Below are 70,341 nucleotides of genomic sequence, written 5' to 3'. Positions count from 1 at the left end.
TTTCATAACTTGTGCCATTATAACAAAGTTCAACAAAAATCTCGTTTCACATATTATGTCAATATTCATTTCCATCATAAACATAATTATAAATCATTTAGAATTCCTTATTTTCAATTTCAAAATTCACAAAGGCAATCCCTTTCTTAACTCTACATATTGGTGTTAGAATATTTTCAAATATTTATAGTGTTCTAATAGCTATAAATGAATGGTGTAATTAATTAAAAGATAAATCTTTTGGTTATTGGCAAAAATTCATATCATTTGATTCTTGAAATAGAATTATAACTATTCAAACAATATTATTTGAATAGTTATAATATTAAATGAATAATTATATGTTTTTTAAAGACATTATTATTCGAAAGACACCTATTGAAAGATGTCTCTATAAACAGAAATGAAAATTCCTATAAATAGGAATGATATTTCATTTGAAAATCACACCAATAAGTTCTAAAAGTTCTTTCTATCATTTCTCATTTTCTAATATTATTAGATTGTTCTATAAAGAGTTACTGCAGAAATTCTTTGTAGAAATTGAGTTTCTTGTTATTCATTGCTTAATGCTTAGTGGACTATTATCATCAGTGCAAAATGCAAACAGTCATTGGCTTCATTGTATCCTCGAGGTTAATTTGCTTGAAACTCTTTTGCACACTGAATATAGGTGGGGGAAAATATAACCTTAAAGATAGTAACTTAATACATGCCTTGGAGCCTTTTCCTATTTCTTCATTTTCCATTCGAGTTTTGTTCGTGTGTTCAAGATTTTCCTCACCGGAGATTTGTACTACAATTTTAAGGTTATATTTCATGATGACTACCACAACAAATGAAAGTGGAACACTAAGGGAGTTGGATTCCAACTTTGTCAAACTTGATTGGTTTGATGGTGGCAATTTCTGATGATGGTAGAAAAAGATGCACTTCTTATTATCAACTTTGAAAATTGCCTATGTTTTGGATATTCCAAGACCTGAAGAGAATGAAAATGAATCTGTTACTGCAACCTGAGAAAGGAAAAAATGGGACAATGCTAATTACATGTGCATGGACCACATATTGAATGGTTTATCTGATGGTTTGTTTGACACCTGTCAAAACGAGGTCACCGCTAAAGAATTATGGGACAAATTGGGACAAGATACATGATCGAAGATGCTACAAATAAGAAATTTCTTGTCAATCATTTTAATAATTATCAAAGGGTTGATGATCGTTCAATTATAGAAAAATTCCATGATATTGAAAAATGTTGAATCGATTTAAGCAATATGATATGAAAATAGATGAAATGACTGTTGTATCCTCTATAATAGACAAACTTTCTCCATCTTGGAAAGACTTTAAAAGAAGTCTAAAACATAAGAAAGATGAAATATCTCTTGAGGCTTTGGCAACTCATCTTCATATTAAATAAGAATATCGAAAGCAAGATCAGAACCTAAATTTTGAAAATGTCAAAGTGCATGTTACGGAGGAAGTACAGACTATTAAACCATTCAAGAGAAAGTTTAAACAGACTGATAGAGCGCCTAAGTTCAAAAAGAAACAAAAAGCGGCTCATGTTATCATTGTGGTAAGTTGAGAAATTTCAAGAATGAATGTCGATTTTTAAAGAAGAAATCATCTTCTAAGGCTGATAATAACAAAAAAGTTCATTGTAATGATATCTAATAATAAGAAATCATCTTCTAAGCTGAGACATTTCAAGAATGAATGTCGATTTAGGTCTTGGATCAGGCTTTTTGGGAGAAGTTGTTCTAACAACTTCTCATATATTAAATAGAGTTCCTAATGAGAAAGCTAAAATAACCCCCTATGAACAATGGAAAAAAAGGAAACCAAACCTTAATTATTTGAAAGTTTGGGGCTGTAGAGCTATTGTTAAAGTTCCAACACATAAACGTAAAAAGTTAAGTGAAAGATGAATTGAATGCATATTTATAGGATCTGCATATAATAGCAAGGCATATAGGTTCATGGTAATTGAACCAAATGATTCAATTTCAATTAATACTGTTATTGAATCAAGAGATGCTATTTTTGATGAAAATAGATTTAATTCTATTTCAAGACAATTACAGTTGCAACAATTAATTCATTCTTCAAATGAGAATGAGATTCCATTAGAACAAATTGATAATAACGATGAATCTTGTCAAGAATTAAAAAGAAGTAAGAGGATTAAAAAGTTCAAACATCTTGAACCAAATTTCATTATGTTTCTTGTAGAAGGAAAAGGTGAAAGTATATGCAATAAGATACCTTATTGTTATAATACGAAATCTTATCCTATTACATTTGAAGAGGCAATGAAATCTCAAGACTCTATTTTTTGGAGAGAAGCAATAAATGATTAGATGGATTTAATAATGGGAAATCAAACTTGGATCGTAGTTGATCTTCCATTGGGTTCCAAACCAATAGGTTGTAAATGGATCTTCAAAAGGAAAATAAAAGGTCGATGGAACCATTGCTAAATTTAAAGTAAGGTTGGTAGCCAAAGGTTTTACACAAAACGATGTATTGATTACTTTGATTCCTATGCTCCAGTAGCAAGAATTGCTACAATTAGACTCTTAATATCACTTACCTCAATATATAATTTGGTTGTTCACCAAATGGATGTTAAAATTGCATTTTTAAATGGTGAACTAGAAGAGGAAGTTTACATGGAACAACCGAAAGGATTTGTTGTTCCAGGACAGGAGCATAAAGTATGTAAGCTTGTTAAATCTCTATATGGACTTAAACAAGCACCAAAGCAGTGACACCAAAAGTTTGACAAGGTCGTTTTAGCTAATGGCGGTAAAATAAATGAATCCAATAAGTGCATATATAGCAAATTTGAAAATAGAAAACACAAAGATTTTCTATGAAGGATATGACAATGATTTGCTTATATGTAGATAACATACTCATTTTTGGCACGTATTTGGAACAAATAAAAAACACAGAGAAAATTTTATCAAAAAAATTTGTTATAAAGGATATGGGTGTAGTAAATGTTATTCTTGGGATTAAAATAACCCAAGAGGAAAGCACTATTGCTTTATCACAATCACATTACATTGAAAAGGTGCTTAAAAAGTTTGATCTTTTCAATTGTATACCAGCATCTACACCCATGGATCCTAAAATAAATTCAATATCTAATGCTGGTAGGAAATTTGATTAATTGAAATATACAAGTCTAATTGGTTGTCTTATATACATAATGACTTGTACAAGACCAGATATTGCATATGTTGTTGGAAAATTGGGTAGGTATAAAAGTAATCCAAGTAGTTTGCATTGGCAAGCTTTAAATAGAGTACTTTGGTACTTAAATAAAACTATTAACTATGGATTGTGTTATAATGGATATCCTCCAGTTTTGGAAGGGTATTTGGATGCTAGTTGGATTACAAGTTTGGAAGATCATGCATCTACTAGTGGATGGATCTTCATTCTTGGTGGAGAAGCCATTTATTGGGGTTCCAATAAACAAACATGTATTACTAATTCCACCATGGCAGCAGAATTTATTGCATTAGCCACTGCATCTAAAGAAGCAATTATTAAGAAATTTGTTTTATGATATACATTTATGGCCTAAGTCAATTTCACCTATTTCTATCTATTATGATAGTGAGGCTAATCTAGCAAAGACATATAGCCAAGTATATAATGGAAAGTCTAAACACATTGGATTAAGACATAACTATGTCTAAAAATTAATCTCTGATGGAATTATCACTATTAATTATGTGAGGTCAAGTGAAAATTTGGCAGATCCTTTGATAAAAAAATCTTGCTAGAAATGTATTAAAAAAGACCTCAAAAGGGATGGGACTCAAGCTTATTAATTAAAGTCACCCATGATGGAAACTCGACTCAATGCTTGGTATAACGTCAAGTCTTGAATTCAAAGAGACAAAGTACATCATTAGTATGTAACTATTAGCACTATAAATAAATCCATCTTCAGATTAAAGTGGTAGGTACCCGTAATGACAAGGGAAGGATGAGTAATGTACTCTTAATGGACTCATAACATAAACATGTTAGAGTGTTATAATTACGAGAACACTCTTGATGAGATCTACCTATGTGAGTGGAAGTGTAGCCACTTCTAGGAGCTCAAGGGCTTGGCTTTGACAACACTTATGAAAAGAGGATACAGACACATGACCATAATAATGTCCCTAGATACTATACATTGGCCGATGTTGAAATCATTGTGTGAGATGTATTTGGTTAATCAAATGGAATAGTTGGTTCAAAGCTTAGTCTACTATGCAATTTCGATTAACTTTAACATTTTTTCACTAAGTGAAGGTTCAACCGTAAGACACACCTTCATTTATGCAATTGATTTCCAAGAATATCAAAATCTAAAATATTTTGAAAATAGGGGGAGATTGTTGGAATATTTTCAAATATTTATAGTATTCCAATAACTATAAATGAATGGGTGTAATTAATCAAAAGATAAATCTTTTGGCCATTGGTTAAAAGTTATATCATTTGATTTTTGAAAAAGAATTATAACCATTCAAACAATATTATTTGAATCGTTATAATATTAAATGAATAATTATATGTTTTTAAATACATTATTATTCGAAAGACACATGTTGAAAGATGTCTTTATAAACAGATATGAAAATTCCTATAAATATGAATGAGATTTCATTTGGAAATCGCACCAACAAGTTCTAAAGGTTCTTTCTATCATTCTTCATTTTCTAATATTATTAGATTGTTCTATAGAGAGTTATTGCATAAATTCTTTGTAGAAATTGAGTTTCTTGTTATTCGTTGCTTAATGCTTAGTGGCCTATTCTCGTCAATGCAAAACGCAAATAGTCATTGGCTTCATTATATCCTCGAGGTTAATTTGTTTGGAACTCTTTTGCACACCGAATATAGGTGGGGGCGAATATAACCTTAAAGATAGTGACATAATACACGCCTTGGAGCCTTGTCCTATTTCTTCATTTTCTATCCGAGTTCCGTTCATGTGTTTGAGATTTTCCTCATCGGAGATTTGTACTACCAATTGGTACCAAAGTGCCATTCCATGTTCAGTCATTTCTCACATTCAATTTTGGCCTTAAAAATTCAAGTTCAACTCTTTCAAACTATGGTTTCCATACCACAAGTAACCAATTCATTTGTTCATTGATATTCCATAGTCATTTTCATATTTTTAGCTTGTTTCAACATTGCTGACATTATGCAAGCTGCTATCGAAGAAATTGACGAAGGAATTGAGCTTAGGAGATTTTTTCCATTGAGTCAAAATCTCCGGGTGGAAGTGAGACTTTTGAAAGAAAAAGAAGAAAAAGCAAGAAAACGAAAAAAGAAAGTGGAAGCTTCCATAGTTGCTGCTGTTGGCTGGTGAAGGGGCAAATGAATGCTGATGGGGTTCTTTTCCCTAAGAAAGAAATACCAGCAAATGGGCCAAATGCCCAAGCCCAACTATTCAAGTTTTTTTTTTTTTTTCAAATTGTGGCCTGATTCTTTAATTCAAAGTTCCATTAATCCAAAATAATTTTGAATATCAAATTTAAATATTATTTCCAGACTCGAGAATTGATCAAATTATCTTTTATGGAAAAATTATTATTTTATTCATTTTTACTCTTTTTCATGATTTATTCTCAAAATTTGAGACTTAGACCAATTCAAGTTCATAATTCACAATAAATATTTAATATAATTCCATGAGCGGAGAAAAGAGGAAAACTGTATTCCTACTCTTTTCTCCAAAAAATAAATAATTTATAATTTAATCATTATATCATTCTTTTTTTTTTTTCTGATTTAGTTCCAACTGTGATTGTTATCTTACCAATTCATGTTCTAATCTATTTAATGTCAAATAACCCATAATGGTTCATAGTTTCCATTTTTGGACAATTTTGCACACTACTAATGCTTTTCAAAATTTGTGTTTCGAGGCTTTTTATCATACTTTCACATTTACAGCTCTTTTCTCATATTTCCTTCTTTAATATCAATTTCCTTTCATAAATTTTCTTATCCAAGCCATTTCATAATTTTTTCTCATAATTTTCTCAATGTTCAAACCTGAAATTACACATGTCATATCAAAATTTTCAGGGTGCTACAACTTGGCTTCAATAAAAATTAAATATTTTGAATTTATATTTGATTTAGTTCTATACTAGCCTTAACACGAACTTTATTAAATTATTTTTATAAAAATAATCAATTACCATTATTCAAAATATTTTAGAAAATAAATTAATAAAAATATAAAATAAAAATTAAAGAAAATTTTAAAATGAATTATCTCAAACTTAATATATAATTAAATGTAAATTTAAATATTTAACATTTATTTGCATTAAAAATATTAAAATAAACAAAGAGAAAAAGAAAACCAAAATAAAATAAAATTATCATTAATAATAGCTTTATAAAAATAAATTACCTTAGCTTAATAACAAGGTTGAGGCCTTAGGAATTTAAGATCATAGGTGCAATACTCACTTTCTATAAACCATGTATGAGTTCTCAATCAATATTTATTTCAGTTTATATCCCACCAAATATAGCCATTGTATAAATTTATTTAATTCTATGTTTGGATATATTTTAGTTATAAGTTTGGTTAAGCTTTATAATATTTAATTCTATTTATAATATTCAAATGTATTCGATATAATTGCATTTGTGATTGTACTTATAACTTGAAAAAGGATACATTTATTAATTGAAAATACAATATGTTTAACATATAATTTGGAATATAATGCAGTTTACAATTTAATTTAATAATAATTAAAATATTTTTATATTACAAGACACTTACCCCTCAAGTTTTGAGTAAAATACACTTACACCTATAGTTTAAGAATACGGACCTACTCAAGGAAATGTCATTAACCCTCCGATATCTAATAATTATATATTTTGTTATTTATTTATGTATTTTATATTTATTTTATTCATTTTTATTCATTTTTATTTTAATTAAAATAATGAAAATTTAATTACACATGCAATTGATATGAAATTAAATATATTACACTTCTGTCATAAAATATTATATTATTTTCATGGAAATTTAATTAGTTATTATTATCTAGAAGGTTTAAATGAAATTAAATCAATTAAAAAGAAAAGAAAAAGAAAATAAGTTTATCTCAAATTGATATATATATATATATATATATATAATTAATTAAACTACAATTTAAATATCTAACATGTATTTGCATTGCAAAATATTAAAATTAAACAAAACAAATTACAATTATCATTTGTACTATATATATATATATATATATATATATATATATATATGTATACATAAACTTACAACCAATGATGTATTAGCTTAATGACAAGGTTAAGGCTCTAAGAACTTTAAGATCTTAGGTTCGATGTTCACTTTATGTAAATTATTGACACGTTTGAAGGCAAGGAAAAATTTTGTGGTTGTTTCTGTGACTAAAACAGTGGCCACAATTTAAAGCACTATTTTATTGTCATACTTGTCTATTTTCAAAGTTGGCAAATATTAGAACAAAAGTATTGGGTTATCTATTTTGAAGATATTTAGACGATTCAGAGCCCCAAACATGAAGATCAATTGAGTTAAAACTAAAGAGTTGAAAATTGGTTACTTGCAGATCAAGTTTGGTTATTTGCGGAAAAAGTAAAGTCACTTTTTAGGTTTGAAGGCATTGGATGACACTGAAACTCTTATGGAATTATTATCCCATGTTGATTTTTAGCTTTACTTTGTAGAAAAGTGATTAGACTATGACTCTTTTGTAAGCAAAACTTAAGTAGTATATAAACTTAAGTTTTATCTAGGTTAAAAATACCAAGAGATTGAGAAAGCACGAATTTGTTCAAGTTAGAAACGTTTTATGTGTGCATTGTTTCTGTAAGCAATCAAGAATCTCTTGCATTGCAAAACTAAACTTTCGAGGGGGAAGTTTTGTGGGAGAGTAATCTAGTCTTCGTACAATAGTGAAGTCGTTAAATTAGTGAGAGTTAGACTGATGTTAGGACTTAAATCATTAGTTGTACAGTGAGAATGAAAGTGGATAATTGCTTTGGGCAAGGTCTAGCAGATATAGACTGAGGTTGCACTGCATAAACAATATCAATGATCATCTTTACGTTTATGCACTTTTGATTTCATGGTTGAAATTGTGGTCATAGTTCCAAGCACTATTTTAGGCACAATTTCTGTTCGCAAAGCAAGTACCACATTGTTTCTACAATTGGTATCAAAGCCTTTAACTAAACATAAATAGCGATTATCTTGGTTGATATACTTGTTTGCAATAGAAAGATCTTCTCATGCCCTCTATGCTCGATGAAGTAAATTATGCATATTGAAAGTTATGATGAAAGCATTCATTAAGTCAACAGATGAACGAGTTTGGAGTGGTGTTTTAACTAAATTGACTCATCCCTTCATAGAAATTGAAGGAGTAAATGTTGGATCTGGTGCCCTAAGTGTAGTACTTTTATTTAAGTATACTTGTAATTTTTTTGAAAAAAATGGTTAATAAAATTATTTATGAATTACATTAATACTTTGTACATTGTCTAATGTTTAATTCTAAGCAGTATTACGTGGTCAGATCGTAATACGAAAAGACAACTTATCTTAGTAGATGAACCTAAACATGTCCTTAGTCTAATCGAAAACAAGAAAACCGATTGAAAGACTAATATGTCGTCTATCAAGTTTAACTAAGGAGATGCCTTATCTTGGGCATCACAGCGGATAACTACCAGAAGATAGAAGCATAGATGTGATTGACTGGATTGACAGTACATCGGATTAGACCCAAGAAAAATAGATCTTAAATCTGTTTATGGATTTATTCACTTATGACATTTAAAGTGTGACACACCTTAATCCTGAGTGGATGGTGAACTATGTAAGCATGACTCGTATACTTTGATGTAAGTAAAATCCTAAGTTCAAATAGATAATGAACCGAAAGTTGTTATCTTACGTATATGACTTCTACAGTATGTAGCGCCATTTACAACAGTGGAATTCATATTTTGAGACATGGGTAAATGATATCCCCTCGTTGGCGTTACATGGTTAATGAAAAGTAAACGTGACTAACAGGTCGTTCGTCTTTGTGATGAATGAATTGATTATTATTTGATAGTAATTTACTTTTCATTAAGGGATATGTAATGATTACCATGAGATAGAATAAGATCACATTAGGAGAACGTGTAATAGACCGGTTTAGACCCTAGTCGGAATAGTGGTTTCAAGACCAAAAATTTGAGTAAAAAAATATTTAAATATTATTTTCTATGTTTAAAATATGTAAATTGATTTAAAATATGTAAATTGACATGTGTGAAAGTTTCTTATGAAAATTCGATCAACTGTGTGCTTAATTTGATAAAATGACCTAATCACGTAAAATGCAAAAGTTGCCTGTTGTTTGTTAAAGTTCTTAATTGATTTGTCTTATTAAATGAGAGGTCATTATGATACAATTAGGCCATTGGAAGCATGAGCGGACAATTATGGCCTTAATATAATGGTTTATTAAATGGTTTAATAAAAGGGCAAAATTGGTATTTAGTATATTATGTTAATATTAATAAAACAAAACCAAGTGCTCATATTATTTCATTCATATTTCACCAAAAATAGAAAGAAAAGATAGGGTTTAAGTTTTTGAAGCTCGGCCATGGTCTAAGCTTGATACAAGGTTCGTTTTTGATCCGTTTTTGATAATATTTACGTTTTTGTAATCGTTGCACTATATTCTATCAAGCTCATGTCTCAATTTCTAATTTTTTTGATGATTTTGAGTTATGCCATTGATGAAATTATGAGTTTTATCAAGTTTAATGATAGTATGTGAAAGCTTGATGTTGGGTTAAAATGTTTTGTCTTTGAAATTTTGATGAATTTGAGTAATTTGGGCTAAATTATAAAAATGAGATTTTGAGGCTAAAATGTGAAATAGATGAAATAAGTGGACTTATATGAACACTATGAATATTCGGCTAAGCATGTGTTTAAAGAAATTTGGTGTATTTTGTGATTTTATGAATTAGGGACTAAATTATCAAAGTGTGAAAATGTGAGGGCTAATTTGTAAAATGCCATAAATGTGTGTTTGTGGATTGATTTGAATGATTTGGTGAATAAAATAATTAAATTTAAATTTATATAGATCAAGAATTAAAGAAAATGGAATTAGATCAGGGAAAGTTGAAAGTCGTTGAGTAGCTGATTTCGTCTATCCGAATCTGTACGAGGTAAGTCTATATACAAATAAATGTATTTGAGATGGTTTATTTATGCTTATATGCTATTGAACAATTATGAATGGCTATGTTAATTGATTATGAGATATCCGAGAAAGAATCGACAAGTCCCGACGTCTGAAAAGTCCCGTACGAACCTCAGGAATAGTTAGGATACATATGTCATGACAATGGATTTCCGATATGTGATATCGTGTAAGATCACGTCTGGGACGTTGGCATCAATTTAGTATTTACGTGTAAGACTACATCTGGGACGTTGGCATCGTATTTGATTTCGTGTAAGACTCTGTCTAAGACAGTGGCATCGATATTTGATTACATGTAAGACCACGTCTGGGACGTTGGCATTGTACGAGCTTTCCGAGCTATCTACGTATCCTTATGATTCTGAACTATTCAACGAGCATTTCGAGAAATGAATGAGTATATGAGATGTGTATCTGATTCAAGTACGTTTGAAATGTATACTATGTTTGAGAACAAAGGTAAGTATATGTACAAGTGATGATATGTGATATAAGTATGAGAAAGTAAGTTATTTGTGCAAATGAATTGAGTATATGGGAAGTGTACATGAATTATGTGGTTTGTGATAGTATTTGACTAAGGAGTATATGTATTTAGATGATGTTTATATGCTTCAATTGATAAGTTTATTTGTATATGACTTACTAAGCTTTTGAAAGTTTACTTTGTGTGTTTCTCAACTTTTTTATAGATATCGTAGCTATCGAGAGCTCGGGGATTGTCGAGGATCATCACCACACTATCAAACTCTATTTTGGTACATTTTGAAAGAGTAAATTTGGGAAGTATGGCATGTATAGGCTAGAAGTAGTTGAATATGTGTTGTGAAGTGTATATATCTAGCCATATGATTTGGCTTGGTTTTGGTTGTGTATATAAGGTATGAATTATGTGATGCAATATTATCTATGTGAAATGTTTTGGATGGCCAATAGAGTTGGTCAATTTGGTAAGGTTTTGGAACGTGCCTAGTATGGAATTTGGTAAGATTTTGGTATGAGATTTGATTGTATGATTAGAGATTATGAAACCATATGTTTTGGTATGATTTTGACTTATGGGATGACATGTTTTGATATGTGTTACAAGCATGAATTTGTTGTCAATAATTTGGCATGAATGATGTAAGTTTTGGTATTGAAATTGGCTGATATTATAGTGCAAATGTGTTTAGTTTGATGCTTGTAGGTTTGACCCAAATTAGATGGCAAATTGGCTTTTCAAATGGCCTATTTTTGTTCACACGAGCAGAAACACGGGCGTGTGTATCAACCGTGTGCGACACATGGTCATGTTGCACGGTCGTGTATCCCCTGGGGTACCTTACGATTTTAAGTCAATCTTGAACACGACAAAGGCACATGGGCGTATGGCTAGTCGTGTGACCCAAGTCAGTCTTGATCACGGCCAAGGCACATGGGCATGTCTTGTGGCCGTGTGATTAAGTCAGTATGTTACCCTGATTTGACACGGTCTAGACACACGGGCGTGTCTAATTACCGTGTGAGGCACACGGCCTGTTCACACGGGCGTGTGACCTCTGTAAATTTGAAAATTGTTTAAGTTTTCGAAAAATTTGGTATGAGCTCGGTTTAATCCCGACCCCTTTCAATGTATGTTAAATGTCTCAATGACCTATATAAGGGACATTATGATAATGTTTGACTATGATTGTGGATAATGTATATAAATTATTCGTAAAATGTTTTGATTCGCCCGGCAACACCTTTAACCCTAGTCCAACGATGGATATGGGTTAGGGGTGTTACAGAACGAATTTATCCCAAAGAGATTAAGTATATCCTATGAGGGTAATACACTTATGACAAGGTTATTAGATTAGCACTAATTGAGTTACTTTCATAATGGTATGTTGTTAGGGAGAGCTCATTCATGATAATATAGTAAAATAATTTCATGACTAAATGAGTTTATAATTAAAAACGAAAAGCTAAAACTTAATTATACATAATTTGAGCCCTAATCGCATATGTCCAATCGGTCCCTCCGCTAAGAAATGAATTGCATGTTGAATCAAATGAACAGAAATGAATAGAAATGGTAAAAATGGAGAAATAAGAAACATTTGGAAATGAATGTGGTTTTTTCCAAAATGAAATGAAATTGACCTGGAAATAAATTTGTGGTTTCAATTTAAATGAAGTTAGAAAATGGAAATAAATCATTTGGTCATAGTGATTCCGTTAAATATAAAAATATTAAATATATATTTTCTCATAGATTATTTTACAGTAAAGTAGTCATGATTTTAACGAAATTAGAATTGGGTTGAGAAAATTATTTAATAAGAAAATTAATGAGATGTTTATTTTGGGAAATAAAGAACAAATATCGGGTTGGATCAAATTATAAAGTATTGGTTAAAAGTTTAAGAAGTACCTGTAGTTGGATCCAATATGGGAGAGACCCAAAAGCCCCTCATGTTTAAGAGAGGGACAACAAACCCTAGTTTGTTTAACTAGGGTTGATGCCCCACATACTCCTAGTTAAACTAGAAGTACATTTTTCTATTGAAATAGACTTATACAATTCAACAAGGGTTTTACTTATTCTCCCTATAAATAGATGACACCGATGTGGCTAAATATACAACTTCAAGATATTGTTACTCTGCCCGAAAATAGTGAGAGTTTATTCTCTAAGTATTAAATCTATTTCCCAGAATAATAATTCTACTGGTTTCTATTGAGAAGAGATTTTGCTTTCACACTGAAAGTAAAATATATATATATATATATTTCTAGTTTTGTGTTTGATTCGAACCATTCGAGCTCACACTCGAAGTAGTTCGTGGTACGAGAAAAGTGGAAAAAGTCGTTCAGTTGAAAACCAAAAATGAGAAGGATCCATCTAGCCAAAAACGACAAGGATCTATCTAATCAAAAACACATGTGTAATTTTGATAAAGAGTTTATTGCTATAAATATAACAAATAGGCTCAATTTTCAAAATTTTTACTTTCCTTAGTGCAAGAAAACCGTTTTCGAACCAAAATTTTTTCAACAATAAAAACTCTCAAGGCTAAGGCAACTTGGACTACTAAAGAAGAAAATATTGCTAATTCCAACTCAAAAGCACTTTATGCTATTTTTTGAAGGGTAGATACACAAGAGTTCAGAAGGATTTCTAAGTGTACTGAAGCTAAGAAGGCTAAGAAAATTCTAAAGACAACTCATGAAGAAACCAATACAGTTAAACAATCCAAGCTTCAGATGCTGCCAACCAAATTTGTGACTTTGAGGATACAGGAATTAGAGACCATTGAAGAATTCTATTGTAACACCCCTCACCCGGTTCGATCTACTGACCTAAGCTATAAGATGTTTCAATAGTTAACGAAGCAAATTACATACAATTCCAGCTTTAAACATTCAATTAAACAATAAAAAATTATTCATAATCCATGTATAATTGACGACACTCGGTGTTCAAATGATGTTACAGGTGATTTTATGTTTTTGATGAATGTTAGAAAAGTTGTAGCATGTTCCGTAGGACTTCCTGGTGGCCAAACAGTGGTGGCTACCCAAGAAGGAATGGTTAAATTGACGGGAAAAAGTCACTTAAAGCATGTTCTTTATGTTCCTAAATCAATTTAATTTCAGTTTCATAGTTGAATGATGATATGAACTATTTTACCAAGTTTTCTACTAATATATGTACAATTCAGGACTTTCATTCGAGAGAGCTGATTGGAGTAGGTGAGAGACAAGATGGACTTTACTACTTCCAACAGGTATCGACGGTCAAAGCAATTTCGACTGAAGCTTAGAAGATTAGGTCACCCTTCTAAAAAAGTAGTGAAGTTACTTTCCTATGTTAGTAACTTTAGAGATCATTTGAATAAAGCATGCAAAATTTTTCATCATGCTAAGTAAACTAGAAATAGCTTTCCAATTAGTGAACATAAAGTCCCTCTTATTTTTGAGTTAGTTTATTGTGATTTATGGGTTTTTTATGTCACTTCTTCATCTTGTGGATCTTATTATTTTTTGACATTGGTTGATTATTTCTCTCGTGCTCTTTGGATATATCTATTGGTTAATGAGAAGGAGGTTTTCAAGATTTTCATGTCATTTATTACTATAATTGATTATGAATTTTCTCAACAGATAAAGTTTGTTAGAAGTGATAATAGGACGAACTATAATTTTCTCCAGGATTATTTTCTTACAAATGACATTAATTTTCAAAAATCTTGTGTTGGTACTCCTCAACAAAATGGGAGAGTTGAGATAAAACATCAACATATTTTAAATGTGGCTCGTGCTTTGCATTTCCAATGATATTTGCCATTTTTTGTGGAGTGTGTTTTGGTTAATAATCAACATTCTAAGGCTGATAAGTTTGCTAATCGAAGTCGAAAATGTGCTTTTTTTGGGTATATGTTTGGAAAACAAGGGTTGGTATTTATATGATATGGATTCTAAGAAGTTTTTTATGTCTCGTGATATGAAATTTTTTGAGGATATTTTTCTATATTTGGACGAGAATGTTGCAACTATTGAGCTCGACAATGTTGCTCTGCCATATGGGAGTGTAGACACAATTTTTGATACATAGTTTGGTGATTCAGAGGTGCCGCAGCCCGCAATAGTTCATTTGCTTGTCACTCCACAGCCTGTGAGTTCGCCACCTGTGGTATATTCTTCTTTCTACGACGACACCGTGGTACATGAGGCTTTGGGTAATGATGAGCCCAAATTGAGACGAGGGTAGAGGGAGAAGTTTCCCTCAGTGAAGCTTCGGGATTTTGTCACTCATACAGTCATAAAGAAAATTTCATCTCTCGCCTCACCTATTTTAGGGCCTTCCTTAGGTACTCCATTTCCTATGCATTATGTTGATTATGACAAATTTACTGTGAAACACTAAAATTTTCTTGTAACTATTACTGTAAGGATCGAGCCACTATCTTTTAAAGTGGCTGTGAAGGATGTAGGATGGCATAATGTTATGCAAAAGCAGATTTGTGCTTTGGAGGATAATGACACTTGGTCTATGGAGACACTTCCTTAGAAAAAGTAAACTTTGGGTAGTAAGTGGGTGTACAGGATTAAATTTAACTTTGATGGAAGTATTGAGAGACTTAAAGCTCGTCTTTTCGTTTTTTGGTAATCACCAAATAGACGGTATTGACTATAATGAAACTTTTGCTCCTGTGGCGAAAATGGTGGCTGTTCGTGCTTTCTTATCTATTGCAGCTTCAAAAAATTTGGAGTTACATCAAATAGATGTACATAATTATTTTATGCATGTGATCTTGATGAAAGCATTTTGATAAAGCTTCTTCTATGTAACGACCCAATAGTGGGGTGTTAGAAAACGTATTTTTGGGACTTTATTTTCGTAAACTGGACTCATAATTATTTAATTAAATATTTACGAAGTTAGCTAGGTAGCTAATTAATTTTTGGATTAGTGAATTATGTGAAATTAGGAGTTATTAAGGTACAATGACTAAATCACGTAAGGGTTAAAAGTTGACTTATAAATTGAAATAAACTAAAGGGGCTAAAGTAGCAATTGTGCCACTTAATTAATATGTGTGCATAGGTGGCCGGCCATGAGCTAAATAAAATGCATGTATGCATGTGTTTAAAATAAATATACAGATATGTTATATATGTATATTAACTTAACTTTAATGTGTATATATATAATAATAATTAAAATAAATGTATAATAAAAGAAAGAAAAAGAAATGAAAGTGGAGGTACGCAAATTAAACAAAAGAAAGAAAGAAAAATGAGAAGAGAACGTATGGCACTAGGGGTTTGGAAGTTCAAGCTTAAATTAGTTAGTGCAATTTAGTCCCTCCACTTGTAATTTTTATATTTTTAGAATCTCGGTACTTAGCGCTACCCGACCCTATGGTAATTTTTAGTATTGTTCAAGATTTTAGATGTTGACATTGTTGAATAGTTTAAGTATTAGGGATTAAATAGATAGATTTTTAAGTTAGAAATGGAAAAGGACTAAATTGTGGAATTAATTGTTGACTTTGAACAATAGGGACTAAATTGTAAAAAAATTTAAATTAATGGGTCAAATTAGAAAAGAGGAAGATAAATGTGGTCTAAAGTGAAATTAGTATAAAAATATGAAGTTAATTGTGAAGGTTAAAATTAGTCTCGTTTTAGGGACTAAATTGAAGATAAAAAAATATAGTGTGAAAATTGAAATTTAATGTGAAGTTGAAATATGTAATATTAATGTGATTTAATTGTTTTATTTCGTAGCTAACGTCATACCAAAATCCTCGAGTAAAAAGGGGAAGGATAAACTCGACGTCGAATAGCTCGAAATTCACTGTTTGTGTTTCTATAATCAGAATTAAATAGTAGATTATTGCATATATAATTGTTTGCATATAGTAAGCATTTGAGGTGAGTACTTTGGTACTTTGGGATTAAATTAAATTCATAATTGAAATGAAATGGATTGATTTTGTATATTATGAAATATATTGATTATGAATATATGTGTATTAAGAAAAATGTGATTATTATCAAATTGGATATATGCTTATATGTGATGATATACATTCATGAAATTGAGACATTGTTTGTATTGCAAAGTGAAATGAATCCTTATTAATTGTATCGGGTTGAGTCGGATATAGCTGGCATGCCATAGGATTAGAAGAGTTCAGAGATTACTTCGACCACAATTCGATGAGGCACTGGGTGCCAATTTGCTTCGGTTTAACTGATGAGATACTGAGAGTCAATTTATATAGCGTTAGGCACAGATATTACTTCAAATTTATCTGATGAGGCACTGGGTGCCAAACTGGTGTGTTGGTTGGATCCGTGTATCGGTTCGAGTCCGGGTTGTCTTAATAGGGGAAAGTAAAATAATAATTTATGTGATTGATATTGAAATGGAAAATATAAGAAATGAACATGAGATGAGAAAATATTGAGAGGGCAATTATGAATTGAGATGTAAAAGTTAAGTAAATTCAAGTATTAATCAAAGATATGAATCATGCCATCGCATGAGATGATGTATTCAAATGATAAATGAAATGTCATTGATATATACTTATATTTTTGAACATGTGAAATCTTAGTAGATGTGAATAGGGAATAAGTAAAAATTATATTATTGAATTGAAACACATGAACATAGCTTACTTGTTACATTTTGCATTTTAAATACTTATATTAAGTTTATGTTATTCGGATTATAGGAATACCACTAAGTTTTACTCAACGTGCAGTTTTATTTTTCGTGCACAGGCTAGGTACTATTCGAATTATTGTCGACTCAACATCAAATCACAAATCCTGAGCTCAATTGTGGTGATATTTCATTTTGTAATGACATGTACCTAGGGAGTCTTTTGTTGATATTGTTTATAAGATGTTGTTAACTTAGTTGCTAGTGAAATGATGGTTAAATGTGTGTACGGTTGTGGTTGAAGCTATGTTGGTATGTTAGCCTAGTTTATATTTTGGTATGGAATAACTTAAAGTTTGGTAGTTTAGCATAATGATTGGTATGCGCTTAGCTTCATATTTGGTAACTTTAGAAGTTGAAAGTTAGTTCAAATATAGTAAATGTGATATGAATAAAGGTCTTGAATGTTTGATATGTTGTCGATGTATTTGAACATATAAAATGTGGTACCAATGAAGGTACATTGGTTAGGCATATTAGGTGGCGAATTTGGTATTTTTTGGACATGTTTAATCGTGTTTTGAATAGGTTAAATGATTGATAATTGAGTTGCTTAGTGCCCAAGTAAATAGGAAATAGTAAACTTGAGTGTTAAGGTACTTTTGGGTGCACACGGACGTGTGTCACACATGGGCCTGTGACCTAAGTCAGATAGTTACACAGCTTGGCCACACGGGTGTGTGACCCATGGAATCAAACTTTTTGTAATTATTTCCTAAACTTCCAGAATTGTTTCAAATTAGTCATGCCTATTTTTAAACTATTTTTAAGGTCTCGTAGACTCGTAATAGGGGCTGTAAGAGTAACTTTTACTCTGAATTGGGGTAGATTAGCAAACCTAAATTAAGTGCATTCCACTAACATTATCGAAGATAAATTAAAAAGATAATCGTAGACAGTGGAAGACTAAGTTTAGCAATGTATAAATAGTGATAAGAGTGTAGACAGTGGAAGACCAAGTTTAGCATTGCATAGCATAAATCATTATTCGATTGTATAATATTCTATTATGATATGATTTGATTGTTTGTGACCTGACCCTGTATATTATATTGTTATTAGCTAGTATATATATGTGTGTAATTATGACTGATTAATTGTATGACGTGTTAGTAATGCCTGTGACCCTAATCTGACGATGAAGAGGGGTTAAGGGTGTTACACTCTAGGTTTTGCCTCTGATAAGCTTGGATTGGTTTGCCGTTAGCGCAAGTCTTTGTATGGGTTGAAACAGGCTCATCGATGTTGTTTTGCTAAGCTAGTTTCTGCACTGAAAGGGTATGAGTTTCTTTAATCATATTCTGATTATTCTCTCTTTACATGCACTAAGGGATCTGTACACATTAATTTACTTGTTTATGTTGATGATTTGATTATTTTTGGGAGTGATTCCGCTTCTTTGAAAACTTTTAAAGGGTATCTCAGTTCTTAATTCCATATGAAGGATCTTGGTGTTTTGAAATATTTTTTGGGGATAGAGGTAGCTCATAGTTCTTTAGGTATATTTATTTGTCAAAGGAAATACACACTTGATATTATTTTAGAGACAAGTTTTCTGCGAGCAAAGCCCATAGGATCCCCAATAGAGCAAAATCATAGATTGGCACATGCTACAAGGACGGTTTTGACTAAAGACTGTTAATGAGTCGTTTGATCTATTTGGCATTGACCAGACCTGATTTAGCATACTCGGTTTATTTTTTATCTCAATTTAAGCATGAGCCGAGGTAGGAGCATTGAGATGCAACTCTGTGGGTTGTCCAGTACTTGAAAAGCTCTCTTAGCCAAGGAATTCTGTTGAGATATGATAGTGATTTCTCCTTAAAAGGGTGGTGTGATTCGGATTATGATACTTTTCTGTTAACTCAACGTTCGCTTACTGGTTGACTTGTCTTTATGGGACAATCTCCTATTTCCTGTAAAATTAAGAAACAATATATTGTTTCTCATTTTTCCATTAAGGCTAAGTATAGGTTTATGGCTTCCGTCACTTGTAAGCTCAAGTGGCTGAAGGCTTTGCTATTGATCCTAAAGTTATTCATTTATTTTGTGATAGTTAATTTGAGTTGCATAATGCATAGTGCATAGAATCCTGTATTTCATGAGCGTACTAAACATATTGAAGTGGATTGTCACTTTGTTAAGGATGCAATCCAGGATAGGTTGATTTCACCTTTTTTATGTTCCGACCTCCGTTCAGTTAGCTGACATTTTTATAAAGGGGCTTGGTAAACTGCAATTTGAATACCTTCTCAGCAAGTTTGGCATTTATGATCGGCATGCTCTAACTTGAGGGGTGTTTTAGGATATTATTATGGGATATTATCTTTTAGGAATATATTATATATCTATATATTTAGGAATATTATATATATATATATATATATATATATATTTCAATTTCCTTTGTGGCTATATTATATATATTCTTAAAGTTTATGAATAAGATGAAAATGGAATAACCTTGTTCTTGTCGGATCAGGTCAGCCTTTTTATTATTAAATAAATCAATTTAGTTTTATATTATTAGAAGAATATAATACGGTCAAATTGTAATGTAATTAATATTTATTGTTTAAAATGACATAAAAACTATTTTATTTATTTTTCAATTTTAAGAAAAATATTTCATTTGCAAAACTGTACAAAACTTTCAAAATATTAACTTTGTTTAACCGTAAATATTAACCCTATTGATATTTAGCTTTATTTGATTCTTTCTAATAATATAGAGACTAAGGCTTTGTTTGACAATCCATTAAAAAATTAAGTCAATTGAAAATTAATATTTTCAGTAGTTTAATTTTTAAGTTCGTTTGCTAATTTAAAAAAATAAATAATAGAAATTTTTAATGAAAAGTGTAGAAAATAATAGGTAGATAATAAGCTACTTATCACTTAATATAATTTTTTTCAATTTATTTTATCTTAGTTTATTTTTAAAACATTTTACTTTTAAATTTAAAAAAATCTATTTACGTAACTTTAATAAATATGTCAAATAATTTTATAATTTAATTTTTATTTTATCCAATATTACCTAAATTAATTAATTTATTAACAAAGAGACTAATGACCGGGAGGTAAGGGTCTTTATCCACTTAAAAGATATCTTTTGGATTTTAAATGTGGGATGAGTGGACACCGTCGCGCGTTACACCTCCAACGAAGAACTACTCATACCAATATAACACGTTAGAGAGAGAGATAAAGTAAAATGTTGTAAAATTAAAATTCAAAGTATGATGTCAGGATTCCGAAAGCCTTGCCAAGTCTACCACAAAATATGCCTTCTTCACCACTTCATCAATGCACTGCTGCACGTAAGGACGGATTCAAAATTTTAAATTTGAATTATTTTCTTAATGTAAAAAAAATTAAATTTTTTGAATTTTTTTACCTTGTGTCAATTCTTTTAAATTTGTATATATTTTATGTAAAATATTTATCGAAGTCTTTTGCATGAGGAATGAAGAAGGAAGATAATTTTTATTTTTTACTTGAGCTCTCACTCTTAACATCAAACCCTTTTTTTCCTTTTTATCTTGACAGTGTTGATACATTACCAGAAGAAGATTACAAAAAAAAAATCACTAACCTAATACGTATAGGCATGAGTCAAATTAATTAATTCTAAAATTTAACTTTAAATTCTAATTTATATCTCAAAATTTAGTCTTTTAAGGTCCATAATATATTAATATATTTAATTATTATCATTAAAATTATATAACTAAAAAATATTTTATTAATATAAAATATAAGCTTATAGTTTAATGAGACGAATCATATGAATACAATTTAACTAAGAAAGATAAATGTTATACAATATAAATACTAAATTTAGAATACATAATAATTTATATATAAAATTTAAAATTTTGAAAATTTAATCCCTGATCCATCCCAGCTGCACACCCCCACCTCCTCCTACCAAAAACCAACCCATTTCTTTTTTTCGCCTCCCTTTCCATCCCCCAATAACCCAATGAAAATTCCAATCAACTTTTATTTACATTATAAAATAAAGGGTTAAATAATTATTTAGTACTAAAATTTGACAATTTTTTTATATTGGAGTTTAAATTATTTTTTATCTAAGTTAAATCTTAAATTTGATTACTGTTCTCATATTAGGTCCTAGACTTGATAACTTTTCTCACATTGAGGTTTGAACTTTTTTCGATCGAAGTTAGACTTTGAATTTAACAATTATTTTTATATTAGACCTAAATTTTAAGGTTTTTAAAATTAATTTAGATAAAAAATTAAAGTTTTAATATAGAAATATTTACTAAATTCAAGTCTTAATATAAAAATATTTGTCAAATTCAACACATAATTTGAATAATTTTTTAACTCCGATATAAAAGAAATACCAAATTCAAACCAAATACTCATTTAAACTTAAAATAAATATTCTAAACTTACAATAAACGAAAAAACACTAAAATTATTTTTTGTAAAAATATATTTATTAAATTCAATTTGAGTTTAAGAGAGTCAAAATATTCCATCCTCTTTTATCTCTCTCTCCACCACCAATAAATAAATACGGAAAGAAAAAGGAAAAAAAAAACACCAATGGCAGCTAAAGCCTCAGCTAAAGCTAATATCTACTCTAAAACCTAGAGTCAAACCAAAAAAAAAAAAACCAGACTGAAAAAAGATAAAACAAAAAGAGGCCAATCACCGCCCAAATAAATCTCGCTCGCCCCGCTGCCCAAGTTATGGCTCAGAGCCGCACACGGAACCCCACCTCCCCACCCGGCTGTTCGGTGGGGGGTTATCCAATGCCCACAATTACGTGATAAGCATCAATGATAGAAGGAAATGGGTGCCATTTAATTCTGCAAAAAAAGAAAATACAAAACAAAATGAAGGAAAAAAAAGGACGTGGACCGCTTTGTCATATAGGTTGCGGCACAACTTATCACCTCCCACCCTCGCGGCGCATGTTAGCCCTCTCCCCCACACCTAATCAGCCGCCCACCCACCCCACCCGCCCTTTTAGCCCACAGCCATTCTGTATGTCAACAAACCCCACTTTCTCCTCCTCCACCCCCGACTTTATCTCCCACCCCTCTATTATTCTGCTCCTCCCATCTTCCTCTTGTTTCCTCCTTCCTGACCCTTATCCCCTTTGCTAACGTGCACGACAACCCCTTATCCATCACTCCCACCCACCTCTGCCAAACTGCGCCTCCCTTTTCCCCTATCTTTTAACCTAATCTCATGTCCAACCCATCTTCTCCCTCACCCGAACAGGGTATACCATCCAACACATCGCCTCCACCACCATCGGAAACGCTGCTGTCGCTCCCGGCACCGCCTACGTCCAGATCCACGCCGTCGGCAACCGCCACCGTCACGCCCAACCCAAGGCGGCTCCCTCCGCCTTGTTGGTCTCACGATGAAACCGTCGCGTTAATCGACGCCTACCGCGACAAATGGTATACACTTCGTCGTGGGAACCTTAAAGCCAGCCACTGGCAAGAAGTTGCGGACGCGGTGACTCGGCGCTGCCCTATGGCGACGCCTCCTAAGACGGCCGTGCAGTGCCGCCACAAGATGGAGAAGCTCCGGAAGCGGTATCGGACCGAGATCCAGCGGGCTAGATCTATGCCCGTTTCGAGATTTGTTTCTTCTTGGGTCCACTTTAAGCGCATGGACGCTATGGAAAAGGGACCTAATGTGAAAGCCGATTATAACTCGGATAGCCCAGATGACGAAAACGGTGATGACGAAGAAGATGGGCAAGACCAAGAGTTTTACGACGATGGCTATAAAAACGGCAGCCTAAATACGAGAAGTGTACAAAAGTTGTACAGAAATGGGATTGGAAACAACGGTGGAAGTGTCAGCGGTGACGGGAATAGCGGTGGGTTCAGAATTAGGATCCCAACCGGAGTTAGTATAGCTCAGCCAGGGCCAAGATTTTATGGAAAAATAGATCACAAGTACGGTGCAAACCCAAATCCTAACCCCAATATTAACGCGAATTCTCACCCCAGTAAGGGTAATTTTGGTGGGTCGGGTTCCGGATCGGCTTATGGGACTAGGATTTTAAGAGGGTTTGAGGATCTGCCCGAGAAAACGGCAGCATCAGGGAAGCGGGAAAGGGAAAGAGATGCTGTTACAGAGATGGTGTCAGCTATAAAGGTGTTAGGAGATGGGTTCGTAAGGATGGAGCAGATGAAGATGGAAATGGCGAGGGAGATAGAGACGATGAGGATGGAGATGGAGATGAAGAGGACCGAGGTGATATTGGAGTCACAGCAGAGAATTGTTGAAGCTTTCGCTAAGGCAGTTTCAGAGAGGAAGAAGAAGCCCAAAAGAATGCCCTCACCTCAGTCCTAATGGATTTTCCTTACTGCAATGTGTCCAATCCTTTTGACTACGGATTTGCAAGTGTAAGTTGGTGGAATGTTTAGGGGTTTACTTCAATTTTCATCTTTCTTTGTTTGATTATTGAGTGATAGCAATAGTGCATCCTGATCTGCTGTAGCTTTTGCCTCTTTCTGGACTAAATGTAGCTTTGTTTTTTTTTCCTTTTATGAACTTTGCTCCAAATCCTAGTTTTCTCATTGTAATCTTCATTTAGGCATAGGAACATTGTTTGTTTGATATTAGATGTAACGTGTAACGTGTAAGTGCTCTCCCGATTGCTTTGCTATGCTATCAAGAACATATCTTGATAATTTTGTAGATGACATGGGAACTTTTTTTATCCTTAACAAATGACTCTATTTAGGTGTAGGAATCAGCAAAGGAACTGTGATTTTAGTTTCATTTTTAGATTATACCAGTTGAGAAGCCCCGTCTTTCGTTGTTGCTACATAAATTGGAATGTATATTACGGCTATGGTTTGTGATTATCGGCTAGCAGAAAAAGTCTTCAAAGCTGGTGTTTCGTTTTGTATGCATAAAGGTGGTTGTTCCTTCAATATGTTAACTGGTAAGAGTTATTTGAAGAGCATGAACCATTGCAGAACAGTTTGGCCGTTGTTTATGGATGATATCAGTATGGGTGGAAGATCGGGGCAGATTACCAATATGTTTTAAAAAGAAGCAATTTTCATTCACATCAAATCATTGCGATATGCAGTCAATATACAAAATCCAAACACCCTTGAGTTCTTGAAGATAATACACAAGTGGAGTTCACACTGATCAAACTATTGCAAACTCCCTGCCTCAGAAGGACAACAAGCACTCAAAATCAACTCGAAAAAGATTTGTAATAAACAAGATCAAGAATGCACAGAATTATAAGAACAGAATCACATTGTCAACTTCACACTGGCTTTTATACTTGTGAATTTCTGGTTAGAGAACAAGGCATATACCTGTTCTCTTCTTTTGCTTCATTTTCTTTGCAGGCTGAAGAACAACCTTGATAGCAGCATCAAATACAGCTTTAACATTCTGCAAATTTCAACACATAAATTCTTAATTTCTAGAAAGAATGAACTTTTAAATGAATGTTGTCCTTCATTAATTCTTCCAAAGTACTAACTTAAATCCAAAGCAAGATGCCAAATCAGTGCTGGTGCTCAATGAGTTGATTTTGTCATCATTTGGTCTTTCTGTTAGTTTAAACATTGTAAGACTGCACTTGGGAGGAATGGAAATATATTGGGATCCTCCAGGTATATGTGATAGGCACTTTGGGCTAATAGTTTCATCACAAATAACACATGCTATACGAACCTGCTGTGTCTTTGAGCTGCACTCTATGTATGCCAGTGCTCCTATTTGCTTCTTCAGTTCAAGACCCTGGGAATAGAATTAAAATATCTGAGTATTCAGATCACAACAAGAACAAGAAAGTATGATTTGCAATCAAGAAGCACAACAGATAAATTTATCTACAGATAAATTTATCTTCTTTGACACACTACAAAAACGCTGTCTTTTTAGTGGGCCAATTTAGGTCTGGCAAAAGTTGAACATGCCTGCCTAAAGATGATAACAGCAGATATAATATCTGCTATCTGGAATGGATTAAAACTCTATACCTTGCTCAATAGACGAGCATAACACTAAATTTGTGAAAGGATGGAGTAAACTTTAAAAAGTTGGAACCAGTCCATTCCCCACTGCAGTCTGCCTCTGCCTGTACATGTTTTCGAAAAAAGGTTTCTCTTTGTTTGTTTCTGTAAAGCTTTCATAACTGCCGCAACTTACCCTTTCCAGTGATAACTTGTACAGATTCTGTTCTATGTAGGAAAACAACTAATGGTGCCGTGAGCAAGCAGAGAATGAAGAGGTACCTGTTCTGTAGAAATAGTACATGCCCCAGGATAATCGAAGTGGAACCGTCTGTCATCTCTTAAATCTGCATCCAATATAAATTTATTAACCGAACAAAAGCATGCTTGTCCATGCATGATGATAGATAATCAAATAGAGCTTGTAGCTAGAAAATCAAATGCAATTGAAGTTTGTATACGTTATGTGCGTTCGTTTCTTTTGCGCTCTTTTTTTATGCTGTTCATGTTGGATACAGGTTAAATAAATTTGCGAATTAATCATGAACATACATGAGAATACAATGATGACTTTTCAGGAAAAAAATATATAGTTATAAAGAGACAAGCAACTTTTATGAATGTAAAAAGTGGAAAAAGAAACAAGAGAAAGCACTTCATATTAGTGAGCTCTAGTTTGTTTTCATCAGACATGCTTAATTATTCAGAGCCTTTTGAACCTGGATTGATAAGTAAAGGCATGACCAATTGCAGAAGCAATACATCAAGGAGGAGAGAATCCATCACCTAGTTTGGTCCCCACAAGAACAATCGGCGCTCTCGGAGCATAATGTCTCAGCTCTGGAACCCACTTCCCCAACACAACAAGGAGAACAAAAGACATAAAAGGAATAAAAAAAACTAGTAGTAAGCACATTTCATAAGCTAAGCACAAGGAGCAGAGAACTCACTGAAGATTTAAACTTCAAAAACAAGTAACGAGAAAAAGAAACTCTTCAAAAACAAGTAACGAGAAAAAGAAACTTACTTTTTTCGATACGTTCTCATAGCTGGGCCTACTAATAAGGGAGAAAGCAAGAAGAAACACATCAGCGCCTCTATAACTTAGAGGCCTTAGCCTGTTGTAGTCTTCCTGACCTGAAAGAAAATATACTATCAACACTATGAAATCTATTTTGTCCTGCATATAATCAAGCCGCTGAACGAATTAAACAAGAAAGATGCCTGCTTTCACTAATAATTGATATCCAAAGGCTATTGAAAGACCTTGAACAAGATAAATATGGATGTCAAATGGAAACAATCTCATCCAATGGGGTGTTATAAATTTCAATGTATAAGAAACAATATAGTAGTGTTAATACTTAGTCATGGCAAACCCTTTGCCAAAATGTATAATAGGACCTCAGCACCTTCCTAATGTTCTCTCTCCCCATCTATGAAACCAAAAGATAGTTATAATTTTACAGGCAAACAGAGAAAGCAGAGTTCATTTTGAAGTGAAATTGGCCTTGGCCTTGTAACTTTTGGCACTTTATAGGGTCATTTCTATTGTTTTAATCGCGTTTCAGCTCTTTTGTAGAAGTGATTATGAAAGAAGCAAAAGGAGCAAATACCAGCAGTATCCCATAAACCCAAATTGACAGTCTGCCCATCAACCATTACATTGGCGCTGAAGTTGTCAAAAACAGTAGGAACATAATCCTGTAAATTACAAGAAGACACCCCCCCAAAAAAAAAAAAAACAAAAGCCATTACCACAATTTAACAAGCAAGTTCAATGCAAAAGACAAGAAAATGTATGATCGTACATACAGTTGGAAAAGTGTTGCTTGTATAAGATATAAGGAGACAAGTCTTTCCAACAGCTCCATCCCCAACTGTAACACATTTTATGAATTTCGTTTGTGTTGTAGCTGTTGCCGCCGCCGTCGCTGCCGCCGTACTCATTGTATACAGTTAAACTAAGGTTTCTTTATCAGGCCTCAGTAGTTTCAGAGCTTTTTTCCCTTTGTCTGCGCCATGGTTTGATTAAAAAGAAAGTTAAATATAGAAGGGGAGAGTGTGAAGAAAAGTAATAAAAGTCTTTATGAGCTTTGTGAGGAAAGAAAATTAAAGTAAAAAGAAAAATGGTGGATCGCTTTAATTTGAGCTGACAGAGAGGCAAAAAGAGAAGTACAAAAAAAAAAAAAAAAGGAAGGCCATACTGCAATGTCAATATTTTTTTTTTTCCACGCGATTTTTTGTGCATGTGAAAACATCGGCTCCCTTGAATTCATCAGTTTTTTCTGCTCAACAGATATAAGGGTTAATTTCAATATATGTCCTTGATTTGTATCTTAGTTTTAAATTGGTATCTAAATTGTAAAAACGTTTTAATTAATTTTTCGAAGTATGAGTATTATGTCAATCACCTCTTTCATCCACCTACATTTATAGGGGTTAAATGCTAGTTCAAATATGATACGAAACATATTTAAAATACTTTGATCAAATTCTAAACACGTGTACACCTATTGTATAAACAATTTGAGTTTGTTGCTTTTTAAAAGGATAGACAACGTCAATAAAATTTATAAAAAGCTATTTTTTAACATGTAGGTCTATGATGTCCATAAGGTAGGTACACAAAAAGGCGAATCCAAGGGGTAGGAAAGAGCCATGACCCCTCAAAACAAAAAAAAAAACTTGGAATTATTGATAAAATTATAAATTAATATATGATAAATTTTCACCTTTTTCTCCCAAAAAAATGTTTAAACCCTTTAAGAACAATGAAATCATGAATTATAATACATAATAAAATTCTATTTTACCTCTCAAAATTTTATTTTCATTTCCTCTAAAAATATTTCTCAATTAGCCCTTGGGTACATATATATTTAAATATGCTTCATCTTAGATTTGAGTTGAACATTTAATACTCAAACTAATAATTAAGTTCTTTGGAAGGACCTAACCGATATTGTATCAATATTTTAAGATTTAATTAAAATATTTAAAATTTAAAAGCTGATTTAAAATCTAGATGATATTTGCTAGAATTAACCCTAATTATAATTGACAAAGTAATACGTTTTTAAAATTTTTTAATATGGATTTATTTTTGTATTAAAAGTAAAACTTTACTTCGTTCTTTGCACTTGATTTTTGAAAAATGATTAAAGAGTTTAGCCGAGACTTGCGATAAGTGTGAAGCACGAGAAGCGACAGCGCGTGGACAGCGCGCTCTTCGGACCCTAAAGATGACAGTGGAATAGTTGTCGGATTCGGACCCAGCAGCAAAGGTCAACTTTAAGGGGAAAAAAAACTGAACATTCAATCACGCGCTCAGAGGAGTGAAAATACCCTTAGTGTTGATATTGTTAGTACGTATAATAACTATCCAACGAAGTATCTTTTATTCCCAGTCACGTTGAAAATGGGATATGACATGAAACTGTTTTTTTTTTTTTCAAAGGAAATGCTGTTTTTTTAAAAAAAAAAACTCTTATGTTTAGGGTTTAATAAATTTCACTAAAGATTGTTCCTTTTTATGAAGAATCCTATTATTTCAGTTTGAATAAGCCTGCATTATCTTTATTTGGTTAAAGGTTTGCATTACATTTATTGACTTTATGCGCTGCACATGCTATTCACTTTTCTTTTTTTTTTTTGTTCAAAGGCATCCATTTTCCTCATCCATTCAATTGCTGACTGTGGAAGTAGTAAGTAGGGTGATGACAGCCTTTGCATAGCATGACATAACCAACACTATGTTTGAACCCCAAAAAAAAATACCCACCAAGACTATGATTTTCGGTGTCCCCTTGCTATTCAACAAACTGTGTCTTCCAGGGCTTAGGAGGAGCTGCAGTAGCAGTGGAACTAGTTTCATAGCCACTGTGAACCTCTCCATTGTAATCTCACAAGCTTTGTATTATATGCACTCCTTTGTTAAGAATCTGATAGCAATCATGAGAGGTCCCAACTCCTCCAACTATCAGCTAGACGCCTTAGCCACATGGCTATTCAACTTATAATCATGTAATCCAAAAATTACAATGTAAATATCAAAGCATATCTCAGAACATAAAACTTACATTTGTCTTGCTAGAATAGGCAATCCATTATCAACATTCTTGCTACCTGTCTTTCCTAGTAAACTACACAATTACTCCTATTCAATATTTTGGGAGGAAAGGTTGAAAATGAGGGTTTGGAGTATGGGCTTATACTTAATAAAGTTGCCGAGGTTTTCGTTTTCAATCTCATTTTCTGTTGGTTAAAAGAAGAGAGTAGTGACACATGCATTGTTTAATGAATGAATGGAATAATAATTTAGAGGTAAAGCTTGATTTTCTATGGGCCTGAGACTTGTAGCCTGTTCTGTCCATGGGAGAATCCATCCAAGAATTTTAAAACAAAAAAAAATCTCCCCCAAAGACAACAACTGGACAATAGGGAAACCCTGGCTTCTCCTTTCTCTCATTTTTACCCCAATTTGTCTCCTTTCCCTCTTCTTCATCCCCACCTTCTTCAACCTCCGACTTTTTTTTCTTTATTCTCAAATAAAAACCGTTTTTTGCTTCATCCCCACCCTGCGAAAACCCTTTAATTTCTCAATTCCAGGGCTTTTTCTTCATCTTACTCTCTCCTCACGGCGCCATGAATCCAAAAAAGCTTGATTTTTTGCCCCTGCATTGAAAAAAGTTGGGAGCTTTTGCGAATTTGCGTTGTGAAAGGTAAAAAAAAAAAAAAAAAGTTATGTATAGTCATAGAGATCGAGGAGGAGGAAGGGGAGGACCGTTGGATCGGAAGCGCATAAACGATGCGCTGGACAAGTCTTCCCCGTCCACTTCGAGGGGCTTCAACAGCAAAGACAAAGGAAGACCCTCTGTTCCTTCAACTTCCGCTGGTAAATCCCTGCTTTCTCATCGCGATTCACGTTCCAAAGCCAAATGTTCTGCTGGTAAGTTACTTGTCATTCACTTTCTCTCTTTGTTTCTGCTTTTTTTCCCCCTTCGATTAATCTGTAGTGAAACGTCTATTGCGTCGAATGCATTGACTGGCTTGTTTAATTTGATTTGGAATGATATAGGTGTTTAAATATACTTATGTTTCCATGTTTTGGTAATCTGAAAATTTTGTATGTTATCCCCTTCCATTGAGGTTGTTGATTTAATATAATAAATTTCAAGTTTTTTACCATGTTTAGCTAGGATTAGGGGTAGGGGTAGGGATGCCGGTAATTGAACCCCAACTTCGAGCTCTTATGCCACACAATGTAAGAATCTTGCTAAAAGGTTGTTGGCGGATTTCGGTTTTTTTTTTTTTATCCGGTAAAGTGTAAACCTTACAATTTATCTTGTTTTGATTTTGCATAAGATGCAATGGAGACTATTAAGAATCTCAGATCATCAGTCATGAATGATATAAGCAAGTAACAAAATGTGAGGTACTTCTCTATTACCTGCTCATACTGCCTTTATTGCAGAGGAGTCAGAAACCGACAGTGAAGAATCAGACGTTAGTGGTTCCGAGGGAGATGACACATCTTGGATTTCATGGTTTTGCGGTTTGCGAGGCAATGAGTTCTTTTGTGAAGTTGATGATGAATACATCCAAGATGACTTCAATCTTTGCGGGTTGAGCAGTCAAGTTCCATATTATGACTACGCCCTTGATTTAATATTGGATGTTGAATCTTCTCATGGTAAGCATGTTCATTGACTTGATTTTTGTATATAAATTTTGGATGATTTGATATCGATTCGAGGTGCTATGGTTTACCAAATTACCATTGTTTAGCAGAATGTTTTTGCCGCCTCATCCATAATTCTTCTCTGCTGTCTCGGGTCTAAAGTTTGATAGTTTGTTTTTTGGATTTTCATGAGGATTCTGGCCACTAAAGAATTTAGAAGGGTAGATCAAATTTTTCTTGGGAAATAAGTTGCAAGACAGCCAACTTAATTTTGGTAGTTCAGTTAATTTGGAACCCCCACATAGTCGACTCTTCACTGACTCCATAACTCACTGGATGTTTATTTGATCACTCTTGTTCTTGCTCGAGACAATCTTTATTATTTTGAAGTGCTTTTTCTTTTTACTTCTGAGTTTTTTACTATTGCTGCAGAAAGTTAACATCAGAAATATTACACCAAGTGAATTGAGGAACCACATTGTTGCAATTATTTTTAAACCTTGTGTTTTACGGCATTTCTGATCATATAGTTTGCAGTCATAATGTCTGTCTAATTTGCTACTTTTCATGCATTTTTAGTTTTGCTTTGTATAATATGTCATGTCTGCCCGTATGCTTTTAATGTCAAGTTTTTTCCTACAAAACATGGTTCCAAATTTTGTTTCTTGATGCTCAAGTAAATCAACAGCCATCAATGAACATTGATTCTTGCGATTAAGTAAATGTCTTTTGGATTTTATAGGTGATATGTTCACCGAAGAACAGAATGAATTAGTTGAATCAGCTGCTGAGATGTTGTATGGTCTTATACATGTACGTTACATATTAACTAGCAAGGGAATGTCTGCTATGGTAAAATTGCTTTCATTTTTCCTGTTTCTTCTTTGCTTTCCATTGACTTCATGGTATCTCTGTTTACAAAGTTCTACTTTGAAACTTTTATCTCAGTTGGAGAAGTACAAAAGCTACGATTTTGGGAGATGCCCTAGAGTTTATTGCTGTGGACAATCTTGTCTTCCAGTTGGTCAGTCAGATATTCCTCGTGCCAGTACCGTGAAAATCTACTGTCCTAAGTGTGAAGATGTATATTATCCTCGGTCCAAGTATCAAGGCAGTATCCTTTTTATTTCATGTACTATGTTACTTCTCTTCTTCTTAGGAGAATTAACTAAATTACCTAGTATGCTTGTGTCTTACACTACCCTCTTTGTACATGCATTTTAAGTGGCCCCCTACTATGGCAAATATATCTCTTAGATGATATTGGCCTCGCATTGATCATAAATCTTTTATCCTGGAATTCTTTTTTACATATTGATCATGACAATTGGATCTGACATTATATGGATGTATGCATTTCCCTACATTCTTCCCCAAGTCAGTGCTTGTCTTTCTTTTATAACATTCTTCTCCCCATATTTGATGATGGGTTTGGTGGGTCAAGTCTGCACATACTTTAGTGGGAGACATGCTATCCTTTTCCTTTGTCTCTGAATCATGAATATATACATATAATGTCTTTGGGCATGTAAGATGTATTTCATTTTGCCTCTTGGAAAGGTGATGTCGAACTTGAAATGCGTGTCGATTAAAAGCTTGATATCAAGTCCTTTGCCACTGGCATTACTGTTGTATTACTTTGATATACAGCTTCATATTCTTGACATGTTAAACAAGATATCGATGGAGCATACTTCGGGGCGACATTTCCACATCTATTTCTGATGACGTATGGACACCTAAAGCCACAAAAGGCAACGCAAAACTACATTCCCAGAGTATTTGGGTTCAAGATCCACAAGCCCTGACCTGACCTACTTGTGCTTGTAGGAGTTTTGTGTTGAGAGCGTCTGGCCATTTTCACTTAGCTTTGGTGCTTCCTTGGTTGCGCTGCCCAGCATGGTGAAATACATCAATTGTTACGATTGACATGCCAATCAAAATGTTTCAAACCTATTGGTAGTTGAGCACAGCATATTTCTGAAATTTATGTAATGTATTTGATTATTAATGTATATGTTTAGAATTTAAATTATCTAACATATATTTATGTATATATAATAATAAACATTTTGTCCTTAAAATTGGATGAAAAGTGCTCAACGGAGTGCTCCTCCAGACCTCAATTCAATTTTCACTTATAGATAATACTTGAGTGCGTTCTGCCTGGCTTTGATTTAAGGTATTATGCATAACCTGAGTACACTCAGCTGACAATCTTTTCACAATTCTGTACTGTACTCATCCATGGGTGATGTGATTGGCATAGCATTAAGACAAAGAAGAAGGATAGTAATATATTGGAGTCTCATACGTAACGTAAAAGGGGTATGTGGTTTACTTAACAATAACCTCCAGTTCAGCCCACTCCCCTCTTCCGTATTAAGAAACAGACTCCGCATCTTCCTAACATGTCATGTTGATGTTGTGATGTGATGTGATCCATGCACCATTATATGCATGTCTCTTGCCCTATCTTTCTCATATCAAGGCTACTTGGTGGGACACCTTCACTATAAATAATCCTTTCCTAGTCCGGGAGATATTTTTAGAGCACCCAAATTAAGTTAAATATTTGCAAGTTAAAATATAAATTTTGATTGTAAGTTTAAAGCTTTATCAATTAAATCACAATTTTATTATTTTAAGGGACAAAATATAATTTCATCATAATTTTGAATATTAAAAAGTTAAAACATAATTTTTTTTATTTTAGAATAGGCATGAGTGTTTATACTTATTTAAATTTTTATCTTAAATTTAAATATTATAAGTTATAACTAAAGAAAACGTTATTTAACTCATTTTCAAATTTAATCAAATTTCAATGTAGCTACCAAATATTAATTTTTTTAAAGGATTCCCTTCCCTCCCAATGTCAACATCACAAACCCAAGTGGGTTCCTTATCTTTTACGTCATCCAACTTTGGCCTCATTATTTCCTTTATCCACTTATTTAGATTTTTCTTCACATTCTTTAAAACATCCACAAATTATACCTCACATGTTATTCCTCTTTAAACTTTAAATCATTCTAAATTATATATTTAAACCATTGATATTATATAAATAAAGTTCTTTTATTATTAAAATCGTTAATTTAATTATTAAATAAGATACTATATATTTTATGTAACATAATTTAAAATAAAAATTTTAAACAAAATGAATATTATAAAATAGATGTTGCAAAAATATTGATTTTTGAGCTTTACATCAACTATCGTCCACTCTTTTTTTTTTGAGTTTACTTCATTTTAGTTTTAAATTTTAAAAGTAATGTGACTTACTTTCATTAAAATTTTATTTTATATTATATCACATAAGACTTTACATGTCATTTAATAATTAAATTAATAGTTTTAATAATAGAAGAACCTAACTAACATAACATCGATAGTTTAGAGATATAATTAAAATATTTTGAAATTTGAGGAAAAATTTAGAATAAAAAATATAATTTGAGATGTTGGGTGCAATTAATTTTTTTAAAATATTGGTTAATCACATGAGGAGCAAAAAGTAGCTTTGGGATTAACATTTTGACAAGCATATAAAGATTAATTATTGGTATTAGTTTCCCTCGTGTCATTATTGAAACAATTCTAAATTAAGTTCTCGGGTAATTTTGATTCTTGGTCACTCAGTTTAGCATTAACTTTCATTCAAGTCACAAAACTTTTATTCTATTTTATTTCATTATAAAATTTGTTATAGAAAATTTCATAAACCTGAAATCTGACCCATTTCACGAGCCAGCCATGGCCTCGTGAAATGCCTCACCACTTTGCTCTACCTCGCTAGCCCTCCTCGCAAACCATCATTTCGCCACTTCGTAGGATGCACCTCACCACCTTACGGAAATATCGTCCCCACTTGCGAGATGCAACCTTCTAGCCATTTCTCCACCTCGTGTGGTCACAAACTATCTATCACTAGCACTATGTAAGGTGTGATCATCTCACCACCTTGCCAAGTAAATACGAGGGAGATTATGTGTGAGCACTCTACACACCACCAATATCTCAAGATGTGGTCCATATGTGAGTTGATCCCATCATGTTCACATTCTAATGGAAATTTTTACATTAAATTTAATTAATGAAACTGCCATCATTGGTCTGATTTGTTAACAATAGAAGTACAAATGATATAATTTGAGAGAAAAAAACTACACAAAAGTTCATGACTTAAATAAAGATTGATGATAAATTCAATGACTTAAATGAAAAATATTCTAAATATTCATATAAATTTTATTTATTTTTAAATTGTTTTTATGATTGTATCAATTTTAAAAACATGTTTTATTTATTTGATCACCAGAACAATAGTTCAATATTTTATTTAAAAATAAAAAATATTTAAAGAAACAGAGATAAAATTATAAAATTTTAAAAGATCAAAATTAAAAAGCCAAAAATAAAATTTTGTCATTCAATTAAGAACTAAAAACTTAAACAGAATGATTTAATCTTTGAGAGGACTCAAATAAATTTTTTAGGCTACGCCTTTAATCAAATTTAAATTAATAAAACCAAGATTCAATCAATTCAAGTGATAATATATAATAAAAATATATAGTTGAGAATCGATTAAATTAATTTTTTAACAAGAAATTGAAAACTTTCATTATAATTTGGTTATTTTTTAAAAAAATAATTACTATAATTATTAAAGTAATTAGATTAGTAAAAAGAGGATAAATCTAACCCATTCAACTGCCAATATAATTCTTACAACGTGGCTAAAAAGTATGATTCAAATTAGTATGATGATGATGCTGATGCCGGCGGTAAAGCAAAAATGATTGGTAGGTGCAGGCAACTGGGTCTGCTCCCATTGGCCCCAAACTGAATCATTTCTTTTTCTTTGATTGAAATTGAAGTCAAATAGAGGGAATGGCATTAAGGTAATTTTGTACGTGGCAGAATGGCGCCGATTTAACGAGCTCTTGAAGCGGCGGCTAAAGATACCCAAGCACGTGAACAGAAGCCACGTGGGTTCATGCTATTGGTGGTTCTGAATACCCACTTTTTTAACAACTCCTCTGTCCTCAGTTGGCGCTTAGGATGAAAAAGGAAACAACTTATTTTAAATTTTCTCTCAACTCAAATAGATTAAATAAATAATTAAAAGAATAAAAAATATTAATTCAATCCAAAAAATTTATGAAAATACACATAAAAAAACTTATCTTTGTTGAATCGAAATAATAATAAATTAAATACTTCTTTATTTCGGAAAAAAACAAATACAAAAAATAATGAGAATAAACAAAAAGGGCCACTCCATTATTGGTTTATTAAAAAAAAAATGGTTTGGCGATGATTACCATTAATTCCACGCTCATGTCTTCTTTGTCTTTTAACAGTTATTAGAGTGAAAAAGAGAAAATCTCTCCTCTGCACACAAAGCAAAGCAAATGAAAAGAAAAGTGATTTGAGAAATTTCCAATCTATTCAAAGCAATAGGGAAAAAAAAAGTTAAAGAGTGAATTGGAGGGAAATTGATTTTTACGTATGTAATGCATCAGAAGAAATCGGAAGTTCAGATCGGAAAAGAAAGCAGCGGCGTCTCCTCCGGTTTTAATCCCAAACCTTCCACCGTTCACCACCACCACCACCACCAGCATTTCAATTACCACCACCGTTTACAACAGCTTTCCGATACAACAGCGCCGGCGGGTACCGGGACGTCTCCGGTTTACGTTTTCCCTCAGATAATTACTCAGAGCTCGTCTGGAAATGATGCGATTCCATCTCCTCCGTCTTCATCTTCCACTTCTCCGACCCCTTACAAGAGACCCCTTTTGACCCAAACGCCGTCTCTCACCAAATCCCCTACTTTGTACCGTTTCACCCCTCCCCCGCAGTTCAATTCCCGGAATACGGCGTCGTTCTTTTCCTTCTCCGTCGCTGCTAAATCATCCTTTTATCGAATCCTCCACCGTTTCAAGCACCTGCGTCGTCTTCGAGTTTACCTACGCTTAATCCTCCTTTTATCTCTCCCCTTTTTGTACTTCTTACTTTCACCTCCAAGCCACTCCCTTTTACTTGACTTCCTCACGGCTTTTGCTTTCTCGGTTGCCCTTCTTTTTTCCCTCAACCTCGCCCTTCCTCGCCTCCCTTCTATTCGACTGTTCTTAGCCCGTTCGTTTCCAGTTACGCTCAAGTCATCATCTTCACTATCGAGGTCGCACTTACCAGTGTTTTGGTCAATTGGGTCTCGGTCAAAATCCGAAAAGAGATCGAATTCAGGGTGTTGGGTTCAAGTTTATAGCAACGGAGACGTTTACGAAGGGGAATTTCATAAAGGCAAGTGCTCAGGGAGTGGCGTTTATCACTATTATATGAGTGGACGATACGAGGGGGATTGGGTAGATGGGAAGTACGACGGCTATGGGGTGGAAACATGGGCGAGAGGAAGCCGATATCGTGGGCAGTTTAGGCAGGGTCTTAGGCATGGATTCGGAGTTTATTGGTTCTACACTGGGGATGTCTATGCTGGTGAGTGGTCTAATGGGCAGAGCCATGGCTGTGGAATCCACACCTGTGAGGATGGAAGTCGATATGTTGGGGAATTCCAATGGGGTGTCAAGCATGGACTTGGACATTACCATTTTAGGTAAATAATTCTGTATTTTCTAGGTTTCTTTTGGCTTATGCTATGAATAAATTCCGAGTTTTTGATTCTTGCTATGAGATTCTTGGTGTCTGAATGAATATGCTTAGTAATTTGTTGTTGTTGTAGATTTTGGATGAAATTTTTCTTACAAAATGGTTTTATTATACTATTACTACATGTATGCTTAGGTAACAAAGCTGATGGTATTGTTGCGTTATCACTTATCACCCTAGATTGTAGGATCCGATTGGGAACCTTGTTCATTTTTTGCCCTGTTTTTTTACATGTATTAGCCTGAATAACTGATAGGTGTCATTGGAATATAGCTCAAGCTATGTAGGAAAGTTAGGTTTTATGTTTTAAGTGCATTTTTGCAATGTGAGGGTGGCCTTTTCATACAAATGAAATTACTGGCTATCTACTTTATGAGCATAGATTTATGAACCTTCTGATTTAGGAATGGAGATACATATGCTGGGGAATATTTTGCAGACAAGATGCATGGATTTGGTGTGTATTGTTTTGCAAATGGCCATCAGTATGAAGGTGCTTGGCATGAGGGCAGACGACAAGGGCTTGGAATGTATACATTTAGAAGTGGGGAAACACAATCTGGTCATTGGCAAAATGGAATCCTTGATGTCCCAAGCACACGGAATAATACCTATCCTGTATCTCCTGTAGCTGTCTATCATTCTAAAGTACTTAATGCTGTTCAGGTAAATTTTTTTTTTGGTGCCATAGGTTGTAATAAGTTTTCCCAATCATTGCTTGGCCTGATGGCCAACCTTAAACGGTTTGTATTTAAAATGTAACTCACTGATGTCAAATATTAGGTGTAATATATCCAAAGTGTATGGAAGACATGCCTAATACTTTCAAGACTCGACAGTTTCAAATTTTTGCATGGCTTGTATTTTGTGGTCAAGAATTATGCTCTGCAATGCAACACAGTTTGCTGTACTTGCAGTCTTCAGTGTGGAGCAGGGACATGTCTGATTGTTTTTTTTCATTTGTCAGGAGGCAAGAAGGGCTGCAGAGAAAGCTTATGATGTGGCCAAGGTAGATGAGAGAGTGAACAAGGCAGTAGCCTCAGCTAATGGAGCAGCCAACGCAGCAAGAGTAATTGCAGTAAAAGCAGTCCAAAAGCAAATGGATCATAACCACAATAACAACAATGCCGTGTGAGACTTCTGACAATAGCTCGTTTGCATTTGAAACTCAATGAGATAGCAGCAAGAGGATGATGGCTTACGTGACTTTCTTTTCATATAGCCTTGTGTTTTATATTGTCATCTTCTTACAGTCTTCATTCTTGGCTGAAGAGCATTCAGATCCTTTTTAACATCAAAAGCACATATACATGCTGGAAGAAATTCCAAGCATAGAAGTGAAGGTGGAGAGAGAGAGATTTGATGGCGGTGGTGGTGATTACACCATTTTCTAATTAACTTTAGATATCCTATCTTTGTACAGTTTTTGTAAAGATGAGCTAGATATATGAAAAGAACCATATATACATGGTGAGCAGTTGAAACCTGATCCGGTCAATGCTGTTGTATGTGAACTTAATTGGCTTTTGCAATGAAGAAAACCATGTATGTATGGTAGTGTTGGATCTCAAAGTTAAAATGCTTTGACATTAAGGTAATCAAGAAATGTAAGTCATTTCCCCAGGTTCTTCCCTGTAAATTGTGACATTTCATTATGTGGGCTTTACTACCCCCATGGTGATAGTGGTTAATGTTTAAAGGGCAAAGGAAATTTGTTTTGACACGATTTAAACAGTAAGAGCCTAATTGTTGGAAAAGAAATATGTTAGAAACCAGAGATGGATATATCTAAAATATAAAAAAGTTAATAAGAAAAGCTGCTTCAATAACATAATCCATTTTAGTCAATATTAGCATAATCGATGACGTAATCTAAACACCAAAACTGATTCCATTGATTCATGAGTTCAAAATATACCAAAAAGCAAATTTGTTTAAAAGCGGTAACACAAGGCATTGCATTCACTTCCATAAATCAAGAAAATGAAAAGCACAAACGCACTTTATAAAACGAGTTTTAACTCTCGGTCTGCTCCCTAAGCCTCCGAATGGTGCTCCTAACTGTCACAGCACTTGCAGTGCTGCCATAGACAAAAAAAAGAAGTAAATTAGAGAGAGAACACAATGCCATGAGCAAGTATAATTACAAACAATGGTCAACAGATTCTTACTTCAAAGTGTAAGCACCCCCTGCTTTCACTTTTCCACAGTCTTTGCATCCCCAAATTCCGACTGCTTTTCTCTTCACCGCATACTGCATTCATTGAATTGCTAGATTAAATAAGCCACTATCGAGTCAATCAAGCCATCTGAAATCTCAAACTAGAAGGAAACGAATGCTAATAAGAATGAAAAAAATACCTTTCCACAGAATTCACAGAAGTACTTGCTGTGTTGACTGACTTCCATCTTTTTAATCTGCTTGCGCAGACTAGCACCATAACGGGTACCTAAAATTTACCAGTTGTTAGCAACTTCCAATTTTTCATCACACAAAGTACCTAAAACGAGTCAAGTGTCACAAACTGTTGTGCCCAGTATCCAAATCATTAAGCAATAAACACAATATCTAACTATCCAGTTATCAACCACACCATGCAAGTAAAATTCGTAATAATGAAAATAAGATATTCGACCCCTATTAACAGTCTAAGATCCCTCATTCCAGAAATTGATGGCACTACAATGACACAACAGAATAGTTCAGATTATGGTTCATTTCCCATGAAATATACCGAAAAACAGAGATTATAAACCGTGATAAAAGCTAAATAGAGCGCATACCATATTTCCCAACAATACCGGCCTTCTTGGTTCTCTTTGTCTGCACAGATTTGAAGCGATGCAGAGCTAAATCAGCTACTCAGTCGAGATTCATAAAACTACATACTTTTAACATGTTCACAATCAAACAAATAATAGTATCAACTAAAAACAGAACATAGTTTCCACGAAATTAGAAAGCCAAGTTCTTTTTACTTTTAAGTTTCACTAAAGAAACAAGCTAGCTTTTAATTGAATCTTAAAACGTTAGAGAATTAATCCATTTCCACTACTCAAGAACAGCGCAGAAAAATATATCAACATGGATTAAGAATATGTGTCGATTGGAAACTTAAGAAAAATATATATAAAAAAAATTGTAGTTAATTGAGATTAAAAACGGGAACCTCGAGATAAATTGAAGAAGCAATTTCAGTGAAAGAAAGCGTACCATATTGAAAGGCTTCAGATATGCGAAAGAGGAATGGAACAAAAACCCTACAAATCCCGCTTGCAATCTGCGCGGCCAAGTAAATAGAGACGGAGAAGATTATTTTGTTTTATATAGGCTTAAAATTATTTGCCCTAAAACCCGACCCGGCTTCATCGGTACGCGGCCCGTTAAGGTTTTAACTATCGTGGGCGGAAGATATAATCCGAATATGTACTACTAATGGATTGACTTTTTTTTTTTTAAGTACTTAAATAAAATTTGGATGTTTATACTTCAAAATATAAAAATTCAATTCTCCTAAATTTTTATTGAAAGTTTATAATTTTAAGTGTTCAAAATTTATAATTCTTTTAAAACATTATGAATTCAATAAGCATACCTAATAATAATAAGCAAGTTTTAAATTTTGAATTAAAAATAAAATTTTAAATCAAAATAAATAAAAAATAATAATTCAATATTTTTTAGTTCGCTTTAACTGGTTATGAGCTATTTACTCAAAAACTAGTTCAAATTTTATTCAACTCTTTATTCATATTAATATATAAATTGATTCTTGATTTAATCCGATTTAAAAACTATCATTTTAATAGTTACTCAATTTCATAAAAAATGTATGATTTAATAAAAATGTTATGAGAAATATATAACAATGTATAAAATTATCCCAAATGCCAAGAGTAAGGGTGTTCAAACGATTAATCAAATTGAACTTATATTAACCGAACCTTTTAAACCTTTAACCGTTAACCGAATCGAATTTTTTTTCAAAAAAAATTAATCGAACCAAAATATTTCGGTTAATTCGGTTGGTTAACCGAAATTTATATGTTTTTTTGTTAAAACAAGTATAAAGCATATTAAAAATCTAATAATATTCATTTGATCAATTTATCTCGAATTAGTAATAGCCTAATACATATAATATATAATATTATTTATTAAGTTCCATTAATTATCCAATTTCAAACTTAATTAACCGTTAATCAAAATTTCAAAAAATCTTTAACTAACCTCTGACCATACTAAATCGGTTAACTGAATTAGATCGATTAATTCGATTTTAACTGAAATTTAAACAACCCTAACTACAAAATAGCTCAATTTTGAGATAAGTAATTATGGTAATAGCTCAATTATTATTTTTTAAATAAAAATAATTTATTTATATGTTATTTCTCAATTCATTTCATATTTTCCCAAATTTTAAGTGATTCAATTTTTTTAAAATGTTCACATCATGCTTTTTATATTTATCATGTCCTTAAAGTGTTGTGAATTTTATTAACTTTTAAATAATAAAAAATTTACACAATTGTATATTTATATGGTCATATTATGCAATTTTTAAAGTTATTTCCCACATTATTTTTAGTATGCTGTGTTAGCTCATATTTTATATATGGGTATTCAATTTTAATTGTTTGAAATGACTTAACTATAGCTATTATGTATATAATGCATGATATTTAAAATAGAAAAAAAATTATTTAGATTTTTTATAGTTTAATTAATATATTTTGACTCTAAAAGTTTAATTTAATCATTTCAAAATTATAAAACATAAATTATTAAAATGATAAAATTACAAAAATATACAATCTAATTCTAATTTCATCTCCAATTTCCACGTATTGGGTTTATAACAAAAATAAGCTTTTAACTCTTTTTGATTTCATCATACATGGAATATTACAACTCTACAATCGCATCTTCAATTTTAATACCCACATGCCAAAAAATAAAAATAAAAAGTTAAAAGTATCCAAATCTTCTTAAGTTTGATATAAAACAATACTTTTATTTTCATTTTAAGAAATATTCAATTATTCCATGACTTTGGACCTCTATTATTAAATAATTTTTAAACAAAATTAATTATACCCTATTTATCTTAATTATTAAATTGCTTATATTCTAAATGTCGAAATCTTTTTTATTTTGAAAAAAAGGGGGTCGACTTTAAAGCGAAAATGGAGTCGCCACCAATCTTTTTTATTTAGGTGTGATCAGGTCACCCTGTGATCGATCATTTTAATTAAGCATTTTGGTTTATTAAAATAACGTTTTTGGTCTACGAAAATCTAGAAAACGAATTCGGGAGTCGGTTACGCGCGAGGAAGGATTAACATCCTCGCAACGCCCAAAATTGGTACCGTATTGGTCAATTAACGCCCTAATGTTTGGTAATGAAAATAATATTACCATATAAATAGAAATAAAATATAATAAATAGAAATATAATAATAGTAGAAATATAAATAGATAAATAAAATTAGATAAATAATAATAGTATTAGAATAACAAAATAAATATAAATAGAAACATAATAATAGTAGTAATAATATATTAAAATAGTTAATTTGATAATAAAATAGCGAAAAAAGAAGAAGATTAAATCGAACCTTAAAGCAAAATTTTGGGGAAAAAAAACTTAATTGCAAAACAATAAAAAAACGGAAGGGCTAAAAGCAATTGGACGGATTTAGAAAAAACAAAGAAATTGAAATGAAATGGACAAAATTTCCACGTAATTGAAAGAGAAAAGAAAATAATTCAATTCCAATGGAAATAGGAAAAGAGAGAATAATCCAATTCCGAATTGAAGTAGGAATACAAAAGTAATTCATCCCAGTCCCCAAAAGTAATTGGTTCATTTTCAAAGAACAAAATACCCCTATTTATATACATGGAGTTTACTAAAAATAGCCTAAATAATTTAATCATAAAATAAAAATCAAATCTTCCTATTTTTAGCCTTTTACCAAGTCAACAAATTTTGATAACTCATTGGCTTTCTCCATCTTTTTTATTTGACCACAATTTAATGATTGTCTTTCAATTTGGTCCTTTTTAGCTTGTTTTCGACCAATTGCATCATTTGGCTTCGATTATTATTTTTTGGAGCCCAGGCCAAAATTAGCCTATTACAGTTTCCCCTCTTTGCTCATTGTCGTGTAATGAGAATAGAACAAAGACTATAAAATTGCCAATTTTGCCTGGGCCTGCTGAGTCTCAGCGCTTCTTTTCTTCAAGTAGTCTCGCTTTAACCCACTGCATCTCTAGGGGTATAGGGGCTTTCATTTCAATTTGCTCTGCTACTGCTTAGGGAGATATGATTTGTAATCTTCAGCTTACTCCGCTGCTGCTCAGGGAGATAAGGTTTACTGTCCTCGATCTGCTCCACTACTGCTTAGGGAGATAAGATCTGTAATTTCCAGCCTATTTCCCTACTACTTAGGAGGATAAGGCTTACGTCTCCGATCCGCTCCACTACTGCTTAGAGAGATAAGATCTGTATTCTTCAGCCTGCTACCCTACTGCTTAGGGGGTTAAGGCTCACCGTCTTCGATCTGCTCCACTGCTGCTTAGGGAGATAAGATCTGTAATTTTTAGCTTGTTACCCTACTGCTTAGGGGGTTAAGCCTTGCTGTCTTCAATCTGTTCCACTACTATTTAGGGAAGATCTGTATTTTCCAGCTTGTTACCCTACTACTTAGGGGGTTAAGGCTTGCTATCTTCGATCTGCTTCACTACTGTTTAGGGGAGATCTGTATTTTCCAGCCTGTTACCCTACTGCTTATGGGGTTAAGGCTCACTGTCTTCGATCTGCTCCATTACTGTTTAGGGGAGATCTGTATTTTTCAGCCTGTTACCCTACTACTTAGGGGTTTAAGACTCACTGTCTTCGATCTGCTCCATTACTATTTAGGGGAGACCTGTATTTTCCAGCCTGTTACCCTACTGTTTAAGAGGTTAAGGCTCACTGTCTTCGATCTACTCCACTACTGTTTAGGGGAGATCTGTATTTTCCAGCTTGTTACCTACTACTTAGGGGATTAAGGCTCACTGTCTTCGATCTACTCCACTACTGTTTAGGGGAGATCTGTATTTTTCAGCCTGTTACCCTACTGTTTAGGGGTTTAAGGCTCACTGTCTTCGATCTGCTCCACTACTGTTTAGGGGAGATCTGTATTTTCCAGCCTGTTACCCTACTGCTTAGGGGGTTAAGACTCACTGTCTTTGATCTGCTCCGTTACTGTTTAGGGGATATCTGTATTTTCCAGCCTGTTACCCTACTGCTTAGGGGTTTAAGGCTCACTGTCTTCGATCTGCTCCACTACTGTTTAGGGGAGATCTGTATTTTCCAGCCTTTTACCCTACTGCTTAAAGGGTTAAGGTTCATTGTCTTTGATCTACTCCCGTACTGCTTAGGGAGATAAGATCTGTAATTTTTTTAGGCTGTTACCCTATTGCCTAGGGGGTTAAGGTTCACTGTCTTTGATCTACTCCCCTACTTCTTAGGAAAATAAGATTTATAATTTTTAGCCTACTTTCTTGTTACCTCAGGAAGATAAGACTTGTATCTTCAACCTGCTCTCCTGCTACCTCAAAGAGATAAGGCCGGTGGCTAAAATCTGCTCCATAGCCGATAAATGGAGATAAGATCTCGTTATTTTTTATTTGCTCCGTAGCCGATACATAGAGATAAGATCTGTAATTTTCAGCCTGCTTCCTTGCTACCTTAGGAAGATAAGATTTATATCTTCAACCTGTTCTCTTGATACCTCAGAGAGATAAGGCCGATGGCTAAAATCTGCTCCATAGCCAATATATGGAGATAAGACTCGTCATTTTCGATCTGCTCTATAGTTGATACGTGGAGATAAGATCTATAATTTTCAGTCTGCTTCATTGCTACCTCAGGAAGATAAGACTTGTATTTTCAACCTATTATTTTACTACCTCAGAGAGATAAGGCCGGTGGCTAAAATCTGCTCCATAGTCGATACATGGAAATAATACTCGAAGTTTTCAATCTGCTCCATAGCTGATACATTGAGATAAGATCTGTAATTTTTAGCCTACTTCTTTGCTACCTCAGGAAGATAAACTTATGAATTCACCGATGTCGCTACACTGTCCTCTAGGGAACATGCCCTATAGACTCGGTTTTATATGCCTATGTTTATGCCAAATGATTAAGATGTTGTGATCAAAACGAATCAGATGCCCCTAATCAAATGCGCTATGAATGATATGAATGTAAAAATATCATGAGAATGATTCATTTTTTAAAGGCTTAAAGTATTGTCACTTGTTATTCATCAGAGTTTTATCATTGTTTCATTATGTTGCCTACTTGCTTGGCTAGCATTTTCCAACAAAAAACTTGTAGAAACAACTCATTTTGCTTAACTGGCTTACCCCATTATAACATCGGGGTCCATTTTACTGTACTTCTGGGACCCAAGGTTTGTGCCATCTTCAACCCTCCCCTACAACCCAGGAGTATAGGATCTGAATCTTTCTATTAATTTGGCCTATCCCCCAGGTGTCATGATCAGATATGTACACCTGATATTTGCATGAATGAGGAATATTATTTCTTTCTTGGGAATGATCCCCTTTTAAGCTTGGGTTGATCATTATTTGTCGAGATTGTATCACTGACGCAATATCTTGTCTCTTCGTTCAATTGGTATCTTTGATAAAAAAAACTGAAGAGATAGTCATAATTTAGACTCCTCTTTCTCAAACATTCCTAACCCTTAGGCTTGGTAAGTTCTAAATAATAATCCCGTTTCAGGTTTCTGTACCATTTAGAAACTTCCAGAGTAATATGCAGAACCTCTTTTGTGAAGGTATTATTAGTCTATTAATCATTATTTCAATACAAAATGCTTGAAAAAGATCGTAACAATGGATAAGAGAGAAAATAACTGGGAGCATAGCTCAAAAGATAGCAAACGTAATAAGAATGAAATTTATTGAGACGTATCAAAGATAGCAAATTTAAAATGGGCAAAATGGAAAACTAGATGCCCTAGATATCGCAGCTTGAGCTTCTTTGTACCAATTTCTTGAGGACTATTTTGAGCTCAATTTGTGTTTAGGGAATCCAAAGTTTTTCATCGATGCCCCAAGACGTAGCATACATCTTCATTGTTAATTCAGACATAGCAAGACTATTGTATGCCCTACTTTGATTTAAATTTGAGCCATCCTTTTCGGGTTTTCAACTCAAATCCCCTTTGGTCTCAAGGCGCCCTTTGCAGGTTTTCGCCTTGGCCTCTCTTGTTTCTTTTTCTTTTCTTTTGTATTTTTTTTTAAAACTGTTAACTGTGGCTGAATCTAAGTTCACTGAATTGGGCAGTTCCATCCATCTCGGACAATATCAATGCTTCTCTAGAACAGACCTTCTTTATTACATAAGGTCTTTTCTAGTTTGACATCCACTTTCCTCTAAAGTCCTTTTGTATAGAAAGGATCTTCTTCAATGCCAGGTCCCCCAATTCTCTAGGATGAACCCCCCTTTTGTCACAAGCCTACATCATCTGACCGTGACGAATATCCTTCAAATTTGACTGATCATATCGAGATTGGATCCATTCTATCTCATTCAACCTTTAGTTCTAACAAGACTTAAAGAAAAGAAATAATGGACAAAACACTTCCAAAACTAATGAGAAAAGCATTGCCCTGATGAAGGTCTTAGCTGACGTTTGATAAGAATAGAGGGTAAATAGTAACTTCTTTATGTCAATCTTTACAAGTCTCAATCACCTTCCATAATCATTTTTGTTGTTTTTGCTTTTATTTTTTCTTTTTTTTCTTTCTTTCTTTTTAGCTGCCTTTGCTGCATTGTAATATGGTGTCTGATCTTTGAACAGACTACAATTTTTTGACATTGTGCAGTTGTATTAGACATGATCTTTTCTGATATTACCTGTCGGTACCCCTTTTTTATAACTAGAGACCTTATAACATTGGCATATAAAGCGACCTTCACCCTTTTCGTGAAGACATCAACGACTACCAAGATAAGTCGATGCATATTAGATGAGAATGTCCTGATAACATCTATGCCCCACATATAGAAAATCTGTGAAGAAATGGAGATGGTACATAAGTCTTATCTTCCTCCATTTGGTATTTACAGCTTAACTGATTCAATCCCATTCCATGGTAGATCAACAGTACGCGAACCTCATGATTGACCTGGCTAACGTAAAACACTTAGCATGTGTCTTTCGAGTACCCTATAGCATCCTTACATTTTAGTAGCCTAGGTATATCTTGATGTGATCATGCGAAAACCTCTTTGAACTGGGAATAACCCAATGATATCTCGCTTTGTCTTTATGGTGAGCTAAGCTTCGACCTTCATTTCTTTCCTAGGCTTGCAATGTCCACTGACCCTTTGTAGTATAAGATTTGTTTTTCATCATGTTCTACCATTCTTAAAAAATTAGGATATAGGCTATAATCTCTGTCACCTTTAAAGTCTTAAGATCCGCTTAAACACATATCTCACCCCAAAAGGGAGTCAGTTACAGCGTTACTCATGTCGTTGATATCTAAGGACCTATTGTAGGTAACAAATCATATTTCCAAAGAATAAATGATTCTAAGGATGATTATTTATATGATATGATCATGAATGAAGAATAAAATAATATTTAGAAGACAGTCCAAAGAACAAAAAAATGTATATTATGAAATGGAAAAAATGAAAGAATATTTGCTCGACAAGATGCATTTTATTGAAATAAAAATTCTGGACACAAACCTATGTCACAAAAGGATTCTTATTGTTTCTAGGCTTAAAGCAACAAACGTGTTTTGAATACTATTCTAGATTAGCTCTAAAAATACAGGGATCTCTTCCACAGTCCCCTTGTTCAAAACACTCCTAAGTATGCAAGGATTTGGAAACTTTTATTCCCCGATATTTTCTTCGGATATGTCATTCAGATTCTCCGATATTCTTTCTTTATATTTTTGACTATCGCGTTTACCCTATTATCAGTATGATTGGGTAACGGATTTCCTACGCCAGGTGGATCATCGAATTTCACAACACCCCTTTTGATGAGCCTTTCGACTACCCTTTTGAAAGAGGTGCGATTCTCTATCGAGTGTCCCGTGGCTCCCGCATGATATTCACATTAGGCACTTGCATCGTACCACTTGGGGTATGGGGGTTGTAACGGTTTTAAGTAGAATGGGGATACAACATGTGTATCGAATAGACTTTTGTACAGATTCCGTTATGTTATTAGAATAGTAGTAAATTGGAGTTTCTCCGTGTTTTACTTTGTATTGGGCTCTTGTTTTGACAAAGCTTGCTGGCCTGTGACCATCGTTCTTGGTTGATTTATCGTGATTGGTTTCGCATAACCCACGTTTACATTGCTAACCTCATTTTTTCTCATTTTCGGGGTTGACCTCCTGGTGCTGTTCTCAGCCTCTATCTTTCCACACCTTATCACATTCTCTATCATTTCACCGGACATCACTATATCCACGAAACTCTTAGTTGCACTGCTCAACATGTGATTAATGAATAGTACTTTTAAAGTATTAATGAAGAGCATGGTTGTTTCTTTTTCTAGCAGTGGTGGTTGAACTTGTGTAGCAACTTCCCTCCATCTCTAGGCATATTACCTGAAACTTTCACTCGATTTTTTCTCCATATTCTGTAACGTGATCCTATTAGGCGCTATGTCTGTTACATGGTCGTATTGCTTCATGAAGGGCTGTGCTAAGTCCCTCCATGATCTGATTTGGGTACGATTCAGCTGATTGTACCATTTGGTCGTAGCCCTAGTCAAACTGTCCTGGAAACAGTGAACTAACAACTGATTATGGTTGACATGACCAGTCATCCTCCAATAAAACATCGTGATGTGAGCCTCAAGGCAGCTGGTTCCGTTGTATTTCTCAAACTCCGGTATTTTGAACTTTGGAGGGAGCACTAGATCCGGAACCAAATTTAACTCCTTAGCATCTATTTCGCAATGGTAATCAGCGCTTTCCAACGCCTTGAATTTCTCCACTAACCATTTATATCGGTCTTCCAGTTGCTTGGAAAATTCTGCTCTTGCTTTTTCTGCCTCCGCTACCTCATCGAAGTCAGGGACTGTAGGATTTACCCGATTGTCTTCGGGGTTAGAACACGAGCCTGTCGAGAAATTTATCGGTGTCGAAGTACCAGTCTGATGTTGGGGTTTGATTTTCTCCATCAACCATTTATATCGGTCCTCCAGTTGCTTGGAAAATTCCGCTCTTACTTTTTTTGCCTTCGCTACCTCATCAAAGTCAAGGACTGTAGGATTTGCCCGATTGTCTTCGGGTTAGAACACGAGCCCGTCGGGAAATTTATCGGTGCCGAAGTACCAATCTGATGTTAGGGTTTGATATTGACAGACACCCCTTGTGCTGGTACTAGGGTATTTGTTGGAGTGAAACCTAGAGGGTAAGTAAGGATCTCACTGTTATCCTCAGTATTGACCATGGGATTCTTTCCTTTTTCTGGCCTTCCAATCAGCAACTGAGTTAGTTAATTCATCATGTTCTTCTGCGATTCTAGCATCTGATCTTTCATATCCTGCTGAATCTTGGCCAGTTGCTCTTGCATCTATGCTTGTAGCCAATCCTGCATTTCTTTCTACATTTGTTCCAGTTTTTCCAGCTTTTGATCCATAACTCTAATTTTTCTTCGTGTGTAGTAGTGATGTTTCAGGGTAACTATAACACGATTTCTAATTAATTAGGGTTCTTTTGTGAAGTTCAATGTACATGATGCAATGCAATGCAAATGCATGGAATGAATGCAAAAGAAAGTAAGGCGTTGATTTTGAATTCAATTCTATTAGAACAACTTTTCTAAAAAACAAATTCCTTTACATAAAATGGATTACATATGCGGCTTTGCCCTCATATTCCAAGCGATCCCTTTTTCTATAAAAGTTAAACCACGCAAACTTCCAGTAGATGCCTCCACTAGCTCATTTTTACTTAATTCGGGCCGCGACTTATTACCCACTTATCCTCGTGATGCTTGTTAGCTCCTTTAAGAAAGTCAAGACATGACGGCTCTCAAATAATCTTTATTGACTTGAATCCTCAGGTAAAGTCTTGTTTTCCTCCATGAATAATCAGCCTTCTTCCGTTGTGTTTACTTGGACCATATTCAGACAACCGTATTATAATCCATTTTATCAAGAAATTTATTTTCTTATGACAAACTGTTCCATTTAGCAATTAAATATGAATCAACACATTCTTTCTATGATGATGTAATGCAATGCAGTCATAAACAAAACAAAACACGTTAGCACAGAAGGAAAAAACAATATAAGACACATACTTGGGTAACCACTAGGGCTTGGAGGCTCTACCTAGGGTGGGCTCTTAAGACTCGCTATATGTGACTCGGTTCTAAAGAAAGGGTACCTAAACCAGCAGATTCCTCAATCCTCACCCATTATAGGCTCATGTGGACTGAGTTTAGTTTAGGGAGATACATTTCCCTATGGCTGCAAGGAGGTGAAAACCTCACGAAGACATAGGTACGGATGTATCCCGGAAGCAGTCCACTAGCCCATGCGGAGGTGAAAACCTCACGAAGGCATAGTTTCTCACTCCCACTTAAAAGGTGTGACCACAACAGTCATGCAACATGATGCAGGAATATCCTATGTGTCTCTAATCGCAACAAACATATAACATAATACTAACAAATGCGACAAAAAAAGCAGGATTTTTTAAATCAAATTTTTAATTTTTCGACAAAAGGACAGAAAATAATTAATTTTACGGCTTGACTCTCTTATTCGTCCCTAGTGGAGTCGCCAAGCTGTCGAAACTATTTTTATTTTGAAAAAAGGGGGTCGACTTTAAAGCGAAAATGGAGTCGCCACCAATCCTTTTTGTTTAGGTGTGATCGGGTCACCCTGTGATCGATCATTTTACTAAAGCATTTTGGTTTATTAAAACAACGTTTTTGGTCTACGAAAAGCTAGAAAACGGATTCGGGAGTCGGTTACGCGCGAGGAAGGATTAAAACTCTCGCAACGCCCAAAATTGGTACCGTATTGATCAATTAACGCCCTAATATTGAAAACTTGAAATGATTTTAAAATACAATTCCTTTAAAAATGTTTGGATAACTTGAATTGGATATTGAGATTCTTTTGTTCAGAAGGAATAAAATATCATATCCAGCACGTTAGGACATAACATTTTGAATCCCTGGTACAAGATTATCTCATAATTTCCAAAGCTCATGCATTTGAAATTTCAAAAGGATATTTGGCTATCTGGTTAAACGGTAAATCGAAACCCAGCACGATTGGGTACGATTTCTCGAATTTCCAAACATAGAATATTGCCTTTATTTTTTTAGAAATCCTTATCTCGAGATACAAAATGTCATATCTAGTGAGTTAAGACACAACACCTCGAGTTCCTAAGAATAAGCTTTTATTTAAAACTTATGCGTTTTGATTGAAAAAGGGGTACTCGGTTACTTAGATTCAACGAGGAAAATTGGGACCCAGTAAGTTAGGGCACAATCTTCTTGAAGATGCCAGATACCGGGTATTGCCTTATTTTGAAAACTTTTGAATAAAATGATTTTAAAACTTAAACGATATTAAAACACGACCTTTTAAACGAATAAAATGCGATGGAATAATAATGTACAACGTAAAGTAATAATTCATAAAGAAAATGTTATAAAATGAATCACAAATAACGAATAAATACAAAATAAGAAAATCTAAAATAAAATATAAAACAATTTTAACCAAATGATACATAAAAGAATTTAAAATGGATATTATAAAAGCGATCTAAAGTGTATAAAATAATTTTAAAAAAATTAGTATCCATTCAAGATAAAATAATATATAAAACTCTTTAAAAATAATATATAAACAATTCAAAATATATAATGTGTGGAAAAAATTTTGAAATACATAATATATGAAAATATTAAAGTAAATAATGTATAAAAATTTGAAATGAGCATTATATAAAATGTTAAAATAGATAATAACAAAAATATAAAATAAATAAATAGAATGTTAATAACAAAAGTAAAAAATATATATAAGAAAAACAATAATGAAAATAATATTACTATATAAATAGAAATAAAATATAATAAATAGAAATATAATAATAGTAGAAATATAAATAAATAATTAAAAATTAGATAAATAATAATAGTATTAGAATAACAAAATAAATATAAATAGAAACATAATATAGTAGCAATAATATATTAAAATAGTTAATTTGATAATAAAATAGCGAAAAAGAAGAAGATTAAATCGAACCTTAAAGCAAAATTTTGGGGAAAAAAACTTAATTGCAAAATAATAAAAAATAGAAGGGCTAAAAGCAATTGGACAAATTTAGAAAAAACAAAGAAATTGAAATGAAATGGACAAAATTCTCACGTAATTGAAAGAGAAAAGAAAATAATTCAATTCTAATGGAAATAGGAAAAGAGAGAATAATCCAATTCCGAATTGAAGTAGGAATACAAAACTAATTCATCCCAATCCCCTCAAAAGTAATTGGTTCCTTTTCAAAGAACAAAATACCTCTATTTATATACATAGAGTTTACTAAAAATAGCCTAAATAATTTAATAATAAAATAAAATAAAATAAGATAAAATAAAAATCAAATCTTCCTATTTTTAGCTTTTTACCAAGTCAACAAATTTTGATAACTCATTGGCTTTCTCCATTTTTTTATTTGGCCACAATTTAATGATTGTCTTTCAATTTAGTCATTTTTGACTTGTTTTCGACCAATTGTATCCTTTGGCTTCGGTTATTATTTTTTGGGGCCCAGGCCAAAATTAGCCTATTACACTAAATATATTATTTAATATAATAAAGAATACACATCTAAAATTTAAAATTACATTGATGATTTAAATTTAAGTCTCCACCTTAAAATCTTCAACTTTACCATTAAACCAATACCTTAATGACTATGAATTTATTTTTAGAAAATTATTATCAATAATAATTATATTTTATTTTTCCCATTATCTTTTAACAAATTTTTATACAAATATTTGTTTAGTATTTAAAACTTAATTTTAATATAATTATATATATATTAATTTTGAGAAGATTTTTAAAAATATTGAAATAATTTGTTTGCTTTAATATTTTAATCCAAGTATCTTCTATTAAAATTTTATAAATAAGAGTAATCAATTAATTTAATAAATTAATATTGAATTAAGTATAAATTTAAAATATATAAATCTTTTATTATATTATGCATGTTCGGATTTGTAAGTCTTCCTCTTAACAATATTAACTCTAAGATTTGAATTTATATTCTCGTATTGAGAGTATAATGTATATTACTATTGTACCCAATTATTTGGTAAAATATTTAATTTTAATTGAAGTTAAATATATAAAATTTACTTTAAGTAAATTTTTATTATTTTGTGATTAAAATAAATAAATAAAAATAATATAATCGCTTTAATTGCTTCCAAAATTGAGAGGTAAAGAAATATTTTTCAAATTATAAAGCAGAAATATATTTTACATTATTATATAATTAAAAGGTTTTATATTTGTATTTTTGGAGGAAATGGTGGATGCAGGAAAAGAAAACAAATTAGAAAGTCAAAGGGGAATCAACTGAAATTCTAAAACGCCATATTAACTTTTTTATTCTGAACGTACATAGATAAGCTGTTTAAAATCGGTTGTTGGTTCCACCTTGCTACCAATCAACGCCAGCGCAGGCCCAACGCTAATTCTACCTCCTTATTTTCTTCTTCTTCTTCTTCTTCTTCTTCTTCATCTTTAGAAAATCCCTTCTTTCCCAAATAATTTTTTTTTCAGGAATTAACCTTTGAGATTTTGAATAATGTATCCGCCGCCAGGGCCAGGAGGCATGTACTACAATTACCCGCCGCCTATGCTGGTCAACTGCTCCGGATGCCACACCCCTTTGCAGCTTCCGCAAGGTGCCCGATCCATCCGTTGTGCCATCTGTAAAGCCGTTACCAACATCGCTGACCCTCGATCCCTCCCTCCCGCATCCCAACCACCTGCTCCTTCCACCCACGCGCCTCCTTCTCCCTCCCCTTACAATCATGCTCCTCCCGGGGCACCTCCCCACGCCCACGGTCGAAAAAGGGCGGTGGTCTGTGGGATTTCGTATAGATACTCGAGGCATGAGCTCAAAGGTTGCATCAATGACGCCAAGTGCATGCGTTACCTTCTCGTCAACAAGTTTAAGTTTCCCGAGGATTCCATTCTTATGCTCACAGGTAATTTTTTTTTTTGATCTTTAATTTTCATATCTTTGCATTTGAATTGGAATCAATTCTATCGAGCAATATTTGACTGGGCAGTAAATTCTAGGGTTTAAACTTTAAATATCGAATTTCGACCATAAATTTGGTAGCTACCTTAGAGAATCTTACCTTTCTGTAATATGGCATTTATGTTCGGGTTTTGAATCAAGTTTTCCTAATTATGTATGTGAATTAAGTAATTAGGGGTGTTAATTGTTTTCTTAATGCAGAAGAAGAAACTGATCCCTACAGGCTTCCAACGAAGCATAATATAAGGATGGCATTATTTTGGTTAGTACAAGGTTGTCAACCTGGTGATTCTCTGTTATTTCACTATTCCGGTCATGGTTCACGGCAACGAAATTACACTGGTGATGAAGTTGACGGCTACGATGAGACTCTTTGCCCTTTGGATTTTGAAACTCAAGGGATGATTGTTGATGACGAGATCAATGCAACTATTGTTCGACCTCTACCTCATGGTGTTAGGCTTCATGCGATTATTGATGCTTGCCATAGTGGAACTGTATTGGATTTACCATTCCTTTGTAGAATGAACAGGTTTGTTACTTCCAAACATGGTCATGTGTCGTTAACTTGTAATGGAGATCTCTCTTACTAATTTTGTTAGAACCAGAATCTCTATTCCTTTGAGAAGAAATTTAGTTTCCATGTTGAGAAGGGAAGTGTATTTAATGTTAAACGTGTTAGATGAAGGGAGCAAAGAGTACTAGGAAGGACCTATATTTGATGATCTAGAAACTTTTCCTACCCTTTTGGCCTTCTATTTTATTTTTAATTATGCTGTTTTATATAATCTAAAGACTGGAAATTGATGCTTTGTCTTGGACCAGGGCTGGACAGTATGTATGGGAGGACCATCGTCCTGCATCAGGTTTGTGGAAGGGAACAAGTGGTGGAGAAGTGATCTCCTTTAGTGGTTGTGATGATGATCAAACCTCTGCTGATACATCTGTAAGTTTCCGAAAAACTGATTATGTAATTTGAAATTTCAGTTCTGATATCCTTGTAGATTTTGAAGACTAAAAAATTGTTTTAATGCTTTGGGGTGCAGGCCCTATCAAGGATTACATCTACTGGTGCCATGACATTCTGCTTCATCCAAGCCATCGAAAGGGGGCATGCAGCTACATATGGGAGCATTCTTACTGCAATGCGCAATGCGATTCGAAGTGTGGGGAGTGGTGGAGGTGGCGGTGACTTTGTTGGTGGTGCTGTTACATCCCTCATCAGCATGCTTTTGACAGGTGGTAGCACTGTTGGACTTGGTGGGTTGAGGCAGGTAATATCTCCGACTTATTGGTTAAATTTTCTGTTCCTCAGAAAAAAGGTGGTCTGATTGATTGTATTGTATACTAGAGAAGCCCTGGTTTTGAGTGCTTTTTGTGTGGTCCAGAATCTCAAACATGTTAATGTTTAGCAAGGTTCATATAAGTAGAAATGATTGTGCAGATGCATGTGGAAGCAACACATGTCCTGCCAACTAACAGAGTAACATTGTTTGGAACGGAACTTTTGTAAAATCTTTGTTGTTAAAACAACCGAAACTTCGACCTGATAGTGTCTCTCTACGGTTTTATAATATCAAATCTTTTAAGATGAGTTCATGTTAGAATTTGGAATTTGGTATTGAGACAAAAGGCATATTTCCTCGTCTGAGTTTTAGAACCTGAAATACTAGTGAAGCAAAATTGCAAATTTCATTCTGACTTTTTGTTTTGGTGTTTCATTGGTTGACAGGAGCCGCAGTTGACAGCATGCGAACCGTTTGATGTTTATATGAAACCTTTCTCCCTTTGATAAATTTTTAAAATAAGAATTTGTTATATGCTATTTGTAAATTGAATTTATTTATATTTCTGGATAAGGGGTTGTATTTCATTTGTGTTCCCAAAGTACATTGGTTGAACAAGAAATTTCTGGGTTCCTCTCATTATATTTAACAAAGCTGGATTACATCACCTGCGATTAATAAATACATGTTTCTTTATTTGTACAACTTTTACTTGCTTTGTCTCAATATATTTCCAATTAAAAAGTGAAACAGAGATTTTTGCTTGAAAACACAAATTGAATTATCATTATGCTCAATTTCTCAACTGGTAGCCTCTGAGATTAAAGTTTGTGTCTTCTGTTCCAGCAGGGGGATATGCTTAAATTAAAGGCCTTGAAGGCTCATTCTATGTCTTAATTGTGCAAAGTATATGTATGTACATATTCGAAGTATCAATAAATCTCTTCTTTGGGCTCTTTAAAATGATAATTTTAAGCTGTTGCCTTGTTGAATGCATCTTAAAAATCCAACCATTTGACAATGGCGGAGTAAAAGAAAATCAAGAAGATCCAAGTTTGGAAGCTAAAAATTTGATATTTCATAATTGCATTGAATATTTCCAAGAAATAACAATAATAATACCAAAAAGTAGCCTAGTAGAAGAAATCCAGAACCCATAAGCAAAACCCTAAAGCACTAGACTTTGAATTTCTTCTCTAAGCAAAAATACAAAAATTATTATTTATCCTCTAAAGAAAAGTTTCTAATAACCTTGATTTTTTAGGATCTGGTGGCCGAAAGTCCTCCAATCGCAAATCGGAGCTTGCTCGAATTTCATTAAACGCACTTTCTCCTTTCTCTGCTTTAATTGCTCCCAGTGTGCTTCCAAGAACGTCCCCGGCAAGTCCAATTTCCAGAAGACGCCCTAGCTCCTCCCCACCCTCATGTATTAAATGCCCGATTTCCTTCAGGGATATCACATTTTCCATTATCAGTTTGGCAAAGATTTGACCAAGAAATTCTGCAGCTTTTGGAGCATCATTTACAGCGTCCTCCAATGTGCTGAGAACAGATTCAAACCTGAATGAAGAAACAAAAACGCATAAACTTAAAAGGGTTATTTATTATCAATCAGCAAGTAAAAATGTTGTTATTAGATGATTGATTCTCATACCCTTTAACGAGTTGAACTTGGCTCAGCACACCATCATGAGACTTTGTCAGATTCACAAGTAGCTTGGCCAACAGATCACGTTCAACATCTTTTCTCTCGAAAGAATCCGTTACAAAAAGAGCAATCATTGAGGGATGGAAGCTCGGAGAATTCAAGTCTTTGATGCACAAAGCAACTTCTTTCTCATCTCTAGCACTGTAAGAATTAAAAGAGAAAAATCCTAAGTACTTTGATAGGCATAACCAGGTAATAACATCTAATTCTGTGAATAAATCAAGGACAGCAGTATAAACATGTCAATAACTACCATTAAGATTTGCACTACTTGCCTCAAATCAAGCACATTATAAATATCAAAATTGTATTGCAATATATCTTAACCATACTGTGAACGACAAAACCTTGAATATCAACATCATCTAAGGAATAACTAAAACAATCCTTTCCAAAGCAGTTTTACATTTCAATTTTTCTGCTAAAAGTAGAGTGCATGTATACAGTATATGTTTATGCTTGTACTTGCATATATTGGAGGGAAACACTGAGGTTAGTACAAGAGAAACACTAAATCACACTTGAGCCAAGAGGATACCTGTAAAATTCTTTAATTGCTGCCATAGACATATCATTCAGACGCTCCTCAGACCAGCCCTTTTCTGGAGGAACATTTTGAGTGAAACTGGATCTTTGGCCTGCAGCAGAAGCTGCAGAAGATCTATCAAAGCTGTTATCGGGACCCCTATTACCAGAATTCAGGCCACGTTCCTGGGAGCTCAAGTGGTCATAAGTAGCAGGCACTGCAGATCTATCTGTCCCATATCTTGGAATCAGATCCTCCCTAGAACCATAAGTAGCTCGCTCGGAGGGAGCATTAAAACCATTCAAACCAGTGGCTACTCTTCTTGAATCTCCTGAAGCTGGAGGAACATCAGCTAAGGGAGCACTGGATACCCCTGGTGGTCCTCTAAAAGACATCCCTCTAGCAAGACCTCCTTGGGGGCCCAAAGTAATAGAATCATCACCCATTGGTCTTTGAGGCAAGGGAACTGACAAAGTCCTAGCCTCAAAAGACTGCCTGTCATCCATGCGAACATCCTGAGCACCAAATCCACGAACTTGGGCGGTTGGCCCTCTAAAACCACCCATCTGAGAGCCAAGGGAAGATAACATAGACCCTCGTGGAGCAAAATCCATGGGTGCTCTTCTTGTACCAGCATTGATGCCAGGACCACGAGCAAGCCTACTGGTTTGTGCTTGGCGCTCTTGAGCAGCATCTCGATGCACTTCCTCAATCTTTTTAGGTCCTTCAACTTTCCTCCTCTGTTGCCATTTATTCTTTCTCAGGTCAATGGCATCCTTCAACATGAATCTAACCCTAGAAGACAGTTTCATATTGTTTGACAACTTTGCCATCCTTTCAAAATAAGCATCCATATGCACCTTTGCTTTTGGATGGTCAATCATGTCTCCAATCGTACTCATTAATTTGCACAATGCCTCAACGTCTTCCTCATCAGGATTCTCATACTCACCAAGTAGTTTCTTGATGCATTCATGCATTATTCTCTCAGTTAACATTTTCTTCTTGTACAACTCCCCAATAAGTCTAATGTTACCTAACATTCGTCTCCGTGCCTTTATTCTCTTCTCCTCTCTTTCCTCTTCAGACTGCTTAGCCTCACCCTCTTCCTCAACTTTATTTGCTTCTTCTTGCTCTCTCTCTCCTCTCTCAAATTCCTCTTGGCACTTATTCAGTAGCAATCTCTTGAAAGTTATCTTTTCATTGTCTTCACGAAAATCAGGTAACTCTCCTGCCAGATGATAACAGAAGTTCGCATACATTTCACAGAAAGTAGGCTCCATCAAAGCTTTGTCAAAGATCTGTGAGATAACACCAGTGAGTGTAACTGCGTTGTCAACGTTTACTGCTTTTACCTGCTCAAAGAGCTTCTCAAAGTTTTGTGGAGTTAGTTTGTTCAAAATGGCTTTCAATTGTCTTTGCTTGGATTCTTCCTCATCAGTTATTATACCCACTTCATACTTCCTTTCAGCTTTGTGCATCATCTGCAAAGGAGTTTGTGGAGAAGGAATCAACCCCTTTTGCTGATAGTTAGAAGCTCGCTGCCATCTGTCTGAATCAGGATTATTGCGTGCCATACCTCCTTGTGGACCCATAGGTTGCATTGGGCCAGCAAGGATCCCTCCAACATATGTCAGAGGTGCTTGCCCACGTGGGTGCCGAAGAACACCAAAGTTTCCTCCTTGACCAGGCCGAAAACCTGCAGCAGCACCATAACCAAGATCAAGGCGCAAATCCCTTCCAGGGCCAAAAGAACCAGATTGTCTAATCCATCTGTCATCATCAGCCATTCCACCAGCACGGCAATCTTGTCGAGATCCACTGAATTGTCTATCCATTATTCTTCCCGAACTACCGTATGAATCACGCTCAACAAAGTGAGAAGCATTGGAATTGGTATTGGTAACCATCAAGGCCTCTACAATATCAGAAGCAATCTCAAATCCATTTGGAAGATCAGTACACTTTTCTGCAAACTTAAGCAGGAAATCTCTGGAATACTTCTTTGCTATATTTCCACTTCCATCTTTCTCATGATTTCCAAGCCTTCCATGAGCCTTTTCACCATTATCTGAAGTTCCTAATTTTGTTGTAGAGATATCAGCAGCATCTTCCCAATCATCTGGTTCAGCTTTTATGTGTGCAATTTTCTCACTTTCTATGGCATCTGCATGAGGGGTCTCACGAGATGTCTGCTTCAAATTAAGACCGACGGAATTGCTTTCCGCACTTGCTACTGTCTCTTTCTTCTCCTCAGGGCCTTTATATGCCATATAGAGATCAGAAGTTGTCCCAGCAGCATCTGCTTTCTGAAGTATTTCTTTTCTTTTTTTCTTCCCTCTAATTGTATTACTTTTTGTCCTACCGACCTCTGGCACAGTTTTGTTTGAACTAGGCACCTGAACACCTTCCCTTTCGTATTTTAAAGTTGGTTCTGAGAGATCAACAGCTAGGACAGGATCAAACTGCTGGTCTGATGCAAAAGATTTAGTAACAGTGATTTCATTGCTACCAGCAGCAGAAGCAATGGTATTATCAACGTGAGAACCTTTAACATCTGTAGTTTCAGCAGTTCTAGAGGAAGAGACATCCCTACTATCAGTGAATCTCTCATTTTCTAAGTTACCCCCTACATCTTCATTCAGAACCTTCTGTGAAGTTCCTGAGGTTGGAACATTGCTGGTAGCTATTGCCTTCAAGGCAGATCCCTTATTAGACTTAAGCTCCTTAGAGTTCAGGGGAGATGGTTGAGAAGGAATCTCAAGAGTAGCATTATCTGTTAAGTGCTCTTCAAGTAAAGTTTTTCCTTCTTCAACCTTAATTCCACTAGTTTCAGGTTTCAGTTGCTCATCCTGAACCAGTTTCAAGCTATCAACATTACTTCCAGTACCAGAAACATCAGATGAAACACAGGTTAAGCCTTCTCTCTTGCTTTCTGTCTTCAGCTCCACGGAAGGAGCTGAATCATCCCTAACAGCTGATGATGATGTTAGAGCTGTTTTAGCCTCAATAGTTTCAGAAACTGCACTGCCGGAGGAAATACCGTGCTCTGCAGTGTGGGAAGCCACACCGGTTGCTGACGTAGACTGTCCATCAATGTGTGAAAGAGCAGATAAATACATGCAAACAAAACATACATGTGGTTAAAAAAGAACTGTAAGAAAAACAAGAAAAACACCTGATTTGTTGGCTGAATAAGTCCTTTCTTGCTCATTTTCTTCTGATGATCTTTTATAGAGATGGACTTAACCAAACTCTCCTTCCTACCTTCATTACTGGCAATGACATGCATAGACTCCTCAGATGTGGCAGCAGGGGCAGAGGATACAGAGTTAGATGGCAGGCTTTCATCCAAGTTAGTTGCTGGAACCACCCCGGAATGTTTAGCTGCAGCTGATAACGACTTGGATGTTAAAGATTCAGTTCCAGGTTTTGGCTGCTGTACAGTGCTCCCCTGACAAGCATCCAATTCCCTTTGAGCCTGAGATAAGCTAATCTCGCTAGCCGGAATTAAAGGTTTGAGGGACCAAACTTTTTCAACAGCAGGTAAGCTGCTTGACAACGAGGAATCTGCAACCTTTTCTCCAAGAGAAACAGAGGCTGGCTTAACCGTAACCTGTACCGAACCTGAGGGAGCAGAGGACAAAACAGGATGTGCATCATTTGCAGGCTCCATATTTGGTGATTCTGAAGTACCATGTGCAATATTTCACAGATTTATTACCTGGTACTGAACCATGGGCTGCTGCTGTGTTCATAAAAGAAATGTTCTGATGACCCTGGCTAACAGGATAGTTAAATCTCAGCCCTTGGGCATTAGGTGATATCTGGCTACTAGAGAATGGAAGAGAACTTGGTGGCGGATAAAACATGGAATTGGAATAATAGTTGATTGAATGAGAAGGTGCAAATGACGGAATTGGCTGGGATTGAGAAGGCACATTAGGATGAGACCTTGGACCTGATGGCCCACCTTCTGGATATGTATCTGTTCGTTTATCAAGCCTTAATTCTTCATGAGTGTCAGGATGAGTAATCTTAACAGGGGTAGTTTTACGAGGAAGACCAAACTTCCCTCCCTGCTGTTGAGGATACTGAGGGGCGATACCCATTCCCAAGTTGCCCAAATGGGGAGGAAGCTGCCCACCTATGGGTGGTGAGAAACTCAAGCCCTGACCCTGATGCATCATTCCCTGAGGTGATAATGGATGAGCCTGAAGACCTGGAACAAAAACTGGCGGCTGCACCTGAGGTGCATTTCCCATAGGTATATGCATTGGCATTTGAATTGAAGTAGGAGACTGAATCGGACTCGGTCCCCCAAATTGCATGGAAACCTGTGGCTGGTGATTAAATGGCATCTGCATAGGGTTCAAGGGCAAACTAAGAAGGGATGGCTTCTGTGGCTGGTTAGTGGGGGATGCCACAGAGGCTTGTGCATCTTTTTTGACCTTGGACGCTGGATGAGCCTCCCCGGATTTAGATGGAACAGTTGCAACTGAATCATTTATTGGTTGCTGCTGTTTAGGAGCAGGAATTGGCATATCCAGTACAGATCTAAAAGAAGAATCATGGCATGCCTGCAAGTTAAAATACCATTCAAGTTTAAGTGAATTCCTAAAATACCAAAACCATATCAGTTCAAAAGAACATGAAATCAGCGATCAACATGGGCCCAAACATGTCATATTTGTATAGCAAGGTGATAAGTAAGTTAATATTATAAAACATAACCATGGTGATCAGCAAAAATGATCTTTAGCTTTATACGGTGGCAAATTTCATGGTTCTTGAAAATTGAAATACATAACAAAATACATCAATAGACAATTTACAATTTATGATAAGAGAAAAACCTGATCACGTTTCTGCTCATCCAAATTTGGGGGTGCTGAGCTAGTTCTAGCTGGAATCTGATGCAGATGGGGACATAACATCTGCTGTTAGAAACAAGGTTTTGAATGGGGGAAATGGAAGACCAAGATGAGTATAGTAAGATACCTGCATTCCATTCATGAAACCAGGACTTATGGACCCAAACTGTAGAGAAAACGCTTTTGATGCATCTCCTGAAGCTGATCCATCATAAAATATATTACAATAACTTTTCCTATAATTGCAATAACTTATATCCAGTAAGCTTAGAACACTAGGCAATATAAAAACATACCCTTAATCGGAGTCGTGGGGTTATTACTATCAGAACTCATGGTGGCAGGTTGAGAAGTTGGAGCCTTTGGAACAGCTCGGGTGCTTCTCTGAGTGGTGGCCGATTCAGTCGGTTTGGCAGTACCACTTGCAATCGCTGCATCAGATGCTCCTATAAATGAAAATGAATGAAAATAATATCAATATAATCCTATTTTCTTCAATTATAGTCTATAAACTCTAACAAGCTTAAAAGCTTTCAATCATACCCTGTAACTGGGACTGTACGTGCGCACCATTTTGTACATTATGGCCAGAAGGAGCATTACCAGAATTCGCGTTACTAGAATTCACAGCAGGTGAAGTTCCTCTAGATTGCCCTCCTTGTGCATTGTTAGACTTCTTAAAACTATTGTATCATCACCACGCAACAACAACAACAACAACAACAAAAGAATCATTGATCAACCAAAACCCTAATCCTGTACAAACCCTAAACAAACTGCAATAAAAAACCAACAAAGCAAACCAATAAAGCATTTTACCTTCGACTGGAAGATGAAGAAAGAGACGGTGAAGGGGCAGGCACGCCGCCAGCACCCTTACCGTAAGCGCCTGAGGATGACCGCTGCTGATTAAAGCTTGCGGATCGCCCGGATTTTCGGTACTGTTGCTCGCTTTTATCGGACCTTGATTGATTGAAGGACATATATCCCACCCTTGATTCCACCTCCTATTTCCCTCCCTTTTTTTTTTCAATCCTTCTTTTTATATCTGCATCCAAACCGATAAACAAAATGGAAATGAACAACATTACAATAGAGAAATATATATATACATATATGTATATGAATATATTCATATACATATACATATAACACTCATAACATTCTAACAATACGACAATGAGAAATGGAAAATTGGGTTTCGATCAATGGAAGAGTGTACCTTTTTTTTTTAACTCAAAAGAGTATGCAGAGAGCAATAAAGATAGGGTTTTTTAATTGGGTAGACATTTTGATATACGTGCAGAATCAGAATCAGAAGCAGCAAAAATAAAAGTTTAAACCTTTTGTTTCTTTATTTTTTCTGAAGGAAGGAAAGAAAGTAAAAACAACAGAAGGGTGAAAATAAAAAAAATAAAAAAGAAGACTGAGTCATTAGTAGGAGAGAGTAAATTAAGTAACAAACCGGAAAGCAAGGTGGTGAAAAGTTAGATTTTTTAGGAGATCGTAACATCGAACGAGTCGTGGTTAAGTGAGAGTAATCTCCGATCTTTTCTTTCTGTTTCTTTTTTTAATTTTTAAATTTAAATTTTAACCCTTTTTTTTTTATACTGCCTTTTACCTCACTTATATCATCTTTTACCCTGGTTTGTTTTCCTTAAATTTATATTTTAAGTCTCTTCCCACTCGCCGCCGTGGATGGTTGTGGAAAATGGAAAGCCGGTGATCTTTTTGGGGGATAATTATTATCAGTTTAGCACTCCAAGAGTTAGATTTTTTAGTGCAAAAATCCAAGTGAAAACGACATCAACTTTTGCATTTGGGTTTAGCTTTCACATTCACAAAGTCGAAAAATATGGTATTTATATTGATTTAAATTTGTAAATAATATCAGAATCCAATTTCAATTCCAATTTATTATCTTAGTACACCAAGTAAATATTCTTTCTTCTCTCAATTAACGGCTTCAAATTAATTTGTCAACAAATGCAACCAAGCTTGTAATTTCAATTAGCATTATGAAACAGCAAAACATCTGCGATGCCAATATTTGAACTGCAATAAGAACAACTACATGATTTGCATTATGTATAACATCCATAAATTTGTAGCTTCTTAAAAGTTTCCTCCACTGCAAACCAGGTGAAAGCCCTTGAAGATTATTCATATCGGTTACACGTTTGAACATAGAAATAGAAGGAAAGAACATGTTCAGAACAATATCTGCATCCATCATATGAATCTTAAGGATCGGTAGGGCAGGTTTAAGGAAAAGAAAATCGGATGAATGGGAAACAACACTAGCCTGTGAGGGCGGAGTTGAGTGCGCTGTGCACATCAATTCCAATTTGGGCTTCAGCTTTCTCCAAGTCGGTTGTGGCAGAGCTCAGCTTCGAGGTGAACTCTGCAAGCCCTTTCTGAACAAGGTTAACATCAAGTCGATCAAGTGGCACAGCCTCAACAGCTATTATATCTGCAAAAGAGTTGGCATGGATAAAAACAAAGCCGCTACTGACGAAATACTTTGTCATTTCACTTCCTTCGTGCACTGATAAAACTCCAGGTTTCAGTTCTGCAATTGTTGCTACATGTCCTGGAAGAATACCCATCTGCCCAGTTGTGGCTGGTACTATAACCATGTCAACCTGGAAACAGAGAATTTAAGATACCCAGAATCCCAGCTAATTCATAAAAGACTATATTATCTATTCTTTTCCTTCATACACTACCTTTTTCCTGCTTGGCAAAGGCACCATGAAAAGTTGCATTTTTATTTCAATTTTCAAAGGCAAACCCATACCAAAACACAAAGAGTAGCACATAAATAAACACTAGTGGAGTGACAAAGGACTTGATATCAAGTCTTCAGTTGACATTAGTCTCAAGTTTGATCTCTGAATTAATCTCTTACCCCCTTCCCCTTATAAATAAAAAGTGGTATTTATGCAAAAAAAAACCTTTAACAGTTAACTTAGTTACTTGAGTGACCCGTTTAAAACGAAGGCATAGATATGGCCAGAATTACATTTTGAGAATAATAGGAGATTTCTTAGTGGCCTTTGGTGTTGGAACCTATCAAAAGAAATAAAGACAGAATGGAATGTTCGAATACTGGAATCAAATCATAGCAGGATTAGCAAACTTGATCAAGTATCAGTATTATCACCTTTCTTCAAGGAAAAAATATTAGTGATAGATAGATAGTAGTTTTGGTAGTTAGATGCAATCCTTTAGAATTACATATTTTCCCTCATTACCAATCTATGCCCATGAGCTGAAATTAATTATCTTTATGCAAAATTATGAGGTTCCATTCAATGTCCAAAATCCAGAGCAAGGCAAATGCTTTTGAAAATTAAATAAAAATATATATAGCATAATAAGGAATACTGTGGAACTAAAATATGAACAGATAGGTTTTATATAAGCAAATCCAGCTTTCCGACACAAATGCTCCAGGTATCCAAGTGAATGCTTAGAAATATCATGATGGCAAGGCGTGCAAGTGCAAATACTAATAAAAATACGACCCTCACTCTCTATTTGTCTACTCAAGGATTTTAAGGACATTAGTTATCTGTGTTACTGCATTTTAATTGCATTCCCAACGAACTCACAATCAAATAAGCCTGATATGGCCATTAACTTTTTCATCTAAAAGGAGTAGCCGAATTGGGATTGACAAGAAATAGACAACAAATAGAAAACAAACATTTCTTTTGGGATAAAGGAGTTGCAGCTAAAAGTCTAAAAGATATCCTATAATCAGTTTCTGAATACGAAAATCAGCAAAGGTAATACGAATACACTCTAAATTGCAGTGCAATGCCACAATCGGTTGTCTTGTCTTTCAGGGAATTTAATTTTGTTTCAGAATCTGTAACCCGATTTAAAGATTGCATTGAATGGTATCATTATTGGATAAATTCACCAATAGGAGTTGTATAGGGCAAATGTTTGAAATTAACAGTAACGCCATACAATTAGAGACCCATTCAGATCATCACCATTACAGAGAAGACAAAATAAAAGTAATTGGCATTGCATTCTATCGAAAAAACAACTAACATAATTTCAGCAAAAATAAAAAAATAAAGGTTTGACATTTTGCCTTGTACCGGAGAATAGCATGAAAATATTTATTTCCACAATCCTAATCCAAGAAAACAGAGTTGAAGAAAAATCGGAAATATCCCAAATAAAATTAAAAAAGAAAAAAAAAACCCAAATGTTACCTCTTTGGTGGCCAACTCAGAAGCATAAGGAAGGACGAAATTGACAGTAAGCTTGGAAGGAATGGAGGAAGGAGTGGGAGGACGAGGTTGCATGAAAGAGAGAGGAGTTTTAGGAGGGTCCATGTTGGGGATCACTTTAGTCCACGCCTCCGTGAATGTGGCATCCGCAGAGGGTGCCGCTGGCAGATCAGTGGAGAAGGGTCGAGCCCTTGCTGCCAAAATGGGTCGACAGGCCAATAGCATCGATGCTCGACGCAACATTCTGGGAGGGGGGTTGGTGGTGATCGCTCGGCTATCGCAAGGTCGGAGACAGGGTGTGAGAAGAGGGGCCGTTCAGTCTCTGGCTTAACTCTTTTTCTGTTTTGGTACTCTGTATTTGTGAAGCGAAATTTGGGAATCTAAGAAAACTTAAAGCTGTTAAAAAAGATTACTCAGGTCGGGGTTCCGGGTTAACATATATTATAGTAATTTTATATTTAATTGTATAAATTTGATGTTTAAAATATTATTTTAAATTCGTTTATACTTATAAAATTTATTTAATTTTAGTAATTTCAAAACTTAACATATTTTAAGAGTTAATTGCACCAATCATTTACTACCAAGAATTCTCAAATTGTAAAATTTTTAATTACATCCTCAAACAATTGATATTATATTAATTAGGTCTTTCTATTATTAAAATTCTTAATTTAATCGTAAAATAAAAATTTTAAGCTTTTAAATTTAAACTAAAAAAAGTAAAACTGAAAAAGGAAGGTGAACGATAAAACTTTTATAAAATTGCCAAAAACCTTAAAACTAAGTTTCTTTACAACATCCATTTTACAATATTAAATTTTCTTTAAAAAATTATTTTAAGCTATGCCACATAAGATCGACATCTTATTTTAATGTTAAATTAACAATTTTGTAATAGAATAACTTTAATGATATAACATCAATAATTTGGGGATATATGGTAAAATTAACTCTATTTTTAATGCATTATTTATATAATATGTAACTAGAGGTGCTCATGGATCGGGTTGAGCCTGGTTCGGGTCGGTCTAAGCATAATATTAATATATTTTATACTTATCCAAACCCAGTCTGACTTGAAACATGAGCCTAAAATTTTGCTCAAGCTCGCCCATTTTTGCAAAAAGCTTACTCAAGGCCATTTTATGCTCGCCTATATTGTTTTTAAATTTTTAAAATATATTTATATTATTTTAATTTAATATTTAATAATTTTATATATTTTTATTTATTGAAATTTTTATATAGTCATCATAACATTATTTTAATGTTTAGATTAGAATAGTATTATATATTTAGTATAGTTTTATTTTTGTAATGTGTCTTAAATTATATAATATATAAAAATAACATAACATAAAGTATTATAAACTTGAAAATAGGTCGGGCTCGGGCTTGAACACATTTTAAACAGGCCTAATATTTTTACCCAAACCCTCCCAAATTTCAAACAAGCCTTTAGGCCTATACATGTAGTTTGGCCCATGAACAGGTCTATATGTAACACCCCTTGTCTGACTCGATTGTCGAGTTTGAGCTACGGGATATTAAGTTCGTTACCGGAGCAACTATAGTCAATTATATACTATACAACCATTTACACATGCAAATAAGTATATTATGCAATCATACTATGCTACATAATCATTTCTAGGTTCAATACAAGCTTACGAAAGGTCTTTTGCTAACATGAGATCGAATTAGGACCAAATTATAAAGTTTTCAATTTTTCAAGTCAATGTCGCGACATCATGGTTTCCACGTCGCGGCATCATCAATCAATGAGTTACGTCGTGACTTTAGGCATATCGACATCATGACGCCATTCACTATTGATCTATGTCGTGATGTTGGGGAATTATGGTCGCGACGTTGCCCTTGTTTTAGCAATGAACACATTGGTACATTTTTCATGCTTTCAGTCAAACACATATATACTTTTATACATCTTTCCACAATTAAAACATCATCATTCCATATCAATCTATACCATTTCAAGCTTATGAACATTTCGAATAAAACATTCAATATAGTACAAAACAAGTATTCATTATTAAGACATAATCAAACCCTCTATCAAACTAGCCATACCAAATTATTTCATTTTCCAATTCAAACATATCATACTTATGCAAATTGAGAACCAAGCACTTAAAGGACCTTAACATGAATTAAAAAAAGCATACACTAAGCTATATTTCATGCTTAACATTCAAACAAAGCATTTTCAAATTATTCATCAATTTATCTATCCCAACTAGTTCACTTTGCAACCTTTAACATGCGAAAGTCATGCATGTTGGATATGATGTCTTAAGTGTAGTATTTTCATCTATATACACTTGTAAGTTTTTCTAATAGATTGGTTAATAAAATTATTCATGAATTACATTAATACCCTTGTATATTTTT

At 34.1% G+C, this 70,341-nt stretch overlaps 8 protein-coding genes across 9 annotated transcripts; 4 read left to right on the top strand and 4 right to left on the bottom strand.

Moving 5' to 3' along the window:
* Window positions 1–22,063: 22,063 nt before the first annotated feature.
* On the top strand, window positions 22,064–24,111 carry LOC108469764 (trihelix transcription factor ASIL2). The gene has a single exon (XM_017770784.2). The coding sequence runs from the start codon at window positions 22,774–22,776 to the stop codon at window positions 23,896–23,898; it is 1,125 nt and encodes a 374-aa protein (XP_017626273.1). The 5' UTR covers window positions 22,064–22,773; the 3' UTR covers window positions 23,899–24,111.
* A 486-nt stretch (window positions 24,112–24,597) lies between these two features.
* Window positions 24,598–27,790, bottom strand: LOC108469765 (rac-like GTP-binding protein 5). 2 transcript variants are annotated; one of them, XR_008269538.1, is made up of 8 exons: window positions 27,348–27,790; window positions 27,149–27,236; window positions 26,560–26,669; window positions 26,319–26,382; window positions 25,815–25,879; window positions 25,560–25,657; window positions 25,252–25,317; window positions 24,808–24,966 (listed from the first exon to the last, which is right to left on the bottom strand). XR_008269538.1 is itself a non-coding variant. In XM_017770785.2 (7 exons), the coding sequence occupies exons 1-7, from the start codon at window positions 27,480–27,482 to the stop codon at window positions 24,868–24,870; spliced, it is 627 nt and encodes a 208-aa protein (XP_017626274.1). In that variant the 5' UTR covers window positions 27,483–27,790; the 3' UTR covers window positions 24,598–24,867. The 2 variants fall into 2 exon arrangements, 1 of the variants encoding a protein (XP_017626274.1); XM_017770785.2 differs by lacking the exon at window positions 25,560–25,657 and having other exon boundaries at window positions 24,598–24,966.
* Window positions 27,791–29,802: 2,012 nt separating this feature from the next.
* On the top strand, window positions 29,803–33,299 carry LOC108467785 (casein kinase II subunit beta-1-like). Its single transcript, XM_017768554.2, has 5 exons — window positions 29,803–30,483; window positions 31,009–31,227; window positions 31,958–32,067; window positions 32,164–32,329; window positions 32,893–33,299. The coding sequence occupies exons 1-5, from the start codon at window positions 30,279–30,281 to the stop codon at window positions 33,021–33,023; spliced, it is 831 nt and encodes a 276-aa protein (XP_017624043.1). The 5' UTR covers window positions 29,803–30,278; the 3' UTR covers window positions 33,024–33,299.
* Window positions 33,300–36,481: 3,182 nt separating this feature from the next.
* On the top strand, window positions 36,482–39,628 carry LOC108469882 (uncharacterized). Its single transcript, XM_017770969.2, has 3 exons — window positions 36,482–37,843; window positions 38,301–38,562; window positions 38,864–39,628. The coding sequence occupies exons 1-3, from the start codon at window positions 36,744–36,746 to the stop codon at window positions 39,029–39,031; spliced, it is 1,530 nt and encodes a 509-aa protein (XP_017626458.1). The 5' UTR covers window positions 36,482–36,743; the 3' UTR covers window positions 39,032–39,628.
* A 136-nt stretch (window positions 39,629–39,764) lies between these two features.
* Window positions 39,765–41,226, bottom strand: LOC108469883 (60S ribosomal protein L37a). Its single transcript, XM_017770971.2, has 5 exons — window positions 41,111–41,226; window positions 40,681–40,720; window positions 40,258–40,346; window positions 40,068–40,150; window positions 39,765–39,977 (listed from the first exon to the last, which is right to left on the bottom strand). The coding sequence occupies exons 1-5, from the start codon at window positions 41,111–41,113 to the stop codon at window positions 39,914–39,916; spliced, it is 279 nt and encodes a 92-aa protein (XP_017626460.1). The 5' UTR covers window positions 41,114–41,226; the 3' UTR covers window positions 39,765–39,913.
* A 13,308-nt stretch (window positions 41,227–54,534) lies between these two features.
* On the top strand, window positions 54,535–57,270 carry LOC108467807 (metacaspase-1). Its single transcript, XM_017768589.2, has 5 exons — window positions 54,535–55,223; window positions 55,481–55,811; window positions 56,105–56,225; window positions 56,326–56,553; window positions 57,012–57,270. Exons 1-5 carry the CDS (start codon window positions 54,818–54,820, stop codon window positions 57,069–57,071), a joined length of 1,146 nt encoding a protein of 381 aa, XP_017624078.1. The 5' UTR covers window positions 54,535–54,817; the 3' UTR covers window positions 57,072–57,270.
* Window positions 57,271–57,619: 349 nt separating this feature from the next.
* On the bottom strand, window positions 57,620–65,116 carry LOC108469757 (eukaryotic translation initiation factor 4G-like). The gene is made up of 11 exons (XM_017770774.2): window positions 64,896–65,116; window positions 64,493–64,721; window positions 64,217–64,356; window positions 63,970–64,119; window positions 63,801–63,874; window positions 63,656–63,712; window positions 62,524–63,379; window positions 61,978–62,426; window positions 58,812–61,885; window positions 58,220–58,414; window positions 57,620–58,125 (listed from the first exon to the last, which is right to left on the bottom strand). The coding sequence occupies exons 2-11, from the start codon at window positions 64,654–64,656 to the stop codon at window positions 57,795–57,797; spliced, it is 5,490 nt and encodes a 1,829-aa protein (XP_017626263.1). The 5' UTR covers window positions 64,657–64,721; window positions 64,896–65,116; the 3' UTR covers window positions 57,620–57,794.
* Window positions 65,117–65,689: 573 nt separating this feature from the next.
* Window positions 65,690–68,353, bottom strand: LOC108467787 (ATP synthase subunit delta', mitochondrial-like). Its single transcript, XM_017768558.2, has 2 exons — window positions 67,909–68,353; window positions 65,690–66,318 (listed from the first exon to the last, which is right to left on the bottom strand). Exons 1-2 carry the CDS (start codon window positions 68,167–68,169, stop codon window positions 65,974–65,976), a joined length of 606 nt encoding a protein of 201 aa, XP_017624047.1. The 5' UTR covers window positions 68,170–68,353; the 3' UTR covers window positions 65,690–65,973.
* Window positions 68,354–70,341: the final 1,988 nt, after the last annotated feature.

This window comes from Gossypium arboreum, chromosome 8 (genome assembly GCF_025698485.1).
Source record: "Gossypium arboreum isolate Shixiya-1 chromosome 8, ASM2569848v2, whole genome shotgun sequence".
NCBI classification, from domain to species: Eukaryota; Viridiplantae; Streptophyta; class Magnoliopsida; order Malvales; family Malvaceae; genus Gossypium; species Gossypium arboreum.
The sequence above is the reverse complement of the archived record's forward strand: the minus strand, read 5'-3'. Positions and strand labels throughout refer to the sequence as shown.

What these genes read in the sequence shown, in the direction of transcription:
- LOC108469764 (XM_017770784.2), top strand. Translation starts at nt 22,774, where the DNA reads ATGTCCAACCCATCTTCTCCCTCACCCGAACAGGGTATACCATCCAAC.
- LOC108469765 (XM_017770785.2), bottom strand. Translation starts at nt 27,482, where the DNA reads ATGAGTACGGCGGCAGCGACGGCGGCGGCAACAGCTACAACACAAACG. An exon ending in GGGTTTATGGGATACTGCTG is followed by an intron (nt 26,670 to 27,148) that starts GTATTTGCTCCT and finishes ATTTTCTTTCAG; the next exon opens with GTCAGGAAGACTACAACAGG. An exon ending in GTACTATTTCTACAGAACAG is followed by an intron (nt 25,318 to 25,814) that starts GTACCTCTTCAT and finishes TTCTATTCCCAG; the next exon opens with GGTCTTGAACTGAAGAAGCA.
- LOC108467785 (XM_017768554.2), top strand. Translation starts at nt 30,279, where the DNA reads ATGTATAGTCATAGAGATCGAGGAGGAGGAAGGGGAGGACCGTTGGAT. An exon ending in GGATGTTGAATCTTCTCATG is followed by an intron (nt 31,228 to 31,957) that starts GTAAGCATGTTC and finishes TGGATTTTATAG; the next exon opens with GTGATATGTTCACCGAAGAA. An exon ending in TCGGTCCAAGTATCAAGGCA is followed by an intron (nt 32,330 to 32,892) that starts GTATCCTTTTTA and finishes ATGTTAAACAAG; the next exon opens with ATATCGATGGAGCATACTTC.
- LOC108469882 (XM_017770969.2), top strand. Translation starts at nt 36,744, where the DNA reads ATGCATCAGAAGAAATCGGAAGTTCAGATCGGAAAAGAAAGCAGCGGC. An exon ending in CTTGGACATTACCATTTTAG is followed by an intron (nt 37,844 to 38,300) that starts GTAAATAATTCT and finishes CTTCTGATTTAG; the next exon opens with GAATGGAGATACATATGCTG. An exon ending in AAGTACTTAATGCTGTTCAG is followed by an intron (nt 38,563 to 38,863) that starts GTAAATTTTTTT and finishes TTCATTTGTCAG; the next exon opens with GAGGCAAGAAGGGCTGCAGA.
- LOC108469883 (XM_017770971.2), bottom strand. An exon ending in TCTGTGAATTCTGTGGAAAG is followed by an intron (nt 40,151 to 40,257) that starts GTATTTTTTTCA and finishes CAATGAATGCAG; the next exon opens with TATGCGGTGAAGAGAAAAGC. An exon ending in GGGGGTGCTTACACTTTGAA is followed by an intron (nt 39,978 to 40,067) that starts GTAAGAATCTGT and finishes TGTCTATGGCAG; the next exon opens with CACTGCAAGTGCTGTGACAG.
- LOC108467807 (XM_017768589.2), top strand. Translation starts at nt 54,818, where the DNA reads ATGTATCCGCCGCCAGGGCCAGGAGGCATGTACTACAATTACCCGCCG. An exon ending in TTCCTTTGTAGAATGAACAG is followed by an intron (nt 55,812 to 56,104) that starts GTTTGTTACTTC and finishes GTCTTGGACCAG; the next exon opens with GGCTGGACAGTATGTATGGG. An exon ending in AAACCTCTGCTGATACATCT is followed by an intron (nt 56,226 to 56,325) that starts GTAAGTTTCCGA and finishes TTTGGGGTGCAG; the next exon opens with GCCCTATCAAGGATTACATC.
- LOC108469757 (XM_017770774.2), bottom strand. Translation starts at nt 64,656, where the DNA reads ATGTCCTTCAATCAATCAAGGTCCGATAAAAGCGAGCAACAGTACCGA. An exon ending in TCTTCATCTTCCAGTCGAAG is followed by an intron (nt 64,357 to 64,492) that starts GTAAAATGCTTT and finishes ATGATACAATAG; the next exon opens with TTTTAAGAAGTCTAACAATG. An exon ending in CCCCACGACTCCGATTAAGG is followed by an intron (nt 63,875 to 63,969) that starts GTATGTTTTTAT and finishes ATGATGGATCAG; the next exon opens with CTTCAGGAGATGCATCAAAA.
- LOC108467787 (XM_017768558.2), bottom strand. Translation starts at nt 68,169, where the DNA reads ATGTTGCGTCGAGCATCGATGCTATTGGCCTGTCGACCCATTTTGGCA. An exon ending in CTGAGTTGGCCACCAAAGAG is followed by an intron (nt 66,319 to 67,908) that starts GTAACATTTGGG and finishes CTCTGTTTCCAG; the next exon opens with GTTGACATGGTTATAGTACC.